The sequence below is a fragment of the Schistocerca gregaria genome, chromosome 1 (genome assembly GCF_023897955.1).
Source record: "Schistocerca gregaria isolate iqSchGreg1 chromosome 1, iqSchGreg1.2, whole genome shotgun sequence".
Lineage (NCBI taxonomy): Eukaryota > Metazoa > Arthropoda > Insecta > Orthoptera > Acrididae > Schistocerca > Schistocerca gregaria.
Window position 1 is genome coordinate 930495353 of NC_064920.1, and position 72089 is coordinate 930567441.

A 72089-nucleotide genomic window follows, 5' to 3' on the forward strand; every position below is an offset into this window, starting at 1 on the left:
GTTTGCCTTCACTGTTAATCCGCCGCTGTCTAATGTTTAATGTCGCTTGGTGATGAGGTAGTGAGAGCACGTATTAGCCAACTGAAAGATGTCAGTAACCAAGGTATGGAAAAGCACTTACGTAAATGTTCAATTGGTCCACCAACCCCTTGTGTTTTATCTTAAGGGGAAGAGACTGATCATGAGCTCTGGCTTCACGGCCAGAGAGTGCCTTTCTCGTTATCGACGGTCGTCCATGATTTAGTCTTCCGATCAGGGGCCCTGACGTGAGAGTTTACTAAAGCGCTCGCTGCATGTCGGTTCCGCTGGAGTGCTTGAAGTGTGGTTTCGCAGTGGTGCGAGGATACTAGGGGAGGTAGCACGTCACGCGGCTACTGGCAGAGTGAGAGAGCGAACGAGCGATGAAGTAAGGGCGTTTTGTCCGCTGTGATTGAGCGGAGACGGCTTGGTCGATGAGTGCGAATCCGACGAGAGTACTGTACCCGAGTCTGAATGGTCAGCTTGCAGTGGTGTTCAGAAACAGCGACGACCGATTGTTACTTTGCTTCGTTTGGTGGGTAAACGTCTGTTCAAAGCATTAGCGTGTCCCACAGCCTGGTTACAGTAAAAGTACGAGTGCATTTATGCTATTATAAGCTATTCTATGGACTGATTGCACTGCTGAGCGTATATGATGTCTTAATGATTTCATTTTAGGAATGTGCCCAGGTTTTACTGTTCAAGTTTCTTTCGCCCGTTAAGGAAAGTCTTAGCTTTAGTTGGATGTAATTTAATACGGTGTTCATATTTAATGAACTATCATGTGCTGTTGTTGCTGTTTTTCCGTACTTTATATATTTTGTGCTTTAAACGGAGTTCCCTTTGCTGAGCCATTGCATGAAGATCAGCTGGGAGGATTATCACAGAACACTTTAGAATAATTTTATGATTAAGTGATTTGACATTGTTGCTTCTCGTAAATCGAGAAGGCGTTTTTGAACTAGCTGTTGACTTAATGATTGGGTTTGGGGGGTAACTGTCTTAAAATGTTTGAACTGCTGTTGATCTGGAATTGTTACATGAAACAGATTGCTCTTGTTCGCATTGGGTAAATAGTTACTTCTTAATTGAAGTGTCTGGAAGTCAATCATATTGTTGGTTTGTTAAGTTAGTAGGAGAAGGATCAATCATGCGGCTAAATTGAAAGGTGAAAATTGAAAGGGTTTGTGACGCTTTTTATGATTTACATAAACGATTTGGTAGATGGTATTGACAGCGGCATTAGACTGTTTGCCTATGATGCTGTAGTCTACAGGAAATTAGTATCACACGAAAGCTGTGAACAAATCAGTGAGGATTTGCAGAAAATAAATGGTTGATGTAATGAATGGCAGTTGTGTCTTAATATAGGTACGTGTAACCTACTGCGTATAACAAGGCGAAATTCCCCATTAATGTACGAGTACAATATAAATTCGTCAAGTATCTGGCTGTGACTATTCGAAAATGATCTCAAATGGAATGATCAGATTACACAAGCAACGGGTAAAGTAAACTCTATATTGCAGTTTATTGGTAGAGCCCTGAAGCGATGCAGTCCTTCAACAAAGGAAACTGCGTACAATACTTTAGTTCGTCCAGACTTAGAGTATTGTTCATCTGTATGGGACCCTTACCGGCTGGGTCAGATTCAAGAAGTTCAGCAGGTCCAAAGATGAGCGGCAAGATTCGTGACTGGTACATTTAGCCATCGCGAGAGCGTTACAAATCTCATAGAAATTTTGAAGTGGGGCACACTTGCAGATAGACGCCGCGCTAAACGGAAGGGGCTGCTCACCGAAATTCGATCTCCGCCGTGGATGTAGAGCATACATTATTACCACCAACTTTCAAATGGCCCAATGATCACCATTCAAAAGTAAAGGAAATCAAATCTCGTACTGAGGCGTTCAGAAAGTTCTAATGGTTCAAATCGCTCTGAGCACTATGGGACTTAACTTCAGAGGTCATTAGTCCCCTAGAACGTAAAACTACTTAAACCTAACTAATCTAAGGACATCACACACATCCATGCGCGAGGCAGGATTCGAATGTGCGGCCGTAGCGGTCGCGCGGTTTCAGACTGTAGTGCCTAGAACCGCACCGCCACCCCAGCCGGAGTTCGGATAGTCGTTTTTCGCTCGCGTGATCCGGGAATGGAAGAAAGGGGAGGGGGAAGGGGACGAAATATGACTTTGGCGCGAATTGTGCCCTCCGCGACACGCCGCTTGGTGTATTGGGTGGGCTGCACTCGTGGGCTCCGTCAAAGATGATTTGCTGCTCCGAAACTCTGGAGTTTACAAAATTCCATGTCAATGTGGCCTTTCTTACATCGTACAAACAACTCGTACTGTCCAAGAAAGATGTACAGAGCACCAGAGGTACACACGACTTTTACAACCTAACAAGTCGGCAGTGGCAGGGCACTGTAAGATAATGGTCACAGTATTTTGTATGACAACGTCAATATTTTGGCAACTACATAATCCTTTTGGAACTCGATAGTGAAGGAGGCAATTGAAATTCGCTTGACGACGAATTTAATTAATAGAGATAGTGGTTTAAATCTTGATAAATCATGGTATCCGGCACTTGCTGTAATAAACTCGCAAAGACATCGTCACAGGGCAGCTCACAATGATATATCGATATGCCAACACAGATCAACTGCGGAGTCATAGATACAACTCGCGCATTATGAACGTCTCTGCCGCCGACCAACGTCTCTGGCGCATTTGCATCTGTGGTCGCATGTGCAGTCGCGCGTAGGCGAGTATAAAGGGACGAAGCGAGCACTGGAGCGGCAGTCTTGTGGCTCACTCTAAAGATGGCCGAACGTTATGCATCCGAAATATTAGAAGAAGAAGAAGAAGAAGAAGAAGGAGAATTCTTGTGGCTGCACACCAGAAACTTAATGGAACAGCCTTTGTGCAACCGAAACCTGAAGATTCACATTAAGTACCACTGCGAGGAGGAGATGGTTTTATGTGTTCGACGATTGGATAAGCTTCGACACTTGAGAGCGAGATTACTGAGCTTTTTATTAAGGTGCCGTGACCAGGGCATAATTCCGAAGTTTGCCAGATTAGTACATGTTATACAAACGGCGTCTATGAATACGATTTTAACAAAAGCTAGTTCTGCTATTTTTAAAGAGAGGATCCATTTTACCCGGCGAAAATTAGACCTGGTTTCTGAAGAATATCGCCTGCACCTGAAGATGTCTGTGGAGATACTCTATGATTCTTGGAATTGGATTGATGGTACAACTTGGGCCAAATCAGACTGGATTCGTGAGGTGGCCATATCCCGACAGAGTGCAAAATTTAGTGGACTGAAGACGACATCGCAGCGAGAAACTGTTATTCGGCGCCCTGTTATTATTATGACAGGTAGAGATTTGGACGATGATACGATGACGGTTTTGAGTAAGGGACTGAATTTTGCACCCACGCCACAGGTTCTGCCATTGCCTTCGGTCATCAGCGCCGTTGAAGAAGCAGTTCGATCACTTCCCTTTGATGCAGTAGATGAAATAAGACGTGAAACATGCCATGCAATTATGAAGGCTCGCCCACAAAGGAGCAATATATCTATGGTAGAGAGGGCTGCTCTACGCAAGCTTCGCCTGGATACTCGGTGGTACTCCCAGCAGACAAAGGTAATGCTACCGTTTTATTGTCTCGGGACGAATACCATGTTAAAATGTACAATTTATAGAGTGATAGCATGTACCGGAAGATCAGCAGGGATCCCACTAATCGAGTGGCGAAGAAAACTGTTTCGCTTCTGAATGATTCTCCCTTTCCACCAGAAGTTACTCGGAGATTGAAACCAAGTGGTCCGGTGCCTCCTAGACTTTGTGGACTACCAAAGATCCACAAAAAAGATGTTCCTCTATGCCACATAGTGAGTAACATATGCTCTCCGACCTATGACGTTTCCAAACATCTGGCATCATTACTGAGGCCTCTTGTGGGAAAATGTACTCACCGCATAAGAAACTCAGCTGACTTCATTAGTAAACTGAAATCATTGAAAATCAACCCGTCTGACATATTAGTTAGTTTTGATGTGGTGGGTTTATTTACAAAGGTTCCCCTTCCAGAATCACTACAACGTATTGGAAGAAGTTTTGTCAAAGAGATTTCAGCTTTATTTAAACATGTTCAGACTCCACATATTTCTTATTTAACGACGAATTTTTTGAACAGACGGACGGAGTCGCCATGAGTAGTCCCTTATCGCCTCTGGCGGCCACGTTATTTATGGAGGACTTCCAGCAGAATGCGCTTGAATCTGCTGACTTGAAACCCACGGTATTCTGGGTGTATGTTGATAACACCTTTTTAGTTTGGCTCCATGATGAAGATAACTTGCAAAACTTCTTAAGACATCTGAACTACCTCCACGATCAAATAAAGTTCACAATGGAAGTTGAAAAGGAGGGATGCCTTCCATTCTTGGATGTTTTGGTTGGGCGCCGAGAGGATGGCACATGAAGTGTATAGGTAGCCGACGCACACCGATCTGTATTAACGTGCAAATGGCTGCCAACATCCTGCCCAGAAAATGAGTGTTCTCCGAACTTTGACTCACAGAGCGCATATTATTTCTGAAGAAAGCAGTCTGCAAGATGAACTTTCCCACTTACAAAGAGTGTTTTAAGACAATGAGTACTCTCCACAACAAATACAGAGGGCACTGAAAATGAAACCGAAAGAGGCCACAAAGAAAGCAGAAGAAGATGAAGAAACCTTTAAATCGATGGCCTTACTGCCATATGTGGGTAGCCTCTCATCAAAGATAGGACACATTCTCGGCAGACACAAAGTAAAAGTGATTTTTCGTCCTCCGCCCAAGACAGCTGCACTCGTGGGCTCTATCAAAGATGATTTGCTGCTCCGAAAATCTAGAGTTTACAAAATTCCATGTCAATGTGGCCTTTCTTACATCGGACAAACAACTTTTACTGTCCAAGAAAGATGTACAGAACATCAGAGGTACACACGACTTTTACAACCTAACAAGTCGGCAGTGGCAGAGCACTGTAAGATAATGGTCACAGTATTTTGTATGACAACGTCAATATTTTGGCAACTACATCATCCTTTTGGGACTCGATAGTGAAGGAGGCAATTGAAATTCGCTTGACGACGAATTTAATTAATAGAGATAGTGGTTTAAATCTTGATAAATCATGGTATCCGGCACTTGCTGTAATAAACTCGCAAAGACGTCGTCACAGGGCAGCTCACAATGATATATCGATATGCCAACACAGATCAACTGGGGAGTCATAGATACAACTCGCGCATTATGCACGTCTCTGCCGCCGACCAACGTCTCTGGCGCATTTGCATCTGTGGTCGCATGCGCAGTCGCGCGGTACACGAGTATAAAGGGACGAAGCGAGCACTGGAGCGGCAGTCTTGCGGCTCACTCTGAAGATGGCGGAACGTTATACATCCGAAATATTAGAAGAAGAAGAAGGATATTTCTTGCGGCTGCAGACCCGAAACTTAATGGAACAGTAACGGTCCTATCACAATTCCTTGAGGTATTGCTGAAATTACTTTTACATCTGTCGATTTTGTTCCCTTAAGAAGGACATGTTGAATTTTGTCTGCAAGGAAGTCTTAAATCGACTCAAATTTTCAAAAAATCATCGTTATGAAAACGAGCGAACGAAAATACACCGTATTTACCAGAATCCTCTTGTTTATACTAATGACAGCGTGGGAGTTACGTCGTACAAGTTTGTTGGTGACGAAGCATTACGGCTCGCAGTACGTATACTACTGTCATATGGAGATAAAACTTTTTCGCATGAGTTACCGAGTTTTACGGTCTCCTAGGTGCATTGAACAGCTTCTCCATAATAATTTCCGCAAGAGAGATGGTCGTCAAACTGACGAAACAGTTACTTGAAAAGATTTGAGTCTGTCACAAACCAGAATAAAAGAAGAAGAAATGTGTCATCTATAAGAAACAGAATTGTAAAGGGAAATTATTTTGTATGTGAGTCTAGTAAAGTACCTTAGCAAGGCATCAAAATTTTAAATGTCACATAACACATTAAATGACCTCTCAAGAGTGTTTACCTTTATATGCACAATTCTGTTAATTTGATGGTTCTAGCTCTGCTACTGTCGATTCTTCCTGACAACACACATAATTCTGTTTTAGAGGATTGCTTACCGAACATGGTTTGTTTAATGTTTGTATTATATCCTAAATTATTAAAAACGTAGGTGATAAATAAAATGAAAAAAATGTTGCACTTTAATTTCCCTAAATCTGATGAAAGATATGATAGGGGAATGATTATTATTATTCTGTAAAGCCTTGCTTTGAAAGTACTTTAAGTTGCATACGATTTTCATATACGTTGAATTATATAAAACTGTTAAGAGCATGGTGTCCGTTTCACGTAAGAGCACACGGAATGAAGGACGAACGTGTGACGATAATTACTATTTGCTTACAGATGTGGCTAGCTTCATAAGAGTGTGACGACGAGTATTCTCTTAAACAGTAGACTAAATGGGAGAACATGAGCTATCTTACTTTCAGGGTAAATGTAGTTTCTGTATATACGGCTGCTAATGACCTAACGAAACGTTTATAAGTATCTGAAAATAGTAAAAGAGAATGAGCTGCGTCGTTGTTTAACATTTGCTGCAGGTTGCGTTTTGGAGTATCTGAAATATTTTAAATTCTCACCGTATGAGCTTGTATTGTTTGCACATTTTATTTCCATTGAAAAATTAAGCCAGTTTTTAGTGAATATGTGGGCTTCAAGAACAGCTTTAGATGAATCTAGAGAATGTTGCAGCAATGGTGACCAACAAGTAGCGTACATCTGCTACACTGAAAATGGTAATAGCTCGGAGGAAATGTTCTTTACACACATATCAAACATTAAATAAAATCAGTTATTCTAGGTTAACGAACAATAATTATATTCTGCGGTAATAAACAGAAATTATCACAACACAGATGTTTCCATCAACTTAATAAAAACTTAACGTACATGTTTGCGTCTTATTATTCCAACGGCTCGAACAGAAGTAAGTTCTACTAGTATCACAGTCTTTACACAGTTAGTACTACAATACATTTTCCGCTTTTACTTATTTTGCCGTAACGTAATTGCCTAAGGCGATCACGTGGGTTAATTCAAAGTAATCGATACAATTATCGACGATTCCTCACCAAAACGGGCGTGGGAACAGAATCCTTTGCCACACCTTGTAGGAAACTATAGTGCATTCTGTCAGCGAAGTTTTGTTTTTATCGTTCATTCATTGCTTTTGTTCTGTATGTTTACAGTAAAGCAAACAAAAAATTACATACTTACATTTACACCAACAATACTAGATGTATTTCCCGGTATCCAACGACCGATAAAGCACATCGGGCATACTTCAGAAATAGCATCATACGCAATTTTCGTAAATATTAGATCTGCCTTTTACTGGCCGGCCAGGGTGGCCGAGCAGTTCTATGCGCTACAGTCTGGAACCGCGTGACCGCTACGGTCGCAGGTTCGAATCCTGCCTCAGGCATGGATGTGTGTAGTTTCCTTAGGTTGGTTAGGTTTAAGTAGTTCTAAGTACTAGGGGACTGATGACCTCAGATGTTAAGACCCATAGTGCTCAGAGCCATTTGAACCATTTTGCCTTTTACTTACTGGAATTTATTAACTCGATATCGAAATAAATAACAACTGCAGCTGAATTAGGCCTACTCTTTCTTTGGTCTTTCTCCTCTCATAAAAACGAGTTGTAATACGCTAGAAGTAAGAGACATGTAGGAATTTCTCAGAACTTTTAGCTGTTGACAAATCTCTGAATAAAAATTCACAACATGGTTGGGAAAAATAAACCGCTGAATCTTTGGAAATTTTGGCTGTTACTTTAAATGTTATTACAACAATGAGAAAGCGTTCTACGAAATCCAGAAACAATACATAACCAAGATCATGGCATGTCATGTTTGCCTTGTTCCTATTTTGGTATTTATCAGTCGTTAAGTCCTAAACAGAAGGCCTCTTCTTTTCCTGCATTATCCTTTGTGTCAGTTTTCCCTTTGTCGAAGCGACACGCAGCGGAAGACATGTTGTAGCCACATACACGCATCGGATAACGCCATACTGCCTGCTGTCAACTGGTTACTCAGCTTCCTGCAGTGACTGCCTATTGTCAGCTGTCCCTTCTTCGTATTCTGCAGCACGACAATTGTGAACTGCTTAGCCGATTCTCTTGGTCAATAGTACTGCGGCTACAGCCGCGCGATTTTCTTCTCGTTACGGGCGATGCCGATGGCAAGCCGAGAAATTCCGCAGTCGCAGATGTGTGGGCTGCTGAATCTTATCCCATGCGACGCAGCTGACGTCCCACCAATATTCTACTCGTGTGAACCCAGCCCCGGATTGTTCTAGCCTTGTGTATGCGTCATTAATTGTCTTGGTTCAGATGACCAGCTCGTTTTGCTGCTAAGTGTGCTACAAGCTTACGGACATCCTGCATATTCCGTGCGCCTATTTCCTTCACCAGGAGAATGGGCAAAACTGTATCAAAGCTTTGATCTAGTCAAGTAATCACGAATTAAGAGGATCACTGCTGTCTACGACTTTCTGTATCACATGAGCAAACAGAGCAAGTAGGCTACGATATCATCGTTACCTGAGGAATAAGCTTTACGGATATGAGCTTTAACTGTTGATAACAGTCTCCGCAATATATTCAGTAGTGAAAGCTGCAGAGGCACATGGGCAACTCACGGAGCAGAAATATGGTGGGAATTTAAAACAGACCCTCCAGTCTTGAACAGTGTTGCAGCACCTGTTCTGCTTCAGTTTCACAACGTTGTGCAAATATTTATCGCAAAGTGTAACAAATATTGATCTCATTTGTATAAATATGCCTCTGCTTTCATGTCCTATCGAAAGATGATGAAAAGAAGACTGTTTCATTAATATAACAAAATTTGTCAAAATACCTCATTGGACAGAAAGATTAAGAATTTAAAGTACTTACATTTGTCAAAAATCATGCTTTGTCATCTTATGCACCCGACCGAAGCCCATAGAATGTTTTGAGCAATTACTACAAGACTAAAGCCTTAAAAGTTACATTATATCGAGATATAGTTCAGGAAGGAAAATTTTAATAACATACTAAAAATCCCCATCGGTCGGATGTCAGCATGTGGGTGCAAGTGGAGCCTCTAAATGTCCCTTTTATATTTTCCAGGAATAACTCGAAATCTACAGATTCTAGAGAAAAGGTTTTCCGGTTCAAATTTCCTGCAGAAATGGTCCTGTACATTTGTTTCTCTAGGACTAATAGTTTCCTTTCCCTCCCTCCTCCCACTCCACTCTCACACTGGGGAATTTAGTGTGATATTCGTAACAATCCCTACCATGACTGTACAAAATGTTTTCTGCTATTTGGCTTTCTCGGTCTTCGTTGACTGGCCAGATATCAAGATGGTTCGAAGTAGGAAACAAACAATTGTATTAGATATGGGGACTCCAGTTCACAGAAATGATCTTCGGTAACCATGCCCTACAAGGGTATTCTCAATCATAGAATTTATTTTGAAAGATGAACACGTGCCGTCAGACTCCGCTGCAGAGTGAAAATCTCATTCTGGAAACATCCCCCAGGCTGTGGCTAAGCCATGTCTCCGCAATATCCTTTCTTTCAGGAGTTCTAGTTCTGCAAGGTTCACAGGAGAGCTTCTGCAAAGTTTGGAAGGTAGGAGACGAGGTACTGGCAGAAGTAAAGGTGTAAGTACCGGGCGTGAGTCGTGCTTCGGTAGCTCAGTTGGTAGAGCAAAGGTCCCGAGTTCGAGTCTCGGTCGGGCACACAGTTTTAATCTGCCAGGGAGTTTTTTATATCAGCGCACACTCCGCTGCAGAGTGAAAATCTCATTCTGAATTAATAAACTAAGTGTACAACAACAGGGTACACAAATGAAGAAAATGAACGGTATTATTACGAAAGTAGGAATATCGTAAAGAGTGTTATGATTAGATATATCTAATTTGTTGAAATGTGCTGCTGACAAAGGCAGGTCTACTTTCATTACAATGTTTTTCGAACTCCAACTCACAAGGCATTCCTGTCGCGCGCATTGTCCTTCGCTGCTGACAATACACTGACCATTGTGTTGTGCGACAGATCAATTGGTTATTTTTCTCAATAACAAATATTTTATTCGCGATCACGCATTGTCAGTTTGGCAAGATCTAGGTGAGTAAACAGTATCTGGCATGTGCCTATCAATCCGCCTGAAGGAACGCTCTCATTATTTTAATACTGCTTAGATCAAGAGAAGGAATAAAATCCTTTGGTAAGTTTCCTTTCCCGTCGCTCAGTGTTAAAAATACGATGGGTTACGGGGATTCCACCAAAATTCCAACAGAATTGCCAATCTGTTTTTGTGTGAGTTGTTAATCTTTTCTCATTCGAAGAAGCATCACCATTTATGAGTAAAGGCCACATTTCTCTTGGTGACTGGTTTAATTTTACTTCCTTTGACACAATGTCATTTGCCAAACTCATCTCACAGCAGCTATTGAGACAGAATTCCGAAACGTTGGACCTCTTTAAACATGTAATTGGCAATTACAGAGCTCATTGGCTTACGAAAAACCTCATAGTATCGGTCTGTAGTAACATAAAAGAAGAAATTTCATGTTTATTTTCATACTAGGAAGCTCTTATTTCGCTAGCTGTCGATAACTCTTAAAAAATTACAGTCACTGGAGTGAAATAAATAAAAAAAGAAGTATAAGTAGTGATATATAGCCATAGATAAGAAAATTCCGTATGTTTAATAATTGGCAAAACACTCTCCTCCTTGTATGCTATCATTCGCCAAACTTTCGTTTCGATGTCTCGAGCGGTTTAGGAGATACGAGAGATGTTGCGAGTATTTCATTCTCGCGGGCGTGAGATCGGAAGTGAGCGCGCTACATGGGATCCATTTTCTCGAGATTGGAGGCAGACACAGATCTCCCAAGTTTAAACAAAAATTCAGCATGTTAGCTAAATTTCATACGCAGCAACATATGGTGTAATACGCACCAAACGCAAAATCATAGCGACCCCTAATTTTCGTTGCAAACTTTTTGAGTTTTACGTAGTGTCTTACTAGAATGTGTACATCACAATACGAGTAAGAATGGTCATTAGCGAGGTGATGGGCACGAAGCTGACATATAACGCTACAAGTAAGGCAAAAATCATATATTTTCAGAGAATAGTTTCTGTAAAATCGTTTGAGAAAGATAAGAGGCTGCGCGCACTTCGGTTCAGTCAGCGCAGAGCGTCGCCAGGCGGCGCGTGCGAAGTGTGGTGTACCCGTCGCAATATGCGCTGCACCCGCGCGACCCGTGCGGCACGCGCGTGTCGCGGTGTAGTGTCGTGTCACGTCACACGTGCTATACGCTTCTCAATTTGCGCCTAGCCTTACCTTATGCACGAGTGGCTTGAAGCTGGCTGCGAAGGCAAGTAGGCTACTTCGTAATATACTGTTGAGAAAGTAAGTTATTGAAATGTATTGTGAAGCATTTCGTGATGGAATAAAAGTACTTGCAATTTCTACAGTTTAAACTCGTTGTTACATTTTTTTTTTATTCAAACGTTTTTTCATCATCCATCTGTCAGGGTACTTAAGATAAGCTAACCGGGCAAAAAAATTGGCCACTCCACTTTGCACGCACAGATCAATAATTAAGCCTTCTGTAAGAAGATGCAACGACCAAGTCATACGCTCACCGCGTGCTCGTTGCCTCTCACTGAGCTTAAGGAAGCATCGATCAGTGAGACGCTTGCGTTTCAAGTGGACATTGTACGTAAGTAAATATGGGTATATGTAAGGACGTCTCAGAGCGACGAAAAGGGGTAAACGTATTTGGCGGAGCCTACGATAACACGGTGTGCGAAGTTGCTGGACTGTGCAACGAGTCTAAAAGCAGCAGTGTAGCACACGTGGCCACGAAATACGATGTAAGAATTGTATTGGCAAATACATTTTGAATGAAAGGAACTGAAGACCCATTCCACGGGTTGTAAATCAAAACATCGTGCAAACTCGACAGGAATTGCAGCAGTTAATAAATGAAGGTCCATCCCAAATTCTTAGCGAGAGAACATTGCGACGAGAAATGTGTGCAATGAACATCTGTCGACGGTCAAATGGCAACAGACCATTGCTTACACAGCCACATAAAGGGTTAGAAATCATCGACCTTTTACACTACCTAACTGGCCAAAATTAATGTGGTCTGACACAATTCGTCCAGTCCACCGTAAGACAAATGAAGCCCTTCATCCTGAATGTCTGGAAGATAAAGTTCAAGGCCCGGACAGAGGTGTGATGTTTTGGCAGTGTTTCGCTTATAATGAATTGAGCCCGCTCGCTAAAGGGACCACTGAGCCTGTTTATTTAAACATTCTGAATGTTTCAGTCAACATCTGCATGTCGAGTATGCTGTTGATACCCGTATTTTTCAAGACTGAAACAGCAAAAGGTCTGAAAGAATGTGTGACATCTTTTCTGAACGGACGCCCATCCCGTTACATCTTGATTACTTTGCAGAATCACCTGACTTGGACACCACAAAAATTTGTGGGACGTGTAGGAACAGCGGGTAAAACGGCTAAAACACCCATTTCAACATCCCCACTTCATTAAGACGTTGCACTACCTGTCCGTGTTGAATACAACTCACAAATGAGAACTGCCACGTGAGTATACCTCACTAGAAAGCACTGGGATAATGATACTCGGTTCCTTCTGAGAGGTCACCTTATGCTGTGATGCATAACGCAGCCAATATACGTCGAATGATCTTAATGGTTACCTACAAGGAAAGTGAAAGTCTCAAGGCATTCAATTAGATCACGGGTAAAGCCTTTATCAAAACAGATTTAGTGCTACCGGAGGATAACACACGTGTTCCCCTAATTCGTTTGAACAATTTATTAAGTAGCTTGTACAATGCGGTAATGATAATCAAGGGATATCGATATGTACATTTACAGATGGTGGTAGTATTGCGTACCGAGGGTATAAAAGGACAGTGCAATGGCCGACCTATTTGCTGTCAGCTGATTCACGCGAAAATATTTCCAACATGAAACGGTAGCACGAAAGGAGCTGACAGACTCTGAACGCGGAATGGCAGTTGGAGCTATACGCATTGGACATTCCATTATCCGTTGGTACTGTGGGGCGAAATCTGAGTGACTGGGATACAGGAACAAACGACTGACGTTAGTGCCTTTGCTAACAGCACATCATCAGCAGCACTTTTCTTGGCTCGTGACCGAATCTGTTGGACCCCAGACGACTGAGAAACTGCCGCCTGATCAGATGAGTCCTGCTTTCAGTAGACAGCAGCTGATGATAGGGTTGGAGTGTGGCGCAGGCAACACCAAGCCATGAAACCAAGTTGTCAATAAGGCGCTGTGGAAGCTGGTAGTGACTCCATAATAGTGTGGGCTGTGCTTACATGGAACAGGACCGATCGTTCGCCGGCCGCTGCAGCCAAAGCGGTTCCAGGCGCTTCCGTCCGGAACCGGTCGCAGGTTCGAATCCTGCCTCGGGCATGGATGTGTGTGATGTCCTTAGGTTAGTTAGGTTTAAGTAGTTCTAAGTCTAGGGGACTGTTAACCTCATAGGTTAAGTCCCATTATGCTTAGAGCCATTTGAACCACTTGAACCGATCGTCGATTGGAAATGATTATGTTCGGCTGCTACCATTTGCCGCCATTCATGACCTTCTTATTCCCAAGCAACGATGGAATTTTTATGATGAGAATGCGCCGTATCATCGGACGACAATCGTTCGCGATTGGTTTGAAGAACATTCTGGATCATTAGAACGAATAATATGATCACCCAGATCGCACGGCATGGGACACATCCGAGAGATCACTTCGTGCACAAAATCCTGCTCTGGCAAAACTTTTGCAATCAAGGGTGGCTATAGACGCAACGTGGCTCAATATTTCTGCAGGTGAGTACCAGTGACTTGTTGAGTCCATGCCACGTCGAGCTGCTACACTACCACGAGACAAAGGACGTCCGACGCCATATTAAGAGGTACAGTAGAGCGTCGATTACCCGAACGTCGGTCAACCGAACGACCGCTTAAACAAACTATGTATTCGCTCGCACCTGTTACTCTCCCACCCTATCGTCCATCATCCCCCTCACTCCCAAACCAAGTTTCGCAAAGTAGTCGCCGCACTGGGCCACCGCTGGCGGAACGTTGCTTTTAATGGAGCCTTCACAAGGCGATGCTGACCGGCCAAGCCGCCAGTCGCTGTGTTTCAACAATCAGCACACTTCTGTCGGCTTGGCACTGACAGTAGAAGTAGCGGCAGTATCCAAGCTGTTCACAGCAACAGCTGCGACAGCTTTGAGTATAGGAGTGCCGCTTCGCGCAGTTTCAAGGATTGCGCGCCACCAAGAAGAGCTTCTCACGGTGCAGTCACCTTCTGTTATCTGTTACGACCACTTGTGTGCTGCTGCGTGAAGAAGTGAACTTGACGATAGAAAATGCTTAAACGTAAACTTGTTGTCCTTTCTATAATATGTATATATTTTTGTTTAATAAACTGTGAGACAGGGTTGTAGCCTCTCCACGATGTTATTCAATCTGTATATTGAGCAAGCAGTGAAGGAAACAAAAGAAAAATTTGTAGTAGGTATTAAAATCCATGGAGAAGAAATAAAAACGTTGAGGTTCGCCAATGACTTTTTAATTCTGTCAGACAGCAAAGGAGTAGGAAGAGCAGTTGAACTGAATGGACAGTGTCTTGAAAGGAGGATATAAGAAGAACATCAACAAAAGCAAAACGAGGATACTGGAATGTAGTCGAACTAAAGCAGGTGACGCTGACGGAATTACATTAGGAAATGAGACACTTAAAATAGTAAAGACGTTTTGCTATTTGGGAAGCCAAATAACTGATGATGGTCGAAGTAGAGAGGCTATAAAATGTATACTGCTAACGGAAAGGAAAGCGTTTCTGAAGAAGAGAAATTTGTTAACGTCGAGTACAGATTTAAGTGTCTGGAAATCGTTTCTGAAAGTATTTGTATGGAGTGTAGCCATGTATGGAAGTGAAACATGGACGATAAATAGTTTAGACAAGAAGGGATTAGAAGCTTTAGAAATGTGGTGCTGCAGAATAATGCTGAATATTAGATGAGTAGATCACATAACTGATGAGGAGGTATTGAATAGAATTGGAGAGAAGAGAAATCTGTGGCACAACTTGACTAGAAGAAGGGATCGGTTGGTAGGACGTGTTCTGACGCATCAAGCGATCACCAATTTAGTATTGGAGGGCAGCGTGGAAGGTAAAAATCGTAGAGGGAGACCAAGAGATGAATACACTAAGCAGATTCAGAAGGACGCAGGTTGCAGTAGTTACTGATAGCTGAAGCAGCTTGCACAGGATAGAGTAGCATGGAGAGCTACATCAAACCAGTCTTAGGACAGAAGACCACAACAACAACAACAACAAACTGTGCCACAAACTATAAATTCCTACTGAATATGTATGTTACTTTGTAATACTAAAAGTGATCCTTGTTTTTATGAATAAATTTACTGTACAGTACTTCTTTTTGGCAAATAAGCATGTACAGTTCGATTAAAGGAACAAACCAGTTTTCCGAACACCCATGTCCCCCAATTACTTCGTATAATCGACGCTCTACTGTATTTCAAGTCAGTGTAGTGTCCTTTTTTACCTCAAAACAGTTTTCTGCTATCTCATTTCACCTTCAGTTATTCCATGGCTCGTGACTAAAGGAGCGACCGCGTGAAAAATGACTAAGAGCTTTGCAAGCAGTAAATCTGGAGAATTAGCGAGCTTCCGTTCCGGCAGTAAGCCCGGCCCCGCCGGACGCAGCTCGGCGGTCTCGGCCAATCGCTGCGGGGATTAGCAGGCGCGGCTGGCCCAGACAACACCTGGGCGCGACCGGAGCGCGCTGCGCCTCCAAAGCGAACGCCAAGAGCCGGGCGGGCGGGCGGCTTATTTATATGCAAATACAGCGAACCAGGAATCTGGAGTGAATTCTTAACGCGGGGCCCGTTTAAGCTGCGAAACACAGCACTACAGTTACTGTAAAATTCCTCGTCCGAAGGTGTAGCGGCAGAGTTTTGTTCGAATTTTAAACACGCTCCGAAAACTATTCGAGATTTAGCGCCGGGTACTCCTGGCGAGAGCAGCTGTGCTGCTGCACAAGCGAGCCTTCTCACGCGAGAGTTCTCAGATCTCTCCCCGTCACGCAACAAAATTTATCACGCGCTGCATGGGAAAGTAACAGCAAGAAAGTCGGTTCCCGGGAAAAACTTTGGACCACGTAGCAAAATATTTCTGATGTTGCAAGTAAACATTTCATACTCGAGCGAAGTGTTTCATTTTGGTATAAGTCTGCGCTCTTAACTGCTTTCAGAGTCTCATATCATCCATGACTTTCTACTAAATACCTATTTTTTGACAAAAAAAGTTTCAACGTGTTCGCAACAGTCCATCAACAAAGAAATAAATCCCAGATAAAAAAAATCAATACGCATTACTGCAAATTCCAGAAGCGTGTTTAACGACTGACTCACAGGTGAACATGTTATCACGTTACAGGGCGCGGGGATCAACATACGAAGGTGTTCACGACATCACCACCGGGCAGAAGCGCACAAGCCAAGGACGTCGGCAAACTACAATTGGGATAACGTCCGGCGTGGCCTGGTACAGTACATGAAGAAAATAGGCTCGTTCCCACGCACCTACCCCGCTGTGGGGTACGATATAGAATGCGGCGTGGAAAGTCTCAAACGCAGCAATGGTAAGAAGCGTGACACAGTCCAGCTGACGTAAATATCCTACGGAGGTAATCGGCGAAGAAGGTTAGAAAACGCGGTCGGTCCTGGATTTCGTTACGGGTGGTTTGTAAGTACTGCCAGAAATCATGGTTTGGTTTATTTCCATTGTCCATTCCTTGGCCCATACAACAGTGTGGTTTTGGGCAGCGGGGAAATTAATGTCCTCAGGATGGAGAAAAGTCCATGGATGATTATTCTGGCAGAACGCGGAGGTAGCTGGCAACGACCTGTCGACCCAGTTTCAGAAGTCACCAGTGGCACCACAAATCAGTTAGACTGCATCGTCGTCTATCAGGTGGCAAATTATACGAAGCGGAGTGTCCTACAACCCGATAACGTGAAGACGTTCATTCGTTGCGTATTTTCCACTTGCGATATGGTACCTGTTGTCGGACGTTGGAGTGAAAGAGAGGCTGGTGGACATGAGGCCAAATCGTGGACCACCACATCCATGGATGTTTGGGTTCGACGTTGTTGCGGGATATGCAACGCAGTTCTGTGGTGCTGAAATTTTTGGTTCGAGGAGGGCGCCTACTCGGCGAGTGTGAGCGTAACTGAAGTCAACGATGAATTCAGAAATTTGGGACATAATGTGACTAGTCGGTGCCGGCTAGATTATGGGCATCGACATAAGAAGCTCCGGCAAGCCACGCCTAACGGAGGGGTCCCCGTTCCATTGCTTGTGTATGGCGCCCATATACAAAGCCTCACTCGGAGTCGAACATTGGGGAGGCCGAGGCCACCCACACACGGGGGTGGTGAGCTTTTCGTAATGGATCTTAAAGATCATACAGGCCGAAAGACAGTATTCGAAAGGGGCCTGGAGACTGCATCCAATAGTTGATGGCTGCGGGCACATCTGTGCAGTGTGGATCATCTTGGACGCCGCATGTTCACTGAGTAATTCGACACTTTGTAAAGATTCGAGTCAGCGGAAGAGATTTTACCGTACTACCATGCCGGAACGTTGGAAGACTATTCAGTTTTCTAACTTCTCTTCAGTCTAACTGTTGCACCAAGACGCCACAGACACGAACGATAACACACTTTCAGCAGAGGCTGTCATGGGCCAGAGTCATGCCTGTTTCCTGAACAGAAGGCAGGAATTTTGGTCTCCTATAATCGCCACTGTTTACAATCGGCAATTCTGCTTATGTCGCGTTCTTGCAATGAGACAACGCACTCCGTAATGTGGAAGGCCGCCATCACATCCACCACATCTTCCTCACCTCGATCGCTACGTCATTGTCTCTCAGTAATATGTCAGGGTTGTCACCTGAATTCAACCCATTTTAAGCTCCAGGAGCCATTTAAGTTACTACGTACGTTGATTCCAACATTCATTGACTACTATGCATGTTAGTAGTTTATTCGTCAGTGAAAAGTGCTCTCGGCTATATGTTCGTAAATTATAAAAATAATGTTGCCTCTTGTTATCCTCAGTCCCCTAATTAATTAGGATCTCCTGCTAGCTTCCGCGGTCTCCATTTATCTCAAAGCATATGGTACAACGGAAGTGTTCCTGTTTATTTCCTCCAAGGTAAAATATTACATCTAGGTGTACGTAACACATATTTACAGTACATAATGGCCCCATTCAAAGAAACATTGTTCTCCCGCGGTCAGTTTTTTTTTCCAGTTGGATAAAATTAGAACGTTACATGAGTGGGTCGGGAGGAAACTATTACGAAGTCTACATTTGACACGGTGATGTCCGATGTTTGAGGAAGTCTACTTGCTTGCTAATTTTGAACTAGCCCTTTAGTTTCACTAATTGTTTTATAATATTACATTATAAGGGTCACTTTTAAGTACTATTTGAATTAATCAGACAGGTTCAGAACATTAGCTATCATTTTAACTGTCGACAATAAAGTTTTTTGCTTAGTGTGTTGGATTTTCGGCTCCGACAATCCACATTTGTCTCTGTTATTTTTTCATCGCCATGTAGTAGGAGATTCACGTTTTGTCTGCATTCACATAATAGCAGACGAGTTTTTCCCATAGTACCTCAACTTTTAGTATCGGGATTACGAAGTATCCCTCCCCAAGTAAGTGAACTGATGCAGTGATGATGACACTGGACTTGCATTTGGGATGAGATGCATCCAAAACCAATTCCAGCCATCCAAATTTTTATTTCCCGTGGTTTCACAATATTGCTTCTCACAAATGCAACGCCGGCCGATGTTGCCGAGCTGTTCTAGGCTCCTCAGTCTGAAACCGCGCGACCGCCACTGTCGCAGGTTCGAATCCTGCCTCGGGCATGAATGTGTGTTATGTCCTTAGGTTAGTTAGGTTTAAGTAGTTCTAGGGGATGCCGGCACGGTAGCTCAGCGTGTTCGGTCAGAGGGTTAGCTGCCCTCTGTAATAAAAAAAACCTGAGTGAATGGATCAATAACGAACTTCAATGGGCGTCAGGTGACGTCCGCCACGAACAATTGAAACGAACAATAACGAACAAAATGAGATAAAAAAAAATAGGGGTAGCGTCTTTGATTCATAATCAAAAACATCTTCGGTCCTGGGTTCGATCCCCGCCACTGCCTAAATCTTGATAAATAATCAGCATTGGCGGCCGAAGACTTCCGGCATAAGAAGTCAGCCTCATCTGCCAACGGCCTTGTCAAAGAGGGCGGAGGAGCGGATAGAGGTTCAGGGCACTCTCTTGTCATAGGGGTGGGAAATTGCCCCTAAAGGCGGAAGAATCAGCAATGATCAACGACATGAGGATGCAGAAGGCAATGGAAACCACTGCATGAAAGACACGCAACGTGTATCCACAGGGCATGTGGCCTATAGTTGAAGAAGTGACATGACGATCTCTCCATTGGCAAAAGATTCCGGAATAGTCCCCCAATCGGATGTCCGGGAAGGGACTGCCAGGGGGGAGGTTACCATGAGAAAAAGATTGAATAATCAACGAAAGGATAACGTTCTACGAGTCGGGGCGTGGAATGTCAATCTAGATATAGTAGGGGTTAGTGAAGTGAAGTGGATGGAAGACAAGAATTTCTGGTCAGATGAGTATCGGGTAATATCAACAGCAGCAGAAAATGGTATAACAGGTGTAGGATTCGTTATGAATAGGAAGGTAGGGCAGAGGGTGTGTTACTGTGAACAGTTCAGTGACCGGGTTGTTCTAATCAGAATCGACAGCAGACCAACACCGACAACGATAGTTCAGGTATACATGCCGGCGTCGCAAGCTGAAGAGGAACAGATAGAGAAAGTGTATGAGGATACTGAAAGGGTAATGCAGTATTTAAAGGGGGACGATAATCTAATAGTCATGGGCGACTGGAATGCAGTTGTAGAGGAAGGAGTAGAAGAAAAGGTTACAGGAGAATATGGGCTTGGGACAAGGAATGAAAGAGGAGAAAGACTAATTGAGTTCTGTAACAAGTTTCAGCTGGTAATAGCGAATACCCTGTTCAAGAATCACAAGAGGAGGAGGTATACTTGGAAAATGCCGGGAGATACGGGAAGATGTCAGATTACATCATGGTCAGACAGAGATTCCGAAATCAGATATTGGATTGTAAGGTGTACCCAGGAGCAGATATAGACTCAGATCACAATATAGTATTGATGAAGAGTAGGCTGAAGTTACAGACATTAGTCAGGAAGAATCAATACGCAAAGAAGTGGGATACGGAAGTTCTAAGGAATGACGAGATACGTTTGAAGTTCTCTAACTCTACAGATACAGCAATAAGGAATAGCGCAGTGGGCAGTACAGTTGAAGAGGAATGGACATCTCTAAAAAGGGCCATCACAGAAGTTGGGAAGTAAAGCATAGGTACAAAGAAGGTAGCTGCGAAGAAACCATGGGTAACAGAAGAAATACTTCAGTTGATTGATGAAAGGAGGAAGTACAAACATGTTCCGGGAAAATCAGGAATACGGAAATACAAGTCGCTGAGGAATGAAACAAATAGGAAGTGCAGGGAAGCTAAGACGAAATGGCTGCAGGAAAAATTTCAAGACATCAAAAAAGATATGATTGTCGGAAGGACAGACTCAGGAGTCGATTTAGAAGAGATAGGGGATCCAGTATTAGAATCGGAATTTAAAAGAGCTTTGGAGGACTTACGGTCAAATATGGCAGAAGGGATAGATAACAGTCCATCAGAATTTCTAAAATCATTAGGGGAAGTGGCAACAAAACGACTATTCACGTTGGTGTGTAGAATATATGAGTCTGGTGACATACCATTTGACTTTCGGAAAAGCATCATCCACACAATTCTGAAGACGGCAAGAGCTGACAAGTGCGAGAATTATCGCACAATCAGCTTAACAGCTGCTTACAAGAATAATATACAGAAGAATGGAAAAGAAAATTGGGAATGCGCTAGGTGACGGTCAGTTTGGCTTTATGAAAAGTAAAGGCACGAGAGAGGCAATTCTGACGTTACGGCTAATAATGGAAGCAAGGCTAAAGAAAAATCAAGACACGTTCGTAGGATTTGTCGACCTGGAAAAAGCGTTCGACAATATAAAATGGTGCAAGCTGTTAGAGATACTGAAAAAAGTAGGGGTAAGCTATAGGGAGAGACGGGTCATATACATTATGTACAACAATCAAGAGGGAATAATAAGAGTGGACGATCAAGAACGAAGTGCCCGTATGAAGAAGGGTGTAAGACAAGGCTGTAGCCTTTCGCCCCTACTCTTCTATCTGTATATCGAGGAAGCATTGATGGAAGTAAAAGAGAGGTTCAGGAGTGGAATTAAAATACAAGGTGAAAGGATATCATTGATACGATTCGCTGATGACATTGCTATCCTGAGTAAAAGTGAAGAAGAATTAAATGATCTGCTGAACGGAATGAACAGTCTAATGAGTACACAGTATGGTTTGAGAGAAAATCGGAGAATTCGAAGGTAATGAGAAGTAGTAGAAATGAGAACAGCGAGAAACTTAACATCAGGATTGATGGTCACGAAGTCAATGAAGTTAAGGAGTTCTGCTACCTAGGCAGTAAGATAACCAATGACTGACGGAGCAAGGAAGACATCAAAAGCAGACTCGCTATGGCAAAAAAGGCATTCCTGGCCAAGAGAAGTCTAATAGTATCAAATACCGGCCTTAATTTGAGGAAGAAATTTTTGAGGATGTACGTCTGGAGTACAGCATTGTATGGTAGTGAAACATGGACTGTGGAAAAACCGGGACAGAAGAGAATCGAAGCATTTGAGATGTGGTGCTATAGACGAATGTGGAAAATTTGGTGGACTGATAAGGTAAGGAATGAGGAGGTTCTACGCAGAATCGGAGAGGAAAGGAATATGTGGAAAACACTGATAAGGAGAAGAACAGGATGATAGGACATCTGCTAAGACACGAGGGAATGACTTCTATTGTACAAGAGGGAGCTGTAGAGGGCAAAAACTGTAGAGGAAGACAGAGATGGGAATACGTCAAGCAAATAATTGATGACGTAGGTTGCAAGTGCTACTCTGAGATGAAGAGGTTGGCACAGGAAAGGAATTCGTGGCAGGCCGCATAAAACCAGTCAGGAGACTGATGACCAAGCCATTAGAACTGATGAGCCATTAGAACTATTTGACAAATGCCACGTTGTTTCCTTTGGGAAGAACAACACCGATTTTCTCCGTTGTCCAGTCCTCAACTGCCCTCTCTAATGGCATTTATGCTCAACTCTACACCTTCGCTTTGTTTCTTTCATCAAGAGTTTTCAGTATTGAGTGGAAGTAATATTTTTACTGCGTTGTTGACGAGTAGATGCTGTCGGATGATTCACCTATGACCCGTTTCCTACCAAATATTAGCTGTAAAAGTCACTTCCACTATTAAGTTTCGATCCACTTTCCCTAAGTCGAATGCCGGCGCAAGTAAGTGCCTTAGTAGCTACCAGTATGTCGTGTTTGACTTAAATCAAGAGAATACCTTCTCCCGTAATTTTTTATCGACGGTTTACTCAAACAAAACTCCAAGCGACCCTCTGGACTGTCTCCAGTTCCTACACGACCACATTGAATTTCACGTGGCAATCAGTCAACAGTCCCAAGCCTCCGTACAGTATCCGTAATAATTTCCATCATCTGAGCTTATATTAGGCTACAGCACAACTTTTTAAATAAAAATATTTTATCTGTAGACAACATCGTCTTTAATAAATTGTAGTAAGTGTTTGCCATCGATTGTTTAATGTAGCTACCAAAAACACAATGTATTTCTTTCAGAATTTATGTAGAATCATTGCAAGAATTATATTCTACCTTACAGTCATTCAGGTAAGCAACATTTCCCTATATTTTACAAAATTTGGACTGATTTACAGATGTGTTCTAGAACATCGCTTATTTCACTACAAAACATAGCTTATTCCACTACAAAACTACACAGCAACAGAAAACGTCCCAGTCTTCGCATACGAAATGCACATTGGCATACGAAAGGTTCGTATTGGCTTGCACCAGTGTCCAACTAATTGATTAACTTCTTCATGCCAAACGCAGTGGCGGGGGCGACTCATTCAATTTGATACATAAAAAATTTTAAGCGAAAGCAACATACTTCCTCATGCTGCTTGAGCGGCGCTACGGCGTCCGACAAACAGGAACTAGAGGCAGCACCAGGAGCTCAACTGCACAGAGAGAAAAACATAATATTTCCTCCCTAGCCAACATGCCCAGTACTCTCCCCAAAATAACCACGAAACTGTCGCAGACAAATGAAGTAGTTTCGCATAGCTGTAAGTGACACTCATGTCACAGTCTGAAGGTAAATTAGGGGTACAAAATTTGGTACGTAGAGTTCTTACTCTTGTAGGAACAATAGCGCTAATGTGGATTGACATCTTATTGAAAAGAGCTTGTATAACAGAAGCAAGTACATCATTCTATGCTCTTGAAACTCTATGCCAGAGTTCGTAGGTGGTGTGCCGCACTCTTGGCAACCACTGTTCAGATGCGTTCAATCTATGAGAATTCTGGAGGATGTTCTGACGAGACGCGTTAAAAGAACAGTCTCGATCGTAATTATATTTTATTAATGGTCAATTCCGACTTCATGCAGAGGTCATCTTGAGAAAATAAGCACCATCTGGCTGCTGCAGTTTTAATTTCGTGTTGCCGAGAGAGCATCCGAGACGCTAGTTGCCATCTGTACTGTTGTTTTAATCCTGTTGTATGACCAGAACCCTATATTTCATCTGCACCCTGTTGGCGTAACTTTTGTTCTGACCAGGGCAATAGTTCAATAAGAGAACACACTATGGTTCAAGATTGGTTATGACAGGGTGCTTACATTATAGTGTTGAAAGGTAACGTCGCGATGTCCTCGAAGAAGGACAGCGCCACCGGCTTTAACACATCAGAAATGTACCGGCTGCTGAACAAATTATATCTACATCGTCAGCCACATCATACTCCGCAAGCCACTTGACGGTGTGTGGCAGAGGGTACTTCCATCCCACCGTTCCCAGTTCCAATCTCGAATGGCGCGTGGGAAGAATGATTGTCGGTAAATCTCTGTATTATCGCCAATTTCTCAAATTTTCTAGTCGTGGTCATTTTGCGGGAAGTGTATGTGGGAGAAGAAATATGTTGTCTGCCTCTTTCCGGAAACTGCTGTCTCTCCGTGATGCACAGCGCCTCTCTTTTAACCTCTGCCACCGGAGTTTGTTCAGCATCTCAACAATGCTCTCGTGCCGACTAAACGATCCCGTGACGAAACTTGCTACTCTGCCTTGGACCTCCTATGCTCTTCTATCAGTCTATCCGCCCTACCTGTCAAATATTTCAGAATCGGTCGGATAAGAACCTTGTAATCCACTTGCTTCGTGGATGAGTTACATTTCCTAAAGATTCTTTCTACGAACCTCAGTCTGACACCTGATTTTCTTATTATTTGTCTTAAAAAGCTTCCGACAATATCTACTACGTAGTTTACATATATTTAAACAGACATATCACAGTTCAGTGGGGTTCTCATAAAATAACCTTCCCTTCAGTCTCCGCGCGGGATTAGCCGAGCGGTCTTGGGCGCTGCAGTCATGGACTGTGACTCTGATCCCGGCGGAGGTTCGAGTCCTCCCTCGGGGATGGGTGTGTCTGTTTGTCCTTAGGATAATTTAGGTTAAGTAGGGTGTAAGCTTAGGGACTGATGACCTTAGCAGTTGCGTCCCATAAGATTTCACAGACATGTGAGCATTTTTCGCTTCAGTCGAATTTGTTCTGTTACGTGACGATGTAATGGATTTTGGTCCGAAAAATCGATTTTTCAAAAATATTATTTTCTTGATCTACATAGTTTGATCTATGTTGGGTGTGAATTTTATTGGGGTAGCAGCTTGCCTCTAAATTGTTAAACTGATTAACTCTGCACTGATGGCCAATCCCACCTTTTTCGACATTTTTTTCAGCGTGAAGGCTGTTTTCTCTCGATACCTTTGGCTGACATCTATATCTCTGGCTGATGTCTATACTTTTATCTGAAAACTTTCTTGCATATGGTTTATTTACGTTTTGTCAATACTAACACAAATTAGTAGGTGGAAGGTTGAATTCGCAAACCTTTACGTGGCAGTTGTGAGGTAACGGGCGAATTGTGGCGCTGTGTAAATATTATACGTTTGGAGTTGGGGCGGCCGCACAGGACGCTCGTCATAGCCGCGGCTTGACAGCAACCACGTGGTCTCGAACGCTAGCGTAGCAACCGCGTGATCCGCACAACTACCGGTCCAGCCTCGTGGCTGGGAATTCCTTGGTGACGCTGTGCACCGGGAGGGCCAGAGATGGTGGACTTCGTGAAACCTTAATGGCAGACATTTCACAGTTAGTATATAAATTAATAGTAGCCAGATGAACCATGATACCTAAAAAGAAACGTGTACATTACTATTATTTGCACGACGAATCTGATAGTGTAATCAGATGACCAATATCCTTATTAGTTTAAAGTTTAGTATCTGACGGTAAATTATACCAGTAACACCCAGCAACGATTTTTCCAAAATATAAACTCTTCATCCGATGTTGTTGATCACCGTGTCTTTAGAAAGCTATTCGTATAAACCTAAATTGGTATTAATTACAGGCATGTAACTTAAATAGTACATGTGTTATTGGTGGTCGAAGTGGCAGATTACTATCTGGTACTCCACACTTACATGAAAAAAACGGTAGCAGCAAGCTTATAAATACATTTATTCATCTGCGTCTTTGTTTATATCCGATATATGCTATTCATGAAGAAATTGATTAAACATCTACTGTATGTTGGAAAGCACAGAGTCATTAGACTACTGGCCTAGCTTTTGTTCTATTCCTTTGATATATGGTTCAAATGATTCAAATGGCTCTGAGCACTATGGGACTTAACTACTGAGGTAATCAGTCCCCTAGAACTTAAAACTACTTAAACCTAATTAACCTAAGGACATCACACACATCCGTGCCCGAGGCAGGATTCGAAACTGCGACCGTAGCGGTTGCGAGGTTACAAACTGTAGCGCCTAGAACCGCTCGGCCACTCCGGCTGGCGCTTTGATATATGTTTATTTAATTTGTTTATGTATCTAGTAATGTGCGTTAGAGCATGTTTATGGTCCAGCCATAGGAATATTTATTTAATTACTAGTATTTCGAATATGTTTCGTTATGTTTGTGACTTTGCGATGGTTTGAAGAAACGGCACGAGCGCTCTAGCAGAATCACAGCGCTCGTGAATGGGGAGACTGGATAGGAGCATCGTTTCCGGAGAGGACACGGGGAGTTCGGAACGGTGCGGGGAGAGGGTCGGTCGCACAGGATACGGGAGTGAGTGCTGGACTCGGACAGTACAGCGCGACGGACGCACAATAGTTGAAAAGACGTGGACAGTGGAGCAGTTTGCGCATGGTCGCGGAGGATAGAAATATTTGGGAGTGCCGGCTGTGTTCTTGGGTGATTTCCGTGAAGAAGACGTAGTGTGCGTTTAGAAGTGAATATCTCGCAAGCTATGTTGTTCATAACTAATTACGTGCAGTAGGAATCTATTGTTTCCCTGTTATTCAAGTTATATTTTATGTAATTACTGGACCATAGAAACCAATAACTGTTTTGCAGAAATAGACTGCATTCTCAGAAGTACTTCTGCTATCGTACTAATCATTTAAAATAGTTAAGATAGTACCTGCAGCTGTTTTTTAATTGCAATCTTTCATTTATAAATTTAATTGCTACATTCATAATTCGCAATTGCCGTGTGATAGAAACCTTCGACCATTCGATTCTTTTGTGTATTCTTATCTCATACTGTAGACTCAGCAGTATTTGGCCTGTAACTACGTATCCCAGCCCCTAGACATCGAAACCAGCCAGAACTTTGAATATTTTAACGTTGAGTCAGAGGGTACGTAATTGAGGGCCACCACACCACATCATTAATTCGAAAGCCTGTAAGTTCAAGACCTACGAAAGTTCTTCAAATCAATCTCGCACACTTGTAGCCCTGTGACATGCCATCGTTGTTTCGGAACGTTAAGTCCCTAAATCGCTGCAAATGGTCTCCAAGAAGACGAAGATAACCATTTCCAGTCAAAGATCGGTTCAGGTGGACCATGTAAACACAGGCCATTCTATTGTGGAGTCATCACCATCTCGTACAGTGCCTAGCTGACAAACGAATCCATTATCTCTTTAGTCAGCGCCATAGTCGAATCCTACCAGCAGCTTTTAGCTACTGAAATCGTGACTCACCTGACGAAGCAACAGCTTTCTAGTCTTCTGGGGTCCATCCGATATGGTCTCAAACCCAGAAGAAGCGTAGCAGTTAATGTTGTGCTATTACCAAACGCAATCGTGTCGGTCGTCTGTTGTCGAAGCCCACTAACCCCGAATTTTCCCGTACTGGCCTAACGGATATGTTCATCGTACGCCCCACATTGATTTCTGCTCTTATTTCACGCTGTATTGCTTGTCTATTAGCGCTGACCACTCTACGCAGAGGCAGTCGATAAGTAAAGGCCGTCAGCCACCGAGCTGTCCGTGGTGAGAGGTAATGCCGGAAATTTGGTATTCTTGTCACTCTCTTGGCACTATGGATCTCGGAATATTGAATTCCCTAACGATTTCCGAAAATAAATATCCCATACATATAGCTCCAACGACCACTCCGCGCTAAAAGCCTGTTAATTCCCGTCGGCGTTCATAATCGTGTGGTAGACCTTTTCACGTGAATCACCTGAGAACAAATGACAGCTCCGCCAATTCACTGCCCTTTTACACCTAGTGTACACAATACTCAGTGTACACATACTGCTGGCAAGGGCACACTAAAACACAGTTCATATTCACATATCCCATCTTGCTCTAGTAACCAGTGTAAGTACAGAACTTGTGACCTACTCTCCCAAGAACCGCAACTTTAACCAGTCAATTGTTCGAAAATTCATAGATGGTAATTAGTTCACTGGCACTGCATAATACTGTACAGTTCACTAATATTCAGAAACCTGAAGTTTCCGAAATAGGACTGGAGAACATGCCACGCAGAAATTTTTTGCTCTTCGAAAAAAAGGCAAAATACTCTCAAAACTGCAACCCTCACACTACTAAAGCCAAATCAGGACTTCACCGTATATATCTCTCGCTATCAAAACGCTGTTTCGTCTACTTATTTTAATGGCTGCGATGCACGTTAGCAATCAGCTTCTTAGCTTATCAAGGGCAGCAAGACAATTTCCCTCTTTGACCAGTCCGGAGCTCCCGATTTACTTTGGTCATTTCCCAAACTCCGTATTTTGTGAAAAGTACGTCAGGTATCAGATAGATTATATAAGGGTAAGACAGAGATTTAGGAACCAGGTTTTAAATTGTAAGCTATTTCCAGGGGCAGATATGGACTCTGACCACAATCTATTGGTTATGAACCGTAGATTAAAACTGAATAAACTGCAAAAAGGTGGGAATTTAAGGAGATGGGACCTGGATAAACTGACTACACCAGAGGCTGTACAGAGTTTCAGGAAGAGCATAAAGGAACCATTGACAGGAATGGGGGAAAGGAATACAGGAGAAGAAGAATGGGTAGCTCTTAGGGATGAAGTAGTGAAGGCAGCAGAGGATCAAGTAGGTAAAAAGACGAGAGCTAGTAGAAACCCTTGGGTAACAGAAGAAACATTGATTTTAATTGATGAAGGAGAAAACATAAAAATGCAGTAAGTGAAGCAAGCAAAAAGGAATACAAAAGTCTCAAAAATGAGGTCGACAGGAAACGCACAATGACTAAGCAGGGATCACTACAGGACAAATGTAAGGATGTAGAGGCTAATCTCACTAGGCGTAAGATAGATACTGCCTACAGGAAAATTAAAGGGACCTTTGGAGGAAAGAGAGCCACTTGTATGAATATCAAGAGCTGAAATGGAAACCCAGTTCTAAGCAAAGAAGGGAAAGCAGAAAGGTGGAAAGAGTATATAGAGGGTCTATACAAGGGCGATGTACTTGAGGGCAATATTATGGAAATGGAAGAAGATGTATATGAAGATGAAATGGGAGATAAGATACTGCGGGAAGTGTTTCACAGAGCACTGAAAGACCAGAGTCGAAACAAGGCACCGGGAGTAGACAACATTCCATTAGAACTACTGACGGCCTTGGGAGAGCCAGTCCCTGACAAAACTCTACCATCTGGTGAGCAAGATGTATGAGACAGGCGAAATACCCACAGACATCGAGAAGAATATAATAATTCCAATTCCAAAGAAAGCATGTTTTGACAGATGTGAAAATTACCGAACTATCAGTTTAATAAGTCACAACTGCAAAATACTATCGCGAATTCTTTACGGACGAATGGAAAAACTGGTAAAAGCTGACCTCGGGGAAGATCAGTTTGGATTCCGTAGAAATGTTGGAACACGTGAGGCAATACTGACCTTACGACTTATCTTAGAAGGAAGATTAAGGAAAGACAAACCTACGTTTCTAGCATTTTTAGACTTAGAGAAAGCATTTGGCTATGTTGACTGGAATCCTGTCTTTCTAAAGGTGGCAGGGGTAAAATACAGGGAGCGAAAGGCTATTTACAATTTATACAGAAACCAGATGGCGGTTATAAGAGTTGAGGGGCATGAAAGGGAAGCAGTGGTTGGGAAGGGAGTGAGACAAGGTTGTAGCCTCTCCCTGATGTTATTCAATCTGAATGTTGACCAAGCAGTAAAGGAAACAAAAGAAAAATTCGGAGTAATTATTAGACTCCATGGAGAAGAAATAGAAACTTTGTGGTTCGCCGATGACATTGTAATTCTGTCAGAGACAGCAAAGGACTTGGAAGAGCAGGTGAACGGAATGGACAGCGTCTTGAAAGGAGGATATAAGATGAACATCAACAAAAGCAAATCGTGGATAATGGAATGTAGTCGAATTAAGTTGGGTGATGCTGAGGGATTTAGATTAGGAAATGAGACACTTAAAGTAGTAAAGGAGTTTTGCTATTTAGGGAGTAAAATAACTGATGATGCTCGAATTACAGATGATATTAAGTGTAGACTGGCAATGACAAGGAAAGCGTTTGTGAAGAAGAGGAATTTGTTAACATTGAGTATAGATTTAAGTGTCAGGAAGTCGTTTCTGAAAGTATTTGTATGGAGTGTAGCCATGTATGGAAGTGAAACGTGGAGGATAAATAGTTTGGACAAGAAGAGAATAGAAGCTTTCGAAATGTGGTGCTACAGAAGAATGCTGAAGATTAGATGGGTAGATCACATAACTAATGAGGAGGTACTGAATAGAATTGGGGAGGAGTTTGTTGCATAACTTGACAAGAAGAAGGTAGCGGTTGGTAGGACATGTTCTGAGGCAATAAGGGATCACAAATTTAGCATTGGAGGGCAGCGTGGAGGGTAAAAATCGTGGAGGGAGACCAAGAGATGAATACGCTAAACAGATTCAGAAGGATGTAGGTTGCAGTAAGTACAGCGAGATGAAGAAGCTGGCTGAAGAATGAGTAGCGTGCAGAGCTGCATCAAACCAGTCTCAGGATTGAAGATCAAAACAACAACAACACGTACATTAAGAATGAAATCATCGTAATTTGTCTTAAGGGCAGAAGGAAAGATTATGTTTGTAGAATATCTAAATCGTCAATCCTATATTCAGTATCTCATACTACGCTCACTGCACAATTACACAATGTGACGCACCCATCCTCATCAGTCATTAATTACTACCAAAATTTCGATATTCACGCGTCACATGCACGCTGCATTCAGGCCCTCACTCATTTTGGCAGCATACCACAGCAAAAAAAGTAGTATCAGACAGCTGAAATAATAATTTCTGTATGAAAACTGAAAGTATTATACAACAAAGTACTGCACAATTGATTGTTTAGAAACAAATTGTTGAGCCGCACCCATCCTCCGATGTGTTGTTGTTGTGGTCTTCATTCTAAAGGCGGTTTTGATGCAGCTCTCAATGCTGTTCTACCCGCTCCAACCTCCATCTTTCTGAATCTGCTTTCTGTATTCAAATCTTTTTCTCCCTCTATAGTTTTACCCCCCCATGCTTCTCTCCATTACTAAATCCACTGATGCCTCAGAACGTATCTTAGCAACTGATCCCTCCATTTAGTCACGCTGCACCAACATTTATCTTCTCGGCTATTCTGTTCTGTACCTCATCATCGATGTTGTCGCCAGTGGTCGGCGGAAGGTGCACGTGCCCGTCGACCTGGGACCGGACCGCAGCGACGCACGGATGCACGCCAAGACCGTAGGATCCTACGCAGTGGCGTAGGGGACCGCACCGCCACTTCCCAGCAAATTAGGGACACTGTTGCTCCTGGGGTATCGGCGAGGACCATTCGCAACCGTCTCCATGAATCTGGGCTACGGTCCCGCAAAACCGTTAGGCCTTCTTCCGCTCACGCCCCAACATCGTGCAGCCCGCCTCCAGTGGTGTCGCGACAGGCGTGAATGGAGGGACGAATGGAGACGTGTCGTCTTCAGCGATGAGAGTCGCTTCTGCCTTGGTGCCAATGATGGTCGTATGCGTGTTTGGCGCCGTGCAGGTGAGCGCCACAATCAGGACTGCATACGACCGAGGCACACAGGCCCAACACCCGGCATCATGGTGTGATGAGCGATCTCCTACACTGGCCGTACACCTCTGGTGATCGTCGAGGTGACACTGAATAGTGCACGGTACATCCAAACCGTCATCGAACCCATCGTTCTACCATTCCTAGACCGGCAAGGGAACTTGCTGTTCCAACAGGACAATGCACGTCCGCATGTATCCCGTGCCACCCAACGTGCTCTAGAAGGTGTAAGTCAACTACCCTGGCCAGCAAGATCTCCGGATCTGTCCCCCATTGAGCATGTTTGGGACTGGATGAAGCGTCGTCTCACGCGGTCTGCAAGTCCAGCACGAACGCTGGTCCAACTGAGGCGCCAGGTGGAAATGGCATGGCAAGCCGTTCCACAGGACTACATCCAGCATCTCTACGATCGTCTCCTTGGGAGAATAGCAGCCTGCATTGCTGCGAAAGGGTGATATACACTGTACTAGTGCCGATATTGTGCATGCTCTGTTGCCTGTGTCTATGTGCCTGTGGTTCTGTCAGTGTGATCATGTGATGTATCTGTCCCCTTCCTGGGACAATGAATTCACGGTGTTCTTATTTCAATTTCCAGGAGTGTAGTTCTTTCAGTTTATCCAGGTCCCATGTCCCTAAATTCCTGCCTTTTTGCTGTTTCTTCACTTTTAATTTGCAGTTCATAACCAATAAATTGTGGTCCGAGTCTACACATGGACCTGGAAATGTCTTGCAATTTAAAATCTGGTTCCGAAATATTTGCATAACCCTTTATATAATCAGCCTAAAATCTTCCGGTGTCTCCAGGTTTTTCATGATTCTTAAACCAGGTGTCAGTTATGATTAAATTAAGCTCTGTGCAAAATTCTACCAGGTGGCTTCCTCTTTCATCTCTTTCCCCTAGTCCGTTTTCACCTACTACTTTTTCTGTTCTACCTTTTCCTACTTTCGAATTACAGTCCCCCATGACTATTAAATTTCCCGTCCATTAACTATCTGAATAATATCTTTTATCTCATCATACATTTCTTCAATCTACTACTCATCTGCAAAGCTAGTTGGCGTATAAACTTGTACTACTACGATGGGTGTGAGCTTCGTGTGTATCGTGGCTACAATAATGCGTTCATTGTGCTGTTCACAGTAGTTTATTCGCGTTCCTATTTTTTTTTCATTATTATTGTTTCGTGGTGTGGGTTCCTGTAGTCATGTCCTAGTTCATGAACCACGGGCAACGTATGAGTGGCCAAGTAAGTGGTCTCGACAGTCGGGATACCAATTACTTTGGGATAAGGCTGAGCATCTCGGTCGTATTCTGAGTCGTGGTCACCTTTGTGCTCATACGGCCAGAACTACCAAATCCATTGGTTAGTCCTTCAGCCGTTAGTGGTACAACACAATGGGACTCGGGGCAAGTAAGGCTAGCAACCTGCTTCCCTGGTACTTTAAATATGATGCTGGCAACAATCAGAGCAAAATGCCTCGGACCTTTGGAGGTGACAGAGTACCACCTCTAACTGACAAACCAGGGACTCCTAAGATAGGACTTGGCAAACAAATAGTAATGAGATGGGGAGCCGTTAATATCGATGGGGGCTACTCTGGGAAGAAGGTGGAGCTGGCAGAGGCTGCAACTAAGATGGGGCTGGACGTTTCAGCTGTTAGTGACATTCGGGTAAGGGGTGAGAAAGAAGAGGAAGTGGGAGAATACAAGGTCTACCTGTCAGGAATAACACAATGGGGTGTAGGGCTTTACATCAGGAAAGGAATGGAACCCAGCATAGTTGCAATAAGGTATGAAAACGAACGGCTGATGTGGTTAGATTTGACAGTGTCTAGCAAGAAAATTAGGATTTTGTCAGTACATTCGCATTGAGAAGGGACAGATCAAGATAAGATGGATAGTTTTTATGAGGCACTCAGTGATGTAGTTGTTAGAGTTAAGGACAAGGACAGTGTTCTGCTCATGGGTGATTTTAACGCCAGGATTGGAAATCGAATAGAAGGGTATGAAAAGGTTATGGATAAATTTGGAGAGGATAAGGAGGCCAACAGGAACAGGAAACAACTCTTGGATTTCTCTGCCAGTATGGGCTTAGTGGGAAGGCAGGGGAACCAGATCTATCATTGACTATATAATAACAGATCAGGAATGCAGAAGGCTGTTAGGGACACGCGTGTATTCAGGGGATTCTTTGATGACACTGATCATTATTTAATCTGCAGTGAAATTGGGATTGTGAGGCCGAAAGTGCAGGAGGTCAGGTCCATATGTAGGAGGATAATAGTGGAGAAACTTCAGGATAAGGAAATCAGGCACAAGTACATAACAGCGATCTCAGAAAGGTACCAGTTAATTGAATGTAGTCAATTACAGTCATTGTAAAAAGAATGGACATGGTACAGGGACACGGTACTAGAAGTGGCTAAAAAATGTCTTGGAACAGTAGTGTGTAAAAGTAGGATGAAGCAAAGAGCTTGGTGGTATGACACAGTCAAGGCAGCCTGTAAAAGGAAAAAGAATGCTTATCAAAAATGGCTACATACTAGAACTCAGGTAGACAGAGAAATTTATGTTGAAGAAAGATACAAAGCCAAACAGATAATTGCAGCATCCAAGAAGAAATGTTGGGAAGACTTTGGAAACAGGTTAGAGACTATGGGTTAAGCTGCTGGAAAACCATTCTGAAGTGTAATTAGCAATCTTCTAAAGGGAGGTAAGAAGGAAATGACAAGTATTTAGGACAGGTCAGGAAAACTGCTGGTGAATCCTGTGGATGCCTTGGGAAGAAGGAGGCAATATTTTGAAGAGTTGCTCAATGTAGGTAAAAATACGATCAGTAATGTTTCAGATTACGAGGTAGAATGGGATAGGAATGATGATGGAAACAGGATCACATTTGAGGAAGTGGAGAAAATGATCAGTAGATTGCAGTGCAATAAAGCAATTGGGGTGGATGAAATTAAGTCGGAACTCATCAAATACAGTGGAATGTCAGGTCTTAAATGGCTACACAGGGTAATTGAAATGGACTGGGAATCGGGATAGGTTTCATCAGACTGGACAAAAGCAGTAATCACACCAATCTTTAAACATGGAAACAGAAAAGATTGTAACAACTACAGAGGTATCTCTTTAATCAGTGTTGTGGGTAAAATCTTCTCAGGTATTGTTGAAAGGCAAGTGCGAGTATTAGTTGAGGACCAATTGGATGAAAATCAGTGTGGGTTTAGGCCTCTTAGAGGTTGTCAGGACCAGATCTTTAGCTTACGGCAAATAATGGACAAGTGTTATGAGTGGAACAGGTAATTGTATCTACGCTTTATAGATCTAGAAAAGGCATATGGCCGGGTCCCCAGGAGGAATTTATTGTCTGTTCTACGAGATTATGGAATAGGAGGCAAACTGTTGCAAGCAATTAAAGGTCTTTACATGGATAGCCAGGCAGCAGTTAGAGTTGACAGTAAATTGAGTTCATAGTTCAGAGTAGTTACAGGGGTAAGACAAGGCTGCAACCTGTCTCCACTGTTGTTCATATTATTTATGGATCATATGTTGAAAACAATACACTGGCTGGGTGAGATTAAGATATGTGAACACAGAATAGGCAGTCTTGCATATGCGGATGACTTAGTTGTGATGGCAGATTCTATTGATAGTTTGCAAAGTAATATTTCAGAGCTAGATCAGAAATGTAAGGTCTATATCATGAAGATTAGCATCTCCAAAACGAAAGTAATGTCAGTGGGAAAGAAATATAAAAGGATTGAGTGCCAAATAGGAGGAACAAAGTTAGAACAGGTGGCCGGTTTCAACTACTTAGGATGCATATTCTCACAGGATGGCAATATAGTGATAGGAGCGAGGTGTAGCAAAGCTAATGCAGTGAGCGCTCAGCTACGATCTACTCTCTTCTGCAAGAAGGGAGTCAGTACCAAGACTAAGTTATCTGTGTACCGTACAATCTTTCAACCAACTTTGTTGTATGGGAGCGAAAGCTGGGATGATTCAGGTTACCTTGTCAACAAGGTTGAGGTTACGGATATGAAAGTAGCTAGGATGATTGCAGGTACTAGTAGATGGGAACAATGGCAGGAGGGTGTCCACAATGAGGAAGTCGAAGAAAAACTGGGAATGAACTCTATAGACGTAGCTGTCAGGGCGAACAGGCTTAGATGGTGGGGTCATGTTACACGCATGGGAGAAGCAAGGTTACCCAAGAGACTCATGGGTTCAACAGTAGAGTGAAGGAGGTGTCGGGGCAGACCAATGAGAAGGTACCTGGATTCGATTAAGAATGATTTTGAAGTAGTAGGTTTAACATCAGAAGAGGCACCAATGTCAGCACTGAATAGAGGATCATGGGGGAATTTTATAAGGGGACTATGCTCTAAACTGCACCCTGAAAGGCATAATCAGTCTTAAATGATTATTATTATTATTATTATTATTAAACTACTCCTGCATTGTCCTGACTTGATTTTGTATTTATAACACTGTATTCACCTGATGAGAAGTACTGTTCCTCTTGCAACCGAACTTCACTAATTCCCACTGCAGCTAACTTTAAGCTAGCCTTTTCTCTTATAAAATTTTCAAAACTACCTGCCCTATTAAGTGATCTGGCATTCCACGTTCCGATCCGTAGAACGCCACTTCTGTTTCTCCTTACAACGATGTTCTTCTGAGTAGATTACGCCTTGAGACCCGAATGGGCGACTGTTTTACCTCTTGAATATCTTATCAAATAGGATGCCGTCATCATTTAGCCGTGCATTAGTGCTGCATGCTCTTGCTAAGAATTGCGACTGTAGTTTTCCCTTGCTTTCAGTCGTTCGCAGTGCCACCACAGCAAGACCGTTTTGGTTAATGTCACAAGGACAGATCAGTTAATCATCCAGACTTTTGCCCCTGGAGCTACTGAAAAGGCTGCTACCCCTCTACAGGAACCACACGTTTGCCTGGCCTCTCAACAGAAAAGCCTCCCTTGAGGTTACACATACCCTACGGCTATGTGCATCCCTGAGGCACGCAAGGTACCCCACCAACGGCAAAGTCCATGGTTTATGGGGGTTAACATAAAAAATTAACATGCTAACTTTCTTAATAAGGTACATCATTTAGTGTTTAGGTTATCTTGAATATTTCCGAAATAATATCAAGCATAGAACTGAAACGTATACCGTAACTAGCCATTGTCTTTCTGAAACAGTGTATAAAATTTCATAGGGAAAGGAATACTGCAAAGGACTTTATTAGTCGCAGATTGGTTTGTGATTAAAATAACCAGTAAAACTTACTCGTGTTTGACTAACAAACACCGAGGTGACACTTCCCAGTGTGGAAACACGTCCTGTGAGACGCCGGACCTCTAAGACGTATCTTACAGTTTCCTAATCTGTAATGCATATCGCTAAGCCGAAGTATTTTTGTTAGCTGAGCATACGGGAACTGGGAATACTCCTACTCAGGATGCACTGAAAATCTCCTAATTATTTCACAGATGAACTTCAGATGGATGCTATGAGTAACAGGGGCCCATTAAGCCACAACATTGCTGAATTGTTTTCAATTTTAAACCATTCTCTAAATAAAGGCCATTTCAGAACTATGAACACTGGATAGATATTTAACTACGAACTTGTTTTATTTAGTAGCTCCAGTTTCATGTCATCAAATGAAGTCTTGTGACTGAATATCTTAAGCACCTTGCTGGCGCATATACTGGAAACCGACTTGTGAATGGCTTTTCCCGGCTGAACGGCGTTCAGGATTCGCCGTGGTTCTAAGAGCTCTGTCATAAGCTAACACGATCTGTGGCTTTCGCCGCAGCCAATTCATGCTTATTAAACAAGGCGGTCTTAAGAATCGATCTCACGTTAGTCTAACCCACTAGCTGCATTAATAATAACTGGTTTGAAACAAGCAGAGCTGAACAGTCGTCGACTCTCCCCAGTCAACTTGTTCCAGTTGACTATGTTAAAAGTGACTGACTTTTGAAATAGGAATAACAATTACAAGTCTTAAAAGAACATTATGTCTGTTTTCGCATCGATAATAAATAATAACCAACTATCTCACCAGTTGTTCCACAAGATTTTATGTTTAACGCCATGAAAATTATAACACGTCAAGGAATGGTCACAACAATTATCTTACATTCATGGAACTAACGGCAATGGTTCCACTGTGTGAATTTTTAGTATCCGTATGATGGTATTACCTAGTAGTATGAACTCACACGATATTATTTTTCCGTGCTCGTCGTCTTGGCCAGGTCACCTCTTTATTTTTCTAACCCTGACTACAAACACTAGTTTTTTGAAATCTACATTTAATTGTGTCTACTTTCACTGCATTTCAGGACAAAAGTTCAAAGTGGTTCTTTCGTTGCTACATTTGATCCTACCATTCGAATCCGTATATAATCTTCAACCACAAATCTGACTTTACAGGTTAGAGTTTAGAACGTATGGAAACTTACATTTCTTAACGTTATGTAGATCTCCTGTGCACAGCTAAGTTCATTCAACAATCTCACGCTCACTTAATCACACACTCGCTTACATTCAGTCAAAAAAGTAGGTAAAAACTATGATGATACATGAGAAGGCGCCAAATGTATACGACTTTAAATATTTATATTCAAGGTCAGTGTATAAGTTCAAGAAATCGGTACGTTCTTGTAGGACATCTTCCCCGTTGCTCGCCACGTTCTTCAGACAGAGCTCGCCAGCTCCTGAGTCGGCGCATCGTTCCTGGGTGAGTAATGGAGCGGCTGTCCCTTGTTTCTCGACTTTTATAACCTCTCAGAGAGACAGTATCGTCTAAGGGCACCCGAGGGGAACATACGACTCCGACCTCGTCGTTCAACAGGTCTTTCACAATTCTTCTGCGGACTGTCAAGAGAGTCGAGAGCCGAAGCGAGCAATCGAGAAGGGAATAGCGACTCATAGGTTAATTTTGACAGCAAAAAACCATAAATTTAGCTGCTGAAAGAGGGAATTACAACTATCCCCGTCGCAGATTTCTTTTTTTTTTTCTAGTTTGTTTATGTAAGCAGCCCGTAAACATAATTCTTCAGTTTCGATGAATGAGACGACTAATGTAAAGACGCGGCTAAAAGTACAAAGGATCAGGATTCAAATCTCACTCATGACTCAAGTTCCCATAATTATCTTAAATCATCGCTGGCCATGTAGCTCATGGTTTGGGTAGAGTGGAGTTTGGGCAGGGGGTTTGCAGCATTTGCTTATTTTACAAAAACATTTATTAACGACATAAATATTTCCAGATGAACAAAATGACATGAAATAAATGTTAAACAATAATAGAAAATCAGTGGTAGGTTGCCAACACCTAGTCGCTCTACAATTTTTGCATCGGAAGACAACTGAGTAAATAAAAAAAACAAGTTAAAAATATGATAAATATATCTCAGTTAATCAGTTATTATTGGTCCCTCCGTCTTAAACTTCTTCCAAATGGGTAAATTAGCTTTTGTTTATGTAGCATCTTCTGTGGTTATTCTGCAAATTGGATTCATATATTTGCGCATTGTTGCTTGTTTTAGATTAAAAATAGAGTTTTATTTATAAAGCTGGTGTGCAGCTTACTTACGGTAACCCGTGCTTTTTCCCTCTTTGTTACCAGATGTTGATATCGAAAGACTACGTTTCACCTTTACGTTTGGTTGTTCTTGTTTTTCTGTACTTTTTCTTACGCTGGGTTTGCGTTACTTACACTTCACCTCACTTTTGTCACTAGGCCTGGAGGTATGTGTGTTCTCACTTAGCACAATATTACAGTGTGTACCTCTCTCCGTTTGTTTTAATGTAGGCTACAAGCATTACCAACCTGTGAAATAGCTTTTTTCAAATAACTTAACTTGTGTGTGTGTGTGTGTGTGTGTTCGCGCACGCGTGTGAGTTAGTGCAAATTAGTGAAAAGCCTTGTACGCCAGAGATGTAAGAGAAGTTTTTTTTTGGGGGGGAGGGGGGGCGTATTTGAGTCTTGTTGTTACATTTTTTTGGGGTCAGGCGGAGGGGAATGGTAATTATAGGAAAGGAACTGGGGAGAGATGGCAGTGGCAAACGCAGCCTGTGGTTGTATGTGTATATGTAATGTTACATTAAGTGGCCAGTCAGTTTAAAAAGAGTATGGTTTGTCGAGTTGGTCTGATCATTTATGAATTATTTCCTTTCTGTAATGGGTTTTTGAAATTTGTAGTTTTCTTGTGAGTGGCTGTTTTTTGTTGTTGTTTATCCCTGTGATTTTCATATCTGTCTCTGTGGTGGTGTAACTGGTCAGCAAAAGTTATTTATCCTATTTTCCATGCTCGTATATCTTTCTCGTGTATCTAGCGTAAAATGTCCTCCTGGTTTGGCCTATGTATCTTGAGTCACATTTATTGCATTATATTGCGTCTACATGCGTCCACAGTGGCGTGGAATTGGGGAACTGTCGCATCACTTTTAACATGCACAAATCTACTAAAAATACACCTGGTATATTTCCTTTTACCTGCACGCTTACTGCGGCACACCAGATTTAACACTTGTGTGCAAAGCGTTAGTACGAAAGTAACTTTCGCGTGATATGTCGCAGCCAAGTAACATAGCTATATGAAACTTGGACCTTACACAAAAAGAACGAGATCAACAGAAATGACACTTTTATTCGTAGACACCAACTGCACTGAAGCGACTGCGATTTCTGATAGACCCATGAACGTTGCACGTTCCCCCATTTCGCCGTATGAAGGTACTCAATACGCACAGGAACATTGTGGAATATGAACGTCCACGTTTTATGGAGACGGGAGACAATGTTGCGTAGGCGTACTGATATCCAAACCTTTAAACACGCTGCACTCACCGGTCGCCGTTACTGTGAGTATAATCTTTCCTCATGTGCGTATTTTGAGGTATGCATTCGGCCCTGCCTTCATCTTTACGGTTGTCAGTGCTCGACCGCATGAAACTGCGCAGATGGGGGAGATCTAGGCAAGAGATGATATTCGGCGAGTGGACTGGCCTGCTCGTTCTCCCCGAAATAAATCTCACTGAGATCGTGTGGGATGCAGTGGGGACCACGTCCACATTCACCATCGACCATCCGGCCGCTGTCCGCCATTCTGGCTGAGGAGTGGAGACCCCTACCAAAAGAACTCATCAATCTTGCGCCTGGCATCGAAGCTTATTGCAGAGTTAGTTAGTTGGTTGCGTGTTCCATTGATCAGTCGCACGGTACGGAAGCCGTTATGATGTGGAACCTGTCAAGTGCACAAGAAATGCACATATGAAACAAGATTCTTTAATGTACAGGGCGTTAGAAAAAGGTACGGCCAAATTTTCAGCAAACATTCCTAACACACAAAGAAAGAAAATATGTTATGCGGACATGTGTCCGGAAACGCTTACTTTCCATGTTAGAGCTCATTTTATTACTTCTCTTCAAATCACATTAATCACGGAATGGAAACACACAGCAACAGAACGTACCAGCGTGACTTCAAACACTTTGTTACAGGAAATGTTCAAATTGTCCTCCATTAGCGAGGATACATGAATCCACCCTCCGTCGCATGGAATCCCTGATGCGGTAATGCAGCCCTGGAGAATGGCGTATTGTATCACAGCCGTCCACAATACGAGTACGAAGAGTCTCTACATTTGGTACCGGGGTTGCATAGACAAGAGCTTTCAAATGCCCCCGCAAATGAAAGTCAAGAGGGTTGTGGTCAGGAGTGCGTGGAATCGGTCCGCCTCTACCAATCCATCGGTCACCGAATCTGTGGTTGAGAAGCGTAAGAACACTTCGACTTAAATGTGCAGGAGCTCCATCGTGCATGAACCACATGTTGTGTCGTACTTGTAAAGACACGTGTTCTAGCAGCACAGGTAGAGTATCCCGTATGAAATCGTGATAACGTGCTCCATTGAGCGTAGGTGGAAGAACATGGGGCCCAATCAAGACATCACCAACAATGGCTGCCCAAACGTTCACAGAAAATCTGTGTCGATGACGTGATTGGACAATTGCTTGCGGATTCTCGTCAGCCCGCACATATTGATTGTGAAAATTTACAATTTGATCACGATGAAGTTTCATCCGTAAAGAGAACATTTACACTGAAATGAGGATTGACACATTGTTGGATGAACCATTCGCAGAAGTGCACCCGTGGAGGCCAATCAGCTGCTGATAGTGCCTGCACACGCTGTACATGGTACGGAAACAACTGGTTCTCCCGTAGCACTCTCCATACAGTGACGTGGTCAAAACGTGTACAGCAGCAACTTCTCTGACGCTGACATTAGGGTTATCGTCAACTGCATGAAGAATTGCCTCGTCCATTACAGGTGTCCTCGTCGTTCTAGGTCTTCCCCAGTCGCGAGTCATAGGCTGGAATGTTCCGTGCTCCCTAAGACGCCGATCAGTTTCTTCGAACGTCTTCCTGTAGGGACACCTTCGTTCTGGAAGTATGTTTCGATACAAACGTACCGCGCCATGGCTGTTGCCTCGTGCTAATCCATACATCAAATGGGTGTCTGCCAACTCCGCATTTGTAAACATTGCACTCACTGCAAAACCACGTTCGTGATGAACACCTGTTGATGCTACGTACTGATGTGCTTGATGCTAGTACTGTAGAGCAATGAGTCGCATGTCAACACAAGCACTGAAGTCAACATTACCTTCCTTAAATTGGGCCAACTGGCGGTGAATCGAGGAAGTACAGTACATACTGACGAAACTAAAATGAGCTGTAACATGGAAATTAAGCGTTTCCTGACACTTGTCCACATAATATCTTTTCTTTATTTGTGTGTGACGAATGTTTCCTGAAAGTTTGGCCGTAACTTTTTGTAACACCCTGTAAATAGTACAATGCAAAAATAAAGATTAAGATTTCTGTTATTTACTCCATTCCCTTAAATGGCACAAAATGCATGTATAGATTTATTTATTCCTATTCAAGAATTCATCTATGGTATGGCAGGAGTTGTCAAGGAGATACGATTTTAGTTTATTTTTGAAGCTATTACTGCTGTCTGTGAGGCATTTTATTTCATCTGGTAATTTGTCGAAAATTTTTATAGCAGCATATTTTACCCCTTTCTTTGCCAAAGATAGATTGAGTAAAGGATAGTCCAAGTCTTTCCTTTTTCTGTTATTATAATCATGAATAACATGATTAAACTGGTCCATGTTATTGAGAACAAATTTCATTAGTGAGTAAAGGTACTGTGCAGAGAATGCACTGCCGTCCGTGGTGACCACAAACCCTATTAAGAACCGTGTCCTGCCCGTTTCGTATCCCTGTAAACACGGGTGAATCAGCAAAAGAGCTAAACGTATAATGACGTATAATTTGTCCAATTGATCATCATTAATCAGTTTTCATAAGTATAACAAATGTCTTTGAGCAAAAGTGTCATTCTTGTTCGTCTCATTGCGTATTTCCATCATTTATCTTCCGTACTGTACTGTACTGTAGGAGTCCTTCGGATGAATGATCCATCTTTCAGTGACTTATGTAACTAGTCAGTGACACATCATGCGAGGCTTACGTTCGTCCTTAGGTTTTGCGTGTGTTTTCACAGCAGGCCTTGAGATTCGTATTCATCCAGACAAGACATGTCCCTTGAGATACGTCGGTCATTTAAATTGTACAGCTCATTGAAAAAGAAAAGATGAACAGGATATAACGTTCAAGCGACTTCTAGGTAAATGAAGACGGAGTTGAAGTTCGTATTTTAGAAGTACCGCGAATGAAATCGGTTGTAACCTTTCAAACGATCCATCCCAATAATTGTATTGAGCAGATGAGGGAAATCTAAATCGTCCTGGTTAACTCGCTTCTGCTGCAATATCTCCATATTTAGGCGCGTTTCCTTTCTTTATACCTAAAAGACCCTCTTCTGGCTTTACTAAATGGGAACCTTCTTTGTTGAATTTCTGCATTTCTATTACCTCTTCCACTATTCAGCCATTTTAAGACATCTTGCACTGCTCATACAATTTTCTCTTAGTTGTTAGTTATTGTTCCTTCTGCTGTTTTAACTGTGGAAGCCACCATAAGCTTCTGTCATTATACGTTCAGCTCTTTTGGTAATTTATCCGCGTTTGCAGAGAAACAATACGGGATTTGTGTGATTTTCTTTACACAAATCTTCGTTTGTTGTTTTGAATTGTTTCAGCTATAGGTCGCACCCGTTAGTGAATTTTGTTTTCTCCTATGACGCATGAAGTATAAAATGTTACATAGTGGAATAAGTCAGTTCTGAAATGTTGTTCTGAAATACTTTTTGTTAACGCTCGATGTGATACCTATAATTTGTAACATGTCTAACACTTTGTTACCACATCTGTTTCTTCTGCGTTTTTGATAAGACATTTGATGTGATATATGACCGCCTGGTAATAATGAAATGAAATTATAATTGCACATAGTGTCTGCTTACTGAGATTATGAAATTACAGCTCTCAGGCGAAGATTTTTTGAACCTTAAGAGTGTATAAAATGTGTAGGCACCAATTTCTTATGTGACTGTTTTGTTGTTATCAATCCTATTAAGCATCCCTTTGTTATAATAGTTACTTTCCTGGCGATCGCCTATTTGCAGGTAGGACCAGTTTGTTATGTTTTGGTGGTATTGCACAAAACCAAAAGAACAGAAAGCATTTATTTGGCGTACTCGCGTCTGTCGGTTGTCTTTCTGTGCCTGAGAATATCGAGGTTAAGCATTGTTTGATTGACAGCCACACAGGTTGTTGAAACGTTCAATTGTTCCACCGTCACGTGCGCCGTGAGAATTTTGAGCACTGAAGCAGGAATGGTGTAAAGTCTAACAGATAGCAAGAAGGTTGTCGGAAGTCAGAATCACCAGCACACATTTAAATGTGTTACAGGCCTACCCACTACAAACTGCTTCTGTGAAAATTCCGGAATACCAGCAAATACTTGAACAACTAGCTTGGGAGACTGCATCCAGCGCTGCGAGTTACGACAAAACAGAATACGTGAGAGCAAGATAGGAGTTCCCAAGTCACTTGCTGGCCCCTACAAGATCCAGAATTTTCATTCTGCTCGGAGATTGGTAGGCATGGGCACGAATCCTCACTCAGCCAGCGGGTGCAATCGAAAATCCGCAGTTCCTCCTATGTGGAAGTAGGAATGAGTTAAGCAACCAAAGCTACCGCCTCCAAAGCCACTGGACACAGAAGATGAAAACTTACAACTGTCCGCCCGTCGCACAACGAGACGTTCGACACTTCCTACCATCTTCACATGTGTCACTCTTATTTTTATCCAAACATGAATCAGTCAAGTGGTGAGATGGTCCCTTTCCTCCTCTTACATATCCAGGCACCCTGTCGTGTCTGTAATTACTCAGATCATCATCACTATTGCGTTATGCTTTCCTCCGCTTCCCAAAATAATTATAGGCAAATATTGAGATTGGTCGTTTGAAAAGAACATGCGCAGTAAGCTCTCTTATTATTCTTAATTCCGAGCCTGTGTTCAGTCATCAGTAATCTCGTATCTAACGGAGGGTTGAACACTAATGTTAGTGTCTTTCACATGAACTGAAGGTGTAAGAAAGCGTTTGGGTGCGCTGATTCACTGTAGATTTCAAAGTAGTGTCCCCATATCTGGGAAACACACTGACGAAAACGGGAGACGTTACACCTTTATCAAAGATTTTGGAGACGTTCATCATGTGACGGATACCACATGAGTCACCATCCGAAGTTGATGTACATCATCACCATCATTAGCATCAGTACGATGTGTGCCTTCAGCGGGCATCAATACACTCATCTATTCAATGTGACACATCAGTAAACTGTTTCCTAACATCGTATCCAAGAAACTTCTGCCGTATTTGAAGCAGAGTTCATGAAAATTCTCGACAGGAGGCTAATTTGAGTACATACGCCTTGTCATGGTATTCCAGACATGACCTATGGGTAACGAATTAAGAGATCTAGTAGGCCATTCGTGGATCCTTACCATCCTCAACATGTTTTGATACGAACAGCTGTGAGGATTCTTACGTTATGCCGCTCTAATGTTCTATTTGGTACCCGAGTCATTACGACTTGACCACAGGATTTACTGATAATATCTCATACTGACAAACACTCAGCTCTCTTCAATAACTAACAACTAAGCGCTCTTATAATATCCAGAACCTCGCCCCATCATGATTCAAGAAGTTCGAGAGGTATGAATGTCGACGATCACTGTTTCCTGTGGCTTTGCATCCACATAATCGACCATCAGGTTCTCATCTCACTACTCGTCAGATCCAGTCGAACCATCCTAATATCATCTTCTGTAGTAGTTACTCTGGAAGGACCCTTGGCGAGTTTCCTAGTGATAATGTTTCACAGAGTCCATCTCGTCATTACCCTTTCTATAGACACTGCACTACAGCCAACAGTCTGTGTGATATGTTGGTATCATGCTCTCTTGTCCTTCAAGTCTATTATACAAACTTTCTCAAAGACATACACATGAGGATAAGTCACATGTACACGCACGCCATCTGGGCATGGTATATTGTAATCTCCACCAGAAACGTTCCGCATCCAATAGCCATCATGTATTCATACCATTATTTATGTGTTGGAAAGGACTGTTTCGTACAGAAAATGTAAATGCAAACGTCGTATGGCATTATTGACCGAGGAACCCCACAGCGTAGTTTAGGCGTCTCTTTGAAACGGTATTCTTCCTCCACACACACTGACACACTGGTCTCTTTCCTTGTGGATATGTGACAATTCTCTCGTACATGTATTGTGGGCTGTAGATAAGTATAATGGATGTGCGTTTATTGTAGTCTTTGTTATATGAAAGCGTGGTGTCTGTTCTTTCGGATATGTCGAAAAGAGCAGACACTACGCATTCATACAAGTAATTTGCCTCCACTATCTTCAGTGCGACCGCACATTAATTTTCGACCTCCTGCAGGAATCTCAGATTAGCTAGATTGGAGGACATTGACAGAGACTATGGACAGGTGGCGCTACGTGGGAATGCGGTTCGCCGAGGAGGAGTGCCAAGGTAGTCTACGCAAGGGCACGAAACAATGGCACCGGCTGGCGCAGTGGTTATCGCAACTCTCTGGTAAGCAGAAGATCCCTGGCTCGAATGCCAGACCGGTATACATTTTCACTAGTTGCCACTGGCGCCCAAAGTGCAGTCAACATCAATAAGTTCATTCCTTCAACCCCCCCCCCCCCCCACACACACACACACCACCTTCCACATTCGGTTTACAAAATATGTTACATTTGTTTTATATGACGATGATAATGACGGTGAGACGAGAAAGAAGATGAAAGCCGGTGCCGGCTCTCGACTTGCCGCAAAGGGGCCGCTGGGCTAAACGTCAAAAGTCGCTACCCAACGAACGGATCACCGTCAACAGTGCCACACGCTTTCACTCAATGTGAGACGGTGGACGTTTTGGAATTTAATCCAGGACCTTACTGCGAAGTCCCTCTAACAAAGGAATCACCTTCACAGGAGGTCAGGTATCATTGTAAACAAGGAATTTGCGTATTTCATCAAAATATAAGAGGTTGTTGTTATTGTTGTTGTTGTTGTTGTGGTTATCAGTCCTGAGACTGGATTTATGGGGCTCTCCGTGCTACTCCATCCTGTGCAAGCTACTTCATCTTCCAGTACCTACTGCAACCTACATTTTCTGAATCTGCTTAGTGTATTCAAAATAGTTCAAATGGCTCTGAGCACTATGGGACTCAACTTCTGAGGTCATTAGTCCCCTAGAACTTAGAACTAGTTAAACCTATCTAACCTATGGACATAACACACGTCCATCCCCGAGGCAGGATTTGAACCTGCGACCGTAGCGGTCTCGCGGTTCCAGACTGCAGCGCCTAGAAACCGCACGGCCACTTCGGCTGGTGCTTAGTATATTCACTCTTGATCTCCCTCTAAGATTTTTACTCTCCACACTATCCTCCAATACTAAATTGGTGATCCCTTGATGCCTCAGAACATGTCCTACCAACCGATCCCCTCTTCTAGTCAAGTTGTGTCACAAACTCCTCTCCTCCCCTTTTTCTATTCAATACCTCCTCATTAGTTATGTGATCTACCCATCTAATCTTCAGCATTCCTCTGTAGCACCACATTTCGAAAGATTATATTCCCTTCTTGTCCGAATTATTTATCGCCCATGTTTCACTTCCATACATGGCTACACTCCATACAAATACTTTCAGAAACGACTTCCTGATACTTAAATCTATACTCGATGTTAACAAATTTCTCTTATTCAGAAACGCTTTTAGTGCCATTGCCAGTCTACATTTTGTATCCTCTCTACTTTGACCATCGTCAGTTATTTTACTTCCCAAATAGCAAAACTCTTTTACTGCTTTAAGTGGCTCAGTTCCTAATCAAATTCCCTCAGCATCACCCTACTTAATTCGACTGAATTCCATTATCCTAGCCTTGTTTTTGTTGATGTTCATCTTATATCCTCTTTCGAAGACACTATCCATTCCCTTCAACTGCTCTTCCAAGTCCTTTGCTGTCTCTGACAGAATTACAATGTCATCGGCGAACCTGAAAGTTTGTATTTCTTCTCCATGGAGTCTAATACCTACTCCGAATTTTTTCTTTCGTTTCCTTTCTGCTTGTTCAATATACAGATTGAATAACATCGGGGGGAGGCTACAATCCTGTCTCACTCCCTTCCCAACCACTGCTTCCCTTTCGTGACCCTCGACTCTTACAACTGCCATCTGGATTTGTACAAACTGTAAATAACCTTTCCTTCCCTGTATTTTACCTCAGCCACCTTCAGAATTTGAAAGAGAGTATTCCAGTCAACATTGTCAAAAGCTTTCTCTAAGTCTACAAATGCTAGAAACGTAGGTTTGGATTTTCTTAATCTTTCTTTTAAGATATGTCGTAGAGTCAGTATTGTCTCACGTGTTCCAACATTTGTACGAAATCCAATCTGATCTTCCCCAAGGTCAACTTCTATCAGTTCTTCCATTCGTCTGTAAAAAATTCGTGTTAGTATTTTGCAGCAGTGATTTATTAAACTCATAGTTATGTAATTTTCACAACTGTCAACACCTGCTTTCATTGGGATTGGAATTATTATATTCGTCTTGAAGTCTGAGGGTATTTCGCCTGTCTCACACATCTTGCTCACCAGATGGTAGAGTTTTGTCAGAACTGCCTCTCCCAAGGTTATCAATAGTTCTAATGGAATGTTGTCTACTTCCGGGGCCTTCTTTCGAGTCAGGTCATTCAGAGCTCTGTCGAATTCTTCACGCAATATCATATCTCCCATTTCACCTTCATCTACATCCTCTTCCATTTCCATACTATTGTCCTCAAGTACCACGCTCTTGTATAGACTCCTTCACCTTTCTGCTTTCCCTTCTTTGCTTAGAACTGGGTTTCCATCTCAGCTCCTGTTTTCATACAAGTGGCTCTCTTTTCTCCAAAGGTCTCTTTCATTTTCCTGTAGACAGTATCTCTCTTACCCCTAATGAGATAAGCCTCTACGTCCTTACACTTCTGCTCTAGCCATCCCTGCTTAGCCACATTGCACTTCCTGTCGATATCATTGTTGAGACGTTTGTATTCCTTTGTGCCTGCTTCATTCACTGCGTTTTTTATTTTCTCCTTTTATCAATTAAATTCAATATTTCTGATGTTACCCAAGGATTCTTACTAGCCCTCGTCTTTTTACTTACCTGATCCTCTGCTACCTTCACTACTTCATCCCTCAAAGCTACCCATTTTTCTTCTACTGTATCTCTTTCGCTCGTTCCTGTCAATTGTCCCCATATGCTCTCCCTAAAACTCTGTACAACCTCTGGTTTAGTCAGTTTACCCAGGTCCCATCTCTTTAAATTCCAATCTTTTTGAAGTTTCTTCAGTCTTAATCTACAGTTCATAACCAATAGATTGTGGTCAGAGTCCACATCTGCATCAGGAAATGTCTTGCAATTTAAAACCTGGTTCCTAAATTTCAGTCTTGCCATTATATAATCTTCCTGATACCTTCTAGTATCTCCAGGCTTCTTCCATGTATACAACCTTCTTTCATTATTCTTGAACCAAGTGTTAGCAGTGATTAAGTTATGCTCTGTGCAAACTTCTACCAGGATGCTTTCGCTGTCATTTCTTGCCCCAATCGATATCGACCTACTACGTTTCCTTCTCTCCCATTTCCTACTATCGAATTCTAGTCACCCATGCCTTATTATATTTTCGTCCCCCTTCACTACCTGAATAATGTTTTTATCTCATCATCCATTTCACCAATTTCTTCGTCATCTGCAGAGCAAGTTGGCATATAAAGTTGTACTAGTGTAGTAGGCGTGGGCTTCGTATCTACCTTGGCCAAAATACTGCGTTCACTATACTGTTTGTAATAGCTTACCCGCACTCCTATTTTTTATTCATTATTAAACCAACTCTTGCTTTACCCCTATTTCATTTTGTGTTTATAGTCCTGTATTCACCTTTTTAAATTTTATAACCTACATACCCGATTAAGGGATCTGACATTCCACGCTCCGATCCGTATAACGCCAGTTTTATTTCTCCTGATAACGACGTCCATTTGAGTAGTCCCCACCCGGAGAACAAATGGGGGACTATTTTACCTCCGGAGTATTTTATCCAAGAGGACACCACCATAATTTATCCATACAGTGAAACTGCATTCCCTCGGGAAGAATTACGGCTGTAGTTTCCCCTTACTTTCAGCCGTTCGCAGTAACAGCACAGCGAGGCCGTTTTGGTTAGTGTTCCAAGGCCAGATCAGTCAATCACCTAGACTGTTGCCCCTGCAACTACTGAAAAGGCTGCTGGTACTCTTCAGGAACCACACGTTTGTCTGGCCTCTCTACAGATATAAAATGTCTTAATAGATAAAAATTTAGTGAACTACTTATATATGTTGACTCTGACATTATTGGTGTTTCAGAGCACCACTTACATAATTTGGCAATTCAGAATATTCCTTTACTGTGATACAGATTAGCTGACTGTTTTACAAGGAGTTCCTTCCGGAGTGGAAAACGGTCTATGTATATAAGAAACAGTATTCCATTTGAGTCCGTAGAAGTATCACGGCACTGCACTGAACAGATATTTGAATGTTGTGCAGGGCTGCTGTACTTAGTGAAACTAAACTTCTAATTGTTATTGCTTAAAGGTCCTCTAATTCTGACTTCAGAGTATTGTAGGAAGTACCAGGAATTAGTTGCATGTGGTGACTTCAATGTTAAATTTTTATGTGATTGTTCAAGAAAAAAGATGTTGGAAGATCTCCTAAACTCATATGATCTGATGCAGACTGTGTTTTTTCTATCTTGGGTGCAGGAAACAGTACCACTAGCGCAAACAATATTTTTATTAATTTTTCATTACTTGGTGGGCCTTCCGTTAGTGAAAGTGTGGATGGCTTTCAGGCCAATATGCACATATTTTAATACTAAAAGGCTTTTGTACTCAATTAATATCATCTATAATTATAAACTACTTAGGAAAGCTAATCCAACGGCAATGGAGAGTTTTTTAAACCTCGTTAAGGGAGTGGCAGGATTTTTATAGTGCCAATAAGATGACAAATATAATGCTTTCCTTAACATATTTCTCATGATATTCGAGAGTTGCTTTCCATGAGAACGCCCTGAAAGCGGTAGTAGCAGTTAAAGGCAGCCTGGGTGGCTGACTTTTGGTATGAAGATATCATGTAGAACAAAGTGGAAATCATATCAGAATGTTAGAAGTAGTCAGAATCAAGCTACAGTAGCCCGTTACAAACAGTATTGTAAGGTGCTTGAAAATTTTATTAGGAAAGCAAACAGAAAATCTAATTCACAGGGTAACATTAAATCAACATGGTTTGTTGTGAAGGAAATGTCTGGTGAGCAGCTCATGGTCGACGATATAAAGTCAGTTAGTTGTTACTGATAAGTCAGATATATGTACATTATTTAAAAGTCATTCTCTAAGCATTGCTGGTGAATTAAATAAAAACTTAGTTTCTACAGGGAATCATATGACTCTCTTGGAAAAGGCCTTCCCGAGATTAATGTCTGAAATACTCCTCTGTGACACACACAAGACAGAGATTTAATTGACTCAATCACTGAAGCCTAGGGACTTTCATGGATGTGATGGCGTGACTAGCAGAATATTAAAGCACTGTGCTGCACATGTTAGCCCTGTACTTAGCCATATTTGTAATTTTTCTTTTAAGTATGCTCTGTTTCCTAAACGACTGAAGTACTCAGTAGTAAAGCCTCTTTATGAAAATGAAAAAATTGATAATGTAAATGTAGTGTAAACCTATTTGTATGCCATCAGTGTTTGATGAAGCTATTGAAAATGCTGTGTATGTAATGATAATTGATCATTTTATATCATATAATTTGATATCAAGTGTACAGTTCGGCTTTACAAGTCGTTTAGCAACGGAAAATGCTATATTATCTTTTCTCTGTGAGGTACTGAATGGATTAAACAAAAGATTTTAAGCGCTAGACATATTTTTATTTATTTAACTAAGGCGTTTGATTCTGTTGATTACAAAATTACAAAATATCGCTCCAGTAGTTGGACCATTAGGGAATATAGGGAATCGCTCACAACTGGTTCACCTATTACTTCAACTGCAGACAGCAAAAGGTCATTATTAACAGTGTTGAGAATGGCTGTAATGTGAGGTCTGAGGAGGTACGGTCAAATGTGGAGTGCCCCAGTGTTCAGGCCACTCCCGTTCCTTATTTGAGTAAATGACATGCCTCTAGTAGTACAGGCATATCTAAAATATTTCTGTTTGCTGGTGACACTAGCTTCGTAGTTGTGTCTGACGATGACTCTGTTTCAAATAGTGCAGTTCATGACGTAAGTTCATGGCTTGTATAAAATTAACTAACGCTAAATCACAGTAAGACTAAGGTTTTAAAGTTTGTGACACAGAATTTAACAAAACCCAGCGTTTTAATTTCACAGAATGGGCATATGATTAGCGAAACTCAACAGTTCAAATTTCTAGGTGTTCAGATAGATTGTAAGCTGCCGTGGAAAGCCCACATTCAGGATCTTGTTCAAAGACTTAATGCTGCCATTTATACTATTCGAACAGTATCTGAAGTATGTGATCGTTCGACACGAAAATTGGTTTACATTGCTTATTTTCGTTCGCTTATGTCGTATGGTACTATAGTTTGGGGTAACTCCTCCCATTATCAAAGGATATTTTTGGCTCAGCAACGGGCGGTTCGGGCAATAAGTGGTGTAGGTTCGCGCACCTCTTGTCGACCCCTGTTCGCTAGTCTGGATATCTGAAATTGGCTTCTCAGTATATGTATTCTTTAATGTCATTTGTGGTTAACAATATGAGCCTATTCCCAAGAATTAGCAGCTTTCGTCGAGTTAATACTAGGCAGAAATCCAATCTGCATGTGGATCGCACTTCCTTAACTCTTGTGCAGAAAGGTGGGCACTTTGCTGCTGCATCCATTTTCAATAAGCTACCACAAGAATTCAAAAATCATAGCAGTAATGGACGTGCTTTCAAATTTAAACTGAAGAGCTTCTTCATGCGCCATTCCTATTCTGTTGAGGAACTCATTGAAAAATTAAGCTGATTCATATTGTGTATTGTTGACTGGTTTAACTTAAACTTATGGCTTGGCTTTTTTCGGGTTCATAAACATTTTATTTTATGTTATTACTTTTATGCTACAATTTCATTTACTGCCACGTCCCATGATCTTGGAAATTCGCTCCTCAATTTGCCCTGCCGAACTAGACGTCTAACTAAGTAAATATGAAAGAATGGAGACCAGGGACTCATGCTATCGTATCTCCTCCCAAACAACACTGCCATGAAAAATCTCATCCACCGTCACGATTCGAACCGCCGTACCGCCAAGTAGGGCGCCACCACGTGACTGAGTTAGCGACCTTGGTTACAGAGGCGAATATTCTGAAAATGATGTCGCATAAGGATTACATTTTAATCAAATTTTCCCACAGGCACAAAAATACTGGAGCATATGTTTGATACCTTTCGGTCAATCTGTTCTTGATATAACATTTCACGTTTCTGTCAATAGAAGTACAATACTGTTCACACGGAATACGGTACAGTGGAGAGCAATGTGGTTTACGCTGAGGATGTCCGATATGAGTGACCAAACTGCTGCTTGTAGAGACGCCAGTCAGACTGTACAAGTTAAATTTCGGCGATAAGCTTAGAGTACACACCTTGAGTGACTTGAAGTTACCGGTGAGAGTGATACGATCTTCTAAAAAGCATTTCCACTGGTACTCAAGTGCTGATAACGATGATTGTCTCCGCTGTGTCGTCTCCTCTATTATATTTTTCTGTTGGTTCTTCTCACAGTAGTGTTGTCTTTCCGGTGTTGTCATAAATGTCACATAGTTTTACAGCCTTGATACTCTTCCATTTGGGGTAAGAACGTCCGTACTTGCTCGTAATCTCTCTCCCATGTGCCAAGAAACTGTTTTAACTTGGAAAATAAGACAAGTGACAGAGCAAGTTGGCTCACTCGTTACTCTTTATTGTGAGCGGTCCGCGGAACGCGCCAGGCGACGGGGGCTACTCTGGCCGGATTTATGGGGCATTATCTGGGCGGCAGGGGTTGGGGCGGCCGCCGCCCCTTATCCCCAGGCGTCCGAGAACGCCGCAAAAGCGCCCGATAAATCTCCCTTCGGGCGCGTGGGCTCCAAGGAGCTGGCGCTGGCCACGATGGAGAGGCCAACTCCGCGCATCGATAGAATAATATCCTCGGCCAGCGAATAGATTACCGAAACTGACCCCTCGGACCACCTCCGGAAACGTGTAGTGAACTCAACGAGGAGATTACACCGGAAAGTAACTCCAAGCGCTCTCGATTTGAGTTGGAAGAAAAAAACTAAAACACTCGAGATTAGTAGCACGATTTAGGTGACCGTATTATGTCCTCTTCATCTAAATCTATACCCCGCAAGTAGTCTTGCGCTGTGCATCGGTGACTAGCTTGAATATCACTTGTAATTTTCACCTCTCGCTTTACAGTTGCATAAGGTGTGCGGAAGAAAGATCGCTGGTAAGCCTTCGAGTGAGATGGAATCCTAATTTTACTTTCATAGTTTATTTAAAGATATATGTGTAGGAGGAATCTACGTATTGGTTTGTCCTTCTATGAACGTACACCGTAGAAATTTTAACGGTAAACCACACTTGATGCAGAATGCTTTTCTTCTGAAGTGTTGCACTGGAGTTGGATGGGCATCTCTATGACGCTTTTGTGCCTACTGAACAAATCTGTGTCGAAGCGCCCGGCTTCTCTATTTGTCCACACTGTGAAGTGTTCCAAACTGGCGAGGAATAAGCTACTATTGGAATAACTGTTTTTTTAAGTGCCTCCTTCGTCGGTGAACAGCATTTTCTAGGCATTCTTCCATTGATCTTTGTCTGACATCTGCCTTACTGCGATTACCATTATGTCTACGTTCTAGTTTAAAAGAATTCGCATGCATGCTCTCAGACATTTAATGGCCCAGTAATGGATCGGCAGTCATGTATTCTCACAGTAATGCCCCTTTCCGCCTACATATGCACAGTATATGAAAACTGTCTGTGTTTTGGGTCAGTTGCCAAATCCCGCGGCAAACGTCGATCCTAATCACAGCTCCAAGAATTCCTTAAGCGTTAACGAGAAGTCTGTGTCATAATCTAGTACGCGACGAGTAAACTTCATACCTTCAAAGATTGTGAGACTAAATACATTCACAAAATTTCCTGATTTGAAACAAATTATACAGAGTCGTTTATTGATAGTGACCGGGCCAAATATCTCACGAAATAAGAATAAAACGAAAAACCTACAAAGAACGAAACTCGTCTAGCTTGAAGGTGGAAGCCAGATGGCTCTATGATTGGCCCGCTAGATGGCACTATGCGACTTAGCTTCTGAGATCATCAGTCGACTAGGACTTAAAACTAATGAAACAAAAATAACCTAAGGACATCGCACGTATCCGTGTTCGACGAAGGATTCGAACCTGCGACCATAGCGGTCGCTCAGCCCCAGACTGTAGCGCCTAGAAAAGCACGGCTGCCATAGGTCGAACGGATATCAACTGCGTGTTTTTAATAGGAACTCCCATTTTTATTACATATTCGTTTAGTACGTAAAGATGCATTAATGTTTTAGTTGGACCACTTTTTTCTCTTTGTGACAGGTAGCGCTGTAATAGTCGCAAACGTAATAAGTACGTGGTATGACGCAACATTCCGCCAGTGCGGACGGTATTTGCTTCGTGATACATTACCCGTGTTAAAGTAGACCGTTTACCAATTGTGGAAAAGGTCGATATCGTGTTGATGTATGGCTATTGTGATCAAAATGCCGACCGGGCGTGTGCTATGTATGCTGCTCGGTATCCTGGATGACATCATCCAAGTGTCCGGACTAGATTCAAATGGCTCTGAGCACTATGGGACTTAACATCTGTGGTCGTCAGTCCCCTAGAACTTAGAACCACTTAAACCTAACTAACCTAAGGACATCACACACATCCATGACCGACGCAGGATTCGAACCTGCGACCGTAGCAGCCGCGCGGTTCCTGACTGAGCGCCTAGAACCGCTAGACCACCGCGGCTGGCAGTGTCCGGATTGTTTGCCGGATAGTTACTTTATTTAAGGAAACAGGAAGTGTTCAGCCGCGTGTGAAACGTCAACCACGACCTGCAACAAATGATGATGCCCAAGTAGCTGCTGTCGCGGCTAATCCCCACATCAGTAGCAGACAAATTGCGCTAGAATCGGGAATCTCAAATACGTCGGTGTTGAGAATGCTACATCAACATCGACTGCAGCCGTACCATATTTCTATGTGCCAGGAATTGCATGGCGACGACTTTGAACGTAGTGTACAGTTCTGACACAGGGCACAACAGAAATTACTGGACGATGACAGATGTTTTGCATGCATTCTATTTAGCGACGAAGCGTTATTACCAACAGCGGTAACTTCAAATGGCATAATATGCACTATTTGGCAAAGCAAAATCCCTGATGGCTGCGGCAAGTGGAACATCAGCGACTTTGGTGGGTTAATATATTGTGCGGCATTATGGGGGAAAGATAATTGGCCCCAATTTTATCGATGGCATTGTAAATGGTGCAATGTCTGCTGAATTCCTACGTAATATTCTACCGATGTTACTACAAGATGTTTCACTGCATGACTGAATGGCGATGTACTTCCAACATAGTGGATGTCCGGCACATAGCTCGCGTGCGGTTGAAGCGGTATTGAATAGCATATTTCATGACAGGTGGAGTGGTCGTCGAAGCACCATACCATGGACCGCACGTTTACCGTATCTGACGTCCCCCGATTTCTTTCTGTGGGTCAAGTTGAAGGATATTTGCTATCGTGATCCACCGACAACGCCTGACAACATGCGTCAGCGCATTGTTAATGCATGTGCGAACATTACGGAAGGTGAAATACTCGTTGTTGAGAGGAATGTCGTTACACGTACTGCCAAATGTATTGAGATTGACGGACATCATTTTGAGCATTTATTGCATTAATGTGGTATTTACAGGTAATTACGCTGTAACAGCATGCGATCTCAGAAATGATATGTTCACAAAGGTACATGTATCATATTGGAACAACCGAAATAAAATGTCCAAACGTACCTACATTATGTATTTTAATTTAAAAAACCTACCTGTTGCCAACTGTTCGTCTAAAATTGTGAGCCACATGTTCATGACTATTACAGCGCCATCTATCGCAAAGCGAAAATAGTGGTCCAACTAAAAACATTCACATTTCTTACATACTACACGAATATGTAATAAAAAATTGGGGTTCCTATTTAAAAAAACACAGTTGATATCCGTTTGACCTATGGCAGCACCATCTAGCGGTCCAACCATAGCGCCATCTGGATTCCTCCTGCAAGCTAGATAAATTCCGTTCTTTGTGGTTTTTTTCGTTTGACGCTTATTTTGTGAGCCATTAGGCCCGGCCACGATCAATGGACCACCCTGAATAAAATTATTGAATTTGGCGGATGTCGAACATAATTTCTAATCAATAGTAGGTCATAACCAACCGTAGGACTTCATATTGCAAAAGTCTGTGCGAGCCTACACAGTAGAGCAGGAAACAGACACGAGCTTTTAATGGTCCTAAATTAGATATTCGTTGCGCTGCCGCTCAGTAGGAAGCACATAGATTTCGGCTCAATATTCCAATTGTGGAGCACAAAAAAGCATAAACTATACACTTTAAAAACATTTTTGCTTCATCTCGTTTCTGACAGTTCCGGAACCCGTAAAGAAAATGGAATAGAAGTCATCATAAATATCATTGCCACCCATTTTTTGCTCATGAAAACCACAGGTTGTATGTTGTACCACCATACAGCGAGACTTTCAGAGGTGGTGATCCAGATTGCTGTACACATCGGTATCTCTAATACCCAGTAGCACGTCCTCTTGCATTGTGTGCATGCCTGTATTCGTCGTGGCATACTATCCGCAAGTTCAACAACGCGATGCTGGTACAGATTGTCTCACTTCTCAACGGCGATTCGGCGTAGAGTGGTTGGCGGGTCACGTCGTCCATAAACAGCCCTTTTCAATCCATCCCAGGCATGTTCGATATGGTTCACGTCTGGAGGATTTGCTCGCTACTCTAGTCAGAATTTTTAAAAATGGCTCTAAGCACTATGGGACTTAACATCTGAGGTCATCAGTCCCCTAGACTTAGAACTACTTAAACCTAACTAAGCTAAGGACATCAAACACGTCCATGCCCGAGGAGGGATTCGAACCTGCGACCGTAGCAGACGTGTGGTTCCGGTCTGAAGCGTCTAGAACCGCGCGGGCACCACGGCCGGCTGCTACTCTAGTCGTCCATGAAGACGAAAGGCTCGCCATATGCAGCCGATATGGTTGCACTAGCGGTCGGAGGATGGCATTCACGTATCGTACAGCTGTTACGGCGTCTTCCATGACCACCAGCGGCGTACGTCAGCCCCACATAATGTCACCCCAAAACAGCAGAGAACCTCCACCTTGCTGCACTCGCTTGACAATGTGTCTAAGGCGTTAGGTTTGACCGTGTTGCCTCCAAACAAATCTCTGACAATTGTATGGTTGAAGTCAAATGCGACACTGATTGGTGAAGGGAACGTGATGGATATCCTGAGGGGTCCATTCGCCATATTGTTGGGCCCATTTGTACCGCGCTGCATGGTGTCATGGTTGCAAAGATGGACCTCACTATGGACATCGGGAGTGAAGTTGCGCATCATGAAGCCAATCCGCGTATGTGACACCTAAGTTTCTCCTGGCGTATACAACTTTCAAATAACTTCCTGGAATTCCGCCAGGTAACATTTTCAGCGACCGCCGATATTTCGGCGGGAGAACACCCCGCCATTTGCAAGGCAAACTGCAACGGACTGGTGACATATATGCAAATTTATAACCTTTGTTCTCGGACTGTAGCAGGAAAGATAACACACACACTGAACACTAGTGCCACCAAAGATGACCAAAGTCAGAGCTATCGATAGTGAGAGTACGAATTCGCAGGTGAGGTAGCATTGACTCTGCCCCTCTGTTTTTGACAAGAGAGAGAGCCGGCTTCCAAACAGAGTCAAACAAAAGCCTCCATCCCTGTTAACGAGGTTTCTAGGTAATGTAATCTCATCTACCTCCTTAATAACACTGTCCCAATAGCTGAACGTGCATGCCAATAACTCGATGTTATTATATAACATTGGGTGACCAGTATCCAAGCAATGTTCGGCAACAGCAAATCTATTTGGCTGCTGTAATCGTGTGTGCCGTTTATGCTCAGTACATCGGTCCTGATAGTTTTACCAATATATGCCATGCCGCAGCTACAAGGAATACGATATAGCTACACCCGCCTAACGCAGACCAAGATCATCCTTAACAGAACTGAAAAGCGCTCTAATTTTAGATGGAGGTCGAAAACACATTTCACATCGTATTTTCGTAAAACACGACCGATCTTGTTGGGAGTGTTTCCTGTGACTTAGGTGTCGACTCAGAATTTTCATAAATCACCCAATGTACAGTTGGTCGATAGCGCAACGCACGTTCAATCTGTCTATCACTATAACCGTTTTGACGAAATGTAACTTCAAGATGGGACAGCTCAGCTGACAAAGTCTCAGCGTCAGAAACGACATGTGCCATGTGTACCAAGGTACGAAGTACCCCTTCATGCTGAGCCGGATGGTGATAACTATTAGCCTGTAAGTACAAGTCAGTGTGAGTACGTTTCCTGCAGACTGCAGAGACTCGTGAAAGTACGTAAATAAGATAGGAATCAATTCTCAACGTACTGTAACTTTTCAGGAGCCTTCCTTGAATGTCCTTAATGTGGTCGTCGCTTTGCTGGAATTCAGATACATCACGGAAAAGATGAGGTACCTGAGTTGCTACGGAAGTCAATGGCCGATTCGCATCGAGTCTTCGCCCTTGATTTTCATCTCCTTGCGTTTGTTTGTGCTCTCCGAACATCCGATTCAACATGTTCGCGATCATATTCTCTGACCCCTGTAGATTCACGCGCAGCACGGCTACGTCATTAGAAAAGTTTCGAGGCACTCCAGAATGCAGCCTTAGGTGGTAAACACTTGTCTATTTCGATCTGTAGTTTTAATACTCGCAGTTTCGAAAAGTTATAATATCTTTTTCTGTAATATAGTCACAAATAAAACACACAAATACGGGGACTGGGCAAAAATATGAAAACAACATAAATGCAGAGCCAGTGGTGCCAGAAGGCTGGGCTGTTGTATTTGACAAGAAACGGCACATGTGCAATATTTTTAAAACGTTGAAATTTTCAGTTGTTGTCAGAATAATTTTCCTTTTTTTAAGATACTTCCGTCATTTAATTGTTATTAGGTCGATTATTTTACACATTATTTTGGTTTTTACAGCCATTCTGAAATAAATGCTAAACTGAATATTAATAAAGGTCACATGGAATGCATTGCACAAAACAGGAAAAAACGATTATTTCATATTTCAAGACATTACTTCTTGTTAAATCACGTCAGACACATGTATGACACGTCAACGTCGAAACGCCATATTTCTGCTGTTATAGACAAGATGTATTTCAGGATATGAGTACACGTCGAAGTTACATAATACAGCTGACATTGAGCACAATGAATAACCATTAACACACTGTATGGCGTATTTGGCAGCCAATATATTCCTGTCACCTGCCTTCGTCTCTTCTGTTCATCAAATGACATTAAAACATGTCGAAACAGTGGGAGAGATCGTAACTAAGCGGCACCACATTAACCGGAGTATTTACGGCAAACTAAAGGTCAATATTTAATTAGCTAAGTCCTTAACATGTCCTTACAATACACGTTAGTAACAGGCTCTTACAGGTACCTGTTGTAATACTCCACACTCAGATTCTTACTGTAATTATTTTACATGCACAATAAAACTTTAATCTCACGACGATCACATGGCTGCCATATTGTAAAGTCGAAATTCACTGATTTATGGAGACTTACGTGAAAGACTTCACATCTGTGCAGCAACCTGTACTATCCACTTGACATGGTAGGACGGCCACAGAATTCAGGATTTGGAAATTTCTGAGTCAGAACTGTTCAGTGATATTCTGTACACACCTCTAAAATACAAAAGTTCTTACAGTAAAATAATACTGTTTAGTAGAATAAATGCTGGTGGCGGTGGGGGGAGGGGGGGAGGGATTGTCATCCAACAGAGGTGTAGCTGACAGAGTATGAGGGGTTTGGAGGCAAGAAGAGGTTAGTTGAGGGCAAGGGGAGGTGCTGGCGGGGGAAGGCTGAGGAATGAAGTCGATTGGGCGGTGTGCATTGAGGGAGGTAGGGGGTATAGACAGAGCATGGTGCATCTGTGAGCTTGTTATGTACTTCAGCATTCCTTGAATGTCCATTAAATGCATATTGATATAATCCCACTACCATATGAAGACCTGAACCAATCACAGAAGGCCCTACACACATTTCCAAGATGGTACATCAGTAGGCTACTTTATGTACCTAAACCATGCACTGCAATGTTACATGAATTCTATTCACTGCATATAAATTTAGTCTTACTACTTAGAACATGTGCAGACCTGAACCAAACATAATGGGTTCTATGCACATTGTCAAGCTGATATACCTACACATTCCTTTTAAATATAATGAAATATGAGGTTTATCACAGATTACTAGGTGTCAGGAGTTACTAAAACTCTAAAACTACCATGCATTGTTTAAAGGTTATATAAGGCATACACGATGGCAGTAATACATTGAGACTAACTTAAGCAATGACTCTCAGCTAAATGACAATCTCAGTTCAGTGGTGTCACTATCAGGCAATAAGGTGCTTAAATAATAACTGAGTGTTGTATATAACCAGGAGCTTAAAAAACAACATTGTTGTTTGCGGAGGGGGAAGGGATGATTTGAGTTGAGGGGAAGGCTGCGTGGTGTATCTGACAGAGTATGAGGGTTTTGGGGAGGGGCGAGAAGAGGATAGTTGAGGGCGAGGGGAGGTGCTGGCGGGGGAAGGCTGAGGAATGAAGTCGATTTGGCGGTGTGCATTGAGGGAGGTAGGGGGTAGAGACAGGGCATGGTGCATCTGTGAGCTATAATATACACCTTGTTATGTACTTCAGCATTCCTTGAATGTCCATTAAATGCATATTGATATAATCACACTACCACATGAAGACCTGAACCAATCACAGAAGGCCCAAGGTGGGCAGGTGGGATGGAACAATGGTGTACTACCCAATGCACTTGCTCACACATTGCAGTATTACATAAACACCCATTCATTTTCATCTTATTGTAGCTCATACTTATATCAAGAGGGGATATGTAGCACATGAACAGGGTGTCACATGGGTATATTAAACTGTGTACAATGAGGAGGTGGCTATGTAAGGTGTGAAAGCCATCACTTGCTTTAATCTTAAAAATATCTCTGAGTGATGCTAAATGTTAATGTCTTTAAATAAAGAAAAGTATTATTTTCTCAATAACCTTCAAATCATGAGCTACATCCTTAATTCATTTATTTGTGAAATTAGTGAATTTACTCCTGGTACTTTTGTTGCCTGTAACTGCAGTCACTTCCAGAACTCAAATTAACAATCAAATTAACTAATTTAATAAGATTAAACCTGGAATTGCTGGTGTACTCACATATTATCACAAAAAAGAAATAAAAAGCGGCGAATAGTTGAGGGAGCGTGAATGAGAAAAGTGCTATATATAAGTTTATGAAGATAATGACAAGTTCTTATTCATTCTTTTATAACTACCACAAGCTGACAAATCATACAAAGGAAATTACAAACTCAAATCAGAAAAGGGATGCTGTCTGACTGGCAAACCATTCATTGGAGTGGAAACTATACAAATTCTCCACTGAATTGCCTTTACCTGTGGTTACTCGTACTTTAGATACCAGAGCTACTCACAGGATTGTGAAAAGAATAGCTCTATATGGTCTAAAGTTCGAGTTGTGCAAATCTGCGTTCATGACCCACATTTCACTCACTGCAAATAATAACCTGTATCTGTGATCCTGAGGTTTGTGCATTAATTCGAATTGTATGTTTATAAAATACACAGAATTACAAAATAAAAGTGAAATGAATAATTTAATAATGAGGTGTGCATTCTAACTGTAATTGTAGACGATAGGTAATTATGTTGAATAATGTTTATTCAAGAAAGGAGATCTGAAATAAACGAGAAGTGGTCCTACGATATTCAGTTAAAATACAGGCAGGAAATACCCTTATCAAATGCAGTGAAACTGATTGCATAAGGATAATCATCGCAAAATCATGAAAATAGATTTTTATCAAAGAGAGACAAAAACTAACACCATTTCGTAATTTTAATAAATGAAATATTCGCCAGCCGAAAACAGCTCACAGATCAATATGATATTCTACAAATTACCACATGTGTTACAAAGAACTCACGTTTTGTGTCTCCTTAATTCTGTAACACAAGCGGAAAATGAATCCTACTCTGGAGCACATACAGGCCTGCATATAAATACAGCCTCCTCAAAAGATAAAGTATGCTAGCAGTCGTTAACCACCGAGGATTAAACACCTCCCCTATCAAATACCACTCGTTATGAAAGGCATGCCTGCCTCCTTTCGGAACTCAAATAAAAGTGCCCAGAATCATTCCCTTGAGCTCTTCACTCGAAAAGTCCCAGTCGCCAATTGTCTCCATGTTCCTCACTGTATGCTTTACCATTTGCTGAAGGGCGTCCCCACACAAAAATTCATCTGTGCCATGGCGGGGTTGCTGGCCTCGCCTTTAGAATTCTTGGTGCCAGTAGCTCGATCTATCAGGTGGTGTTCCTCTGGTTCGAGCCCAGTAAGGTATTTGCTCCTCTTGTTGACGGGGATGGGGTTTGTTGTGGTGAGGCGAGTTGGGGAGTGGTAACGGAGCGAGGACGGTGTGAGAGGTCTGGCCAGCAAGTAAGGCGAGCACTTGGGCAGGAGTCTTGGCCACAGAGTCCCGAGGGTGGTTGCTGGGCACATTTGTGGGCTGATTTGAATCCGTGACTTACTTTGAGTGCCGTCTTAGTGTGTAGCTTGGCCAGCCAGCTCCGGAACGTGACTCACCGATGAGAGAGTTGAAGCCAGTTTTGCTGTACTGAATTCTGGGCCCTCTTGGGAAATTGGCAAGCTTCAGCCTCGATTCGTAAACTTTAGTTAAGTTTTGGATGTCGAGGTGTTAACTGTTTTTTTCTTACTGATACCTATACCTCTGTGGCGATTTCTCAGTTAACCTATTGCACGCCAGTCGGTTCGTTGAATCGTGGCTGTTGTTTGCTTTTCCTGAGTCGATACTGGCTTTGGTTGCTCGTTAACAGGATATCTTGTTTCTTCTATGCTGTGGTCTGAAACACCCCCCAGTCCAAAAATCACGCGGTACCTGGATGGTTGGGTTTTACTCGACCTCCATGTCAAACAAACGTCCTGGAACACCAGATAAGTAACTTTCTCGTGTAATGTGGCCGGGTGCCTCTTTTGAAATACCTTCGGGCATTGAAGCCGTCATCTCTCTGATGATTATATTGCCGGGTTCTCAAAATTTGCAGTTGTTGAGGCTATATATTTGAGTTTGGCAGCCCAGTTTTATTTCGGGCATTTCGTCGCCCTTGAAGAGGCGGTATCTTGCAGTGTCGCAGTTATACCGTTTGGCTAGTTATTGTTGCTTTCACGTAATTAACCTTAGTGTATCAATACTTCCTTTGCCGGTTTGTACCCAGCGGAAAGGGCATGTGAAGGCCGGTTCTCTCGTTGTAAACTTTCTTGACCTTCCTATTCGTTGTAGTCTTGTGTTCCTTTCGTATATGATTCTGGTGCATCTCTTATGAGGAGGCATTTCAAACTCTTGGTTACTTAACTGAAGCAGTTATTCGTGAAGGCCTACCTGTTTTCTATTTGGTAGTCTTATTTAACTGAAACTGTTATTAAAGAAGGCTTGCTTGTTTTCTGTTTGGTAATTTAACTTATCTGAGATATTATCATTGAAGGACTGCCTGTGTTCTTTTTTCTAAGTTTACTTAACTGAAACTATCCTTATTGAAGGCCTGCCTGTTTCAATTTAATTAGATTAAGAGCTATTTCATAATATTTGTTAACTGAAACTCTTATTAATCAAGGCCTACCGGGTTTAATTGTCCTATTATTGAGATCGGATATCTTATTGAATCTGTGTTGTAAGAAACTGAAATTGTGATCGTCAAAGGCCTACTTGTATGAGAGGTACTTATGTCAATAAGGTAGTAAAAGGAAATGACACATGATGGTACACGGGCCCTAACCTTTCACCCTATATCCTTTTATCCATAATTGTGGGTTATAACACCATTCTAAGTTGTAAGGATATCATTTGATTCAACTCGGCCACTTGGAACAACAAACAAATATATTGCAACAACATGTAAATAAAGAAATGTTATAAACACTGGTCACATTCAGGCCTTTTACAATAAATTAAATATAGGTTTGTCCCTAAATAAATAAGCCACAATTCTTGCACAAGCGCACTCACGATAAATGACAACAGATCGTCGTCAGGTATTGCTTAAAGAGTACTTAGACCTACTTTACAGAAACATCTTTTGGCACTCTTTCACGAAGGTGGCGGCAGCCAACAAACGAAACTGACCACTTCTTAAATTACCATGATTTCGTATTATCAATTGTAATTAATATTTAAATAAAGTTACTAGTAAAATTGTAAAGTGTTCACTAAGTAAATACATAAGTGTGAAAAAAATGAGGTACAGGTGTTTATTTGCTTTGAAATCGTGGAGGATGCGATGTACTGACAAACATTTACATGATGAAAAATTAAAGAAAGTAATAAATCAACAAATAAAATATATATGGAGACGTAGCTTTCAGAGATGGTAGCTATAGTGTAGTGCTATCATGTGAGATATCGTATCTTGAAATCCCATGAAGTGCTTAAAATTAGTTGCTTCAGAGGTTCATTGTGAAAATGTTTAGTGACTGTGAAATAGCAACTTCCGCACTTTTGAATATATGTCATTGGATGCACCTAATTTTTTCTGGGATCGCAAAATCAGATATGCTTTAAGACGTAACTGTAAATTACTCTAGATTCTCAAAGAATAGTAAGAAGCCATCTTTCAGTTTGTCTGATACTCCATGATTTTTGGTGCATCTCCTGCGCAAAGGCCACGTGAGCTACAGCTGCGACGTGCTCTCTATCCTACGCCCGATAGCATTCACCCGTACAACGTTTTCACCTATCATCATACTACTTCCAGTTGGACAAATCAGTAGCCTATATACATACAACGCTACAAGTACCAGGAACGATATGCGTTATTTTGGAAGAGCCGCTCGTGTGACAACCACACGTTTTATTGTTCATCTTTTAGAGCTATTTAGCATTTCACAGTCAACTGTTTGTGGTGTTTTCCTCATCACACCATTTTTGTTCTTGTATCGTCTTCTTTAGTCTACATCTGGGGTTATAAAGTAAAATAGAAAAGCTTCACGGTATTATTGAAAATCATCATCTACTTTTTACAGTATTTAGTTGTTGCTCACAAGTAAAACGTGAGAACTTTAGGTCATGAAACTTGTGTCTTTCGTTATATCATATTCGAGGTACTGGTTTTACAACGAAGCTCAGTAACGCTTTAGTTAAAATACCAGCGGCTTAGTGTGCTACGCCTCTCCAAGAAAAATTAATGGTGGGGTAGACAGTTTTATCAAGAAAATAATGTTACAAGTAAGACATGCGATTGAGGTTCATAGAAATTTGGAACGTGAGGAACGCAGGTAAATAGGTTTTGTTGTTCCGTCGACGACGAGGTCATTAGAGACAGAGACAGGTTCGATTTGAGGAGGACCTTGGAACTCGACGGTGCCCGACACATAGAAAACATCCCAGTATTTGCCTTAAGCAACATCCACACGCCAGAATGTGAATAATGTGCCTTACTAATGCTCCAACTCGCTCGGCATATCTTCCTCTACATGTCTACTCTGCTATTAATACTTAAGTGACTGGCAGAGAGTTCACAGAACCACTTTCAGACTATTCCTCGGCCATTTCACTCTGGAATAGCATGTGGGAAAAATAAAAATCTAAATCTTTCCGTTCAAGTTCTGAATTCTATTATTTTAGTACGATGGTCATTTCTTCCTATGTAGATGGGAGACAGGGACATATTTTCGCATTGGGAAAAAAAAGTTCGCTTCGGAAACATCGTGAAAAGGTTTCTCGTAACGAAAAACGCCATTGTTTTAATGACTGATAGCTCAACTCACGTGTCATATCCATGACACACTCTCCCCAATTTCAGGATGATACAAAACGAGCTGTTCTTTGAACAGTTTCGACGTTCTCTGTCAGTTCCGGCTGGTGGGGATCCCATATTGCTTAGTAGTACTCCAGAAGAGGACGGAGAATATTGGTATATCAACGAGACCTAAGAGTATAGGACTCTACGTTATTAGTGGGAGTTCATATTAATCCCATTTAAAAATAAGCTATAGGTAGATCTCACATGACAATAAGTTCCTAGAAGCATCTTGTCCCTGACAGGACTTTTCCTGAAATCGTAATTTTCGCTGTAAGAGAACTAAGCGTGAAGTGGGGTGTAGGGAGAGATATTTTACGACCGTGATGTCCACCCACTTACCTGCACTATCCAGCTCAAAATCTTTCCTTCCTTCATAGTACTGCACTGCAGACAAGCTGAAGAGGGTATTGGTGTATGCTATACTACCGAATAATGTGCACATACCTGACAGGACTTGATAATAATGTACTGTGTATTATAAACTACCTGAGGTCATGTTAACGAGCAGACACTCCACCGAACTTGAGCTCATGGGTACGATAATGAATCCAATACTTTCGTTAATGCAGTGCAGGACGTTTAGGGAGATGTGAGCTAGTCTTACTCGCGACTAGATTAACTTGCTTTTCAACGAACCACCGTTAATGCTACGTGACGCGTACAAACAAATGCACATCAATGAATCATTTTATAGCTCAAAATTAACATCTTTTAGTGACGTGATTCCTTCCGTAGCTCCTTTGTGTGAATTAACGCTACACTCTACTCAGTATCTCTTTACACCAGCCGCCATCGCTTTGTCTCCAAACAAAAACGATGCTAGATGCGCTGATGTGACTATCGATATCAATGATCGTGCAAATAGCTAACAAAGCTTCGTCGATTACATGTTATACGTTAAAAAACATGCTGGTGGGACTCGAACTTTTACCAGACCAAGTGCTACCAATTGCACTTTACGCACACTACTCGCTGACCTATTACAACCTTCAACGCGCGAAAGTACTCGAACTCTGAGTGGATCCATGAGGTGTGTTCACTACTTGAGTAGTACATCTTCTTTCGTGCACTGTTTGTAAACCTGGAACAGCCGATCTATCGCACTGACCCCCTGCGTCAACTTAAACCAATAAGCGGTGTAATGCACCAAGAGTAGAAGGATTCCATCTTAGCAAGCAAAGCGTTAAAAACATCAAAGTTACTTCAGTTTAATTTTCTCTACTCGTGAACATTAAAACAATTACAACATAAGAGGAGATGCCCACTGTTACACATAAGTAAAATGAGTTCATTTCAACATTCACAGGGAGTTTCAATATGCAGAACCAAAAGAATACAGATAACTGGTCCACTAGTATTTATCTAAAGAGAAAATATTTCATATATGCGATTAAAAACATACTATCCACACAAACAGAGGATCGAACATACCTTGCGCGGCATGATGGCGAGAAACTTCTGCCCTGGATCACCTAAGAAGTTACAAACATGGTCAAAGATAACATCTCTACAGTAGTTCTAATTATTCCTCACAGAATGCGCTGCATGGCTTGTACAAATGTATATCAGTGGGCGTTGGTGAACTAGCATTGGCTAAAGATCAGTAAAGCCTATATAAAATTTACCTTACACGGTTAATTAAATGTAAACTAAGCACTGCAGACTTTCTTCATACAAGGACAGAATTAATGGAATCAGAAATTTGGAATTTTCATAACAACTTTGTACTGAAACAACTGTTGTTCCGTTTTTCCCAATGAATATAATGGAAACTTCTCGAAGTATTATTAAATAAATTATTAATTACAGAACTATGCAGCAAGAATTCCTGTGTTAAAACCATAAATAATGAATTATTTTATACATGTTGTCCTTTAATACTGTGGCCAATTACAAGTTTACCTTCGAAAAACTAAATTACCGACACCCGCTTGATAGTCTGCTGTATGTTCTTAGATACAAATAACAGTATGTTCCCCTGCACTGTATGGGTTAGGTACATGCCAGTTCTTTATTTATTTATAAAGGAATTCGTCATGCTTGTTGTTTTATCAGTGTTCTCTAAGAATATTCTCGGATCTTTTGAAGCAGATATGTCGTTCATCACCGAATCATATTTAAATGTAATGGGGATTCGAAATTTAAGCTTCTGTGAAATGGCGACACCAGATGCGACGGACGTACAAACTTGCCCGTTCTAAGGCTTTTTATAACGCTTCTTTTTTGCCAGTGCCTTTTTAGCGGCTACCATTATGAATGCACGTGACTTTTCGCACAACTTTAGGGCCGAGAGCAGGCATGTTTCATACAAAGCGCTGCCCTGAGCGTTACTGAAGAACATAAGTCAAGAAAAAAATTAGGTGACGGGTTAAAAAAGCGAGGTGCCGGGCTGTGTGTTGGGATAACATTGCGCCGGTGCCAGTGTGGGAAAACTGTGGACATACTCGTACCATTTTATGGGAAAGGGGCGACGTTAGTGACGGTTTAGAGTGGCCGTCACTTACAGAAATTGCTCTCCCCGACACGCGTACACTGATCTTTGACCGCAGAAGCCCGTACTGGTAAATTTTGGCAACGAACTTTAATCCAAGTGATGAAAGTTTTACATTGTTCTACAATATGTACAGGACTCAACTTAATGTGAGCGAACCGGATGAAATATTACCCAACACCTTAAAAGACCACAATGATCGCTTTGGAGCGCTGTATTTTTGTAGAGCTTATTACAACAGGTCATTACTGACGTAAGTGATAAAAATGAAGTGGTGTGAGAGAAAGAAGTTGTCCTGTTTGGACGTTTTCGTAGTGATGCCGTGAATATCATTATCCGTGTGAATAATCAATAGGTGTGTATTGAGTCAGTGGTAAAAGTCAGAACTCAGGCAAGGAATGACTTCATCGCTCTTATGACGCGTTTCGAAATTTATCTATCATAAGATATCTACGAAAAGTCAGATACAAAAACATTTTATAAAACGTAATAATGGAGAGGTATAGCAGTCTATTTTCAAAGCAGTATTGCAGTAGCTTGAGTAACGAAGATTTTTGTGAGGTAAGTGATTTGTGAAACGTATAGGTTAATGTTAGTCAGGGCCATTCTTTTGTAGGGATTATTGAAAGTCAGATTGCGTTGCGCTAAGAATATTGTGTGTCAGTTTAAGCACAGTCTTGTATAAATTTTTCTAAGGGGATGTTTCAATAGGCATAGTTAGCAAATGAAAGATTTTTAACAGAGAACAAACAATGTATTTACCTTAATAGTCAGAATATATATATAGCAGTTTATGACATCCATTCTTACAAATGTACTGTTTCTGATGGACACACGTCCAGATTATCCGCCCTCAAAAATTCGCCATCTCACTTCCCCACATCCACCACTGCTGGCGGCTCACCTCTCACTGCGCAACGCTATGCGCTGTTAACAGCCAACTGCCCAACACTACAATAGCCAACAACAATGCAAACCAGCCACAGACTGCACACTAGAGATGGGCAAACTGAAACACGCAACTGTTTCGAAACAAATGAAACAGTACAATGTAATGTTTCTATACGCTGTTTCGAAACAGTGAAACAGTTTGTGTTCTGTAATCTAATATCCCTACACATTTTATCATCTTGAATGTCTACTGTATAAGTATGTCCACATAAACACAAAGGAGGTGCGAGAGAGCTAATCTAATTGCAGAAAGTAAGAAACTATCACTTAGGTGTCTTGGCAGTTTCGTATTTCCTGCAGAAAATGAGCTGTTGTCGTATCGTATGGCTATCATACTTTTCAATTGGCTGAGGACAGCCATAGCTGAAGATACAAGAAACACCACTAACGGAAATGGAGGTGGGAGCAAACTGCAGAAACAGCGGATGTGCTACTGCGATTCCCACATTCCGTTAGTATGGGTAATATACCTATCCTGCTAATTTCCATGCACACAAACGGAATCATTGTCGATAATAGGCACAGTGAATATAAACTCACAAATAACGCAAAATAATTTGAATAAATAACAAAATATAACAGAAAAAATGGTGTCTTTCAAGGTGTTTCGAACCGTTACTATAGATTCACCATGCTT